This window comes from Pongo pygmaeus, chromosome 3, assembly GCF_028885625.2.
Source record: "Pongo pygmaeus isolate AG05252 chromosome 3, NHGRI_mPonPyg2-v2.0_pri, whole genome shotgun sequence".
NCBI classification, from domain to species: Eukaryota; Metazoa; Chordata; class Mammalia; order Primates; family Hominidae; genus Pongo; species Pongo pygmaeus.
This window is the reverse complement of record NC_072376.2, coordinates 111,229,255-111,301,343: the sequence shown is the minus strand read 5'-3', so window position 1 is coordinate 111,301,343 and position 72,089 is coordinate 111,229,255. Positions and strand designations below refer to the sequence as shown.

The window sequence follows — 72,089 nt, the reverse complement described above, 5'->3', positions numbered from 1 at the left end:
GTATAAAACATCACTGCAAGGGCTCTGAGCCTGGAGATATACCCTAAAAGTGCCTGGTGAGATTACTGACAGTCCCTGTGGGTCCAAAGAATTGCTGTTCACTTGTTGGACCCTACTGTCTTCTTATTCCCTCCTCCATGTTATCCCTTTCCATTGTCATTGATGTCTTTGTCAGGGAATGTGCGATAGAGCAAGCAAAGGCAACACATCCTGATTAGCTCTATCACTTGCTAATAGATGTGGTAAAGCAGGTAAATTTCATAGGCAGAATCTAGTCTGTGGTTCAGCAACAAGATCCACCTGTTCCTGAGACCTGTAACCATAAGTAGTTGAGAGTTAACAACATGCAAATTTTCACTTCAAGAAGAAACTAGTTAAGCTTTAGGGCTTGAACATACCCTTAGGGATAGGAACTGGATAATTTAGCAGAAACTCACACAAGTAAGAGCCTGCTAAGAGTGGGAGGGTGACTCAGCAGTGGCCCAGGAAGCGAAACAGCAAAGACTTGCTGATTAGTCTCAGAGAAGCTGATCTGAAAGAATATGAGAAGCTACAGGGACTGAGGTTAGGAATGAGGTGGTTCAGGTTGACACACTGCTTTAATCACCAGATGCTCCATTATTTCCATCCTGCTAATTGTAGTTTCAAAATTAGCAACAACTCCCCCACAATAATTAGGGTTTATAAGTGCATGTGCCCACATCTGAGGATTACGCATGTAGTATTCAAGTGTTATACAGCTAAAATTATTGTGGGTATTTGTGTAACTTGTTCGCTGAATAAGCTGAATTAAGTAGGATACAATCAAGAAACAGCTCTGTTTCTCCTACCACTGCCTATAAACACACTTGGTCGGACCTCTATTTAAAGCCCCTTGAATGCATCTAGGGTAGAAACATAGTTCTTCGGTCTTTTATCACCTTACTAAATTCTTTCATTACCTTACCAAATTCTTTCATTATTTATAATAGTTTTTCAATAGTGTCTCATATTTTTCATGTATTCGTCAGATCAAATGAAAATAGTTTGCAAAAGTTTTCTGTCGTCTCTAGGTTGTCTGTGCACTCTGTCCCTAGTTTCATTTGGTGCAATGTACTTTATTCTTTTACTTCTCAAACTGTTTTCTTTTCTCTGTTGTAAAGCCATCCCACATTTTAGGGTTTTGTTATGGTAGCACCCCACTTTTGGTGCCAAAATAATTATTAGTTATCTATACACAACAAGTTATACTAAATTTAAATGTTTAAAACAATCAATATTTACGAATGCACTCAATTTCTATGAGTCGGGAATCCAGGAGCAGATCACTTTGGAGGTTCTGTCTCCATGTCTGTATGAGGTTACAGTCAAGGTGTTGCTCAGGGTTGCAGTCATGTGTAAACTTGCCTGAGGTGGGAGGATCCACTTACATGATGAAAAACTCAAATACTTGGCAAATTCGTGCTGGTTCTTGGCAGGAGGCCTCAACTCCTCATTATGGGACCTCTCCATAGGGATGTGATCATGAACATGGCAGCTGGCTTTTCCCATAGTGAGTAGTCCAAAAAAGAGCAAGGTGGAAGCTGCAGTGTCTTTCATGCCACCATTTCTTGCATCTTATTGGTTACTTAGGTTAGCTGTATTCATTGAAAGAGGCTACAACACAAGGTCATGAATACCAGGAGGCAATAATCATTGGAGGCCATCCTGGAGATACATAATTATGGCAGATACCCAAAATAATGTGTTTGAAAGATCTTTAATGATTGGTTAAATGAAAGAAAAGATTCAAAACTGTTGAAGCAGTATAATCTAAAAGTTATTAAAAATAACTTTTTAATGTTGTCTGAAGGTATGTGTGCATGCAGAAAAGACAGACCAAAAGGGAAACAAAAATGTTAGCATGACTTTTTTTCTGAGAGGATGATGAAAGTTTAGGTTTTCCCAATTTTCTCAATGTGGGTGTGTGTGTGTGTGTGTGTGTGTGTTTGTCTGTTTTCAAAGTTTTCTAGAGTATAAATGAATAGCTTTATAATTAATAAACATGAATTTTGAGGGCACAATTAGAAAAATTATTTTAAAATTTTGCTTATTTTCTTGAAGACACAATTTACATTATTTCCCTTTAGTTTGAAAGTTAAAGTAAACTTTCAATACCCAGTAAAAATCTAATCATAATTTTAAATGTTAGGAGCTGTTAACTCTTAATTTGGCAGTTGATGACTTACTTCATCTTTTAAGATAATCATCTGCCAAGTTTTAAATTAATATTTGTAGTAGCACAGATGGAATATGTGTGCACGCATAAATGAGTGTGTTCAACGAGAGAGGGAGAAAAAGACTCCTTTAAAGATTCTTCCAGAGAATTATTGCTCAGCAATAGCCTTTGGGCTATTTAATATTCAATACTAACTAGAATCACAAACTTTCAAATTTCCTCTTTTACTCAAACCCTTGCCTTCATAATTTTTCCAAAAAGATGAAATTTAAAGAAGAAATGTAAAACATTCCCATGAGATTGTTTGAAACAGAAAGACAAAGCAAAGTTTAGTTGAGCTGGATCTGAAACTTCCAAAAATGTACCAAGGTTGAGATTCTTTGAAGCTCTTTCTGAAAATTAATGCAGAAGTTATTCTTTCCTTTGGATGTGAAAACCCTCTATGTTTATGAAGTTGCACAACTTCATAATCCTAGAAATCTTTCCAATTACATCTCCATCCACTCAGATCAGAGCCACTGTGTTTCACTGCTCAAAGGAGCCCAATTGAGTGTTACTGGGGCTGAAGTCCAGTTTTACATACTTGCCCAGACATTAACTATGAGAAGAAACCTGTTTTTCCCCCTCCTAATTCATAATTGTCTTCAGATGGGCTAGGAATGAATTTTATCCCTCCTTTGCATTTTGAATCCTAGGAAATCCTAGGCATTTTGTCTGCTGTTTTGATTTTCCACTCATTATCTTTTACTTATTGCTAAGGTATTTCTGTGTTGTATACATTGCTTTCTCAGCTCCTTGTAAGTTCCTCAAGGTCAAGGACCATGCCTTACATTTCTCATGTTCCTATGGGTGGTTACCAACATAGCAAATGGCAAACTCTAGCCATGATCAAAAGGCATTTAATTAATTGTTAGACACCTGAAACTTAAGCCTCTAATGTATTTATATCCCCGTACTTTGTGCTATTTTTGTTGTATATTTTCCATCTACACAAATTGCAAATTCCAAATATAATTTTTTTACCTTAAAGGGCCAACTATCTTTAATATAATTAAGAAAAGGAAAAAATGATAACCTTTTATATCTACCAAAAATGGTAACTTTTTATATCTACCAATGTATTTATATTTTTGGTACTTTTCATTACTTCTATAAATTTGAGTTGCCATGTGACACTTTCTTTCAGCCTGAGGAATTTTCTCTAACTACATTTCTTATAGTTGATGTTTGGGGGTAATAACTTCTCTTAGTTTTCATATATTGACAATATCTATTTCATCCTCATTTTTGGAGTATATTTTGGCTGTAGTTCAAGATTGACTTTTTCCCCCTTTAGCACTTTAAACAAATCTTTTAATTGTCTTCTGGCTTCCATTATTTCTGATTAGAGGTTACATATCATTTTCTTTTTTTTTTTTAGAAGGAGTCTCATTCTGTCACCCAGGCTGGAGTGCAGTGCAGTGGCACGATCTCAGCTCACTGCAACCTCTGCCTCCCAGTTCAAGCAATTCTCCCACCTCAGCCTCCTGAGTAGCTAGGATTACAGGTGTGAGCCACCATGCCCACCAATTTTTTTTGTATTTTTGGTAGAGATGAGGGTTCACCATGTTGGCCAGGCTGGTCTTGAACTCCTGACCTCAAGTGATCCGCCAGTCTTGGCCTCCCAAAGTGCTGGGATTACAGGCGTGAGCCACTGTGCCTGGCCCATGTATCATTCTTATAGTTGCTCCCCTGTAACATCATTTTTTTTTTTTTCCTAACTGATTTAAATATTTTATCTTCAATTTTCAGGCAGTTTGACTATAGTGTGCCTACATGTGGTTTTCTTTGTATTTATCCTGCTAGTGATTTGCTGAGCTTCTTGAATCCATGGGTGGATGTTTTTCACAAAATGTGGAACATGTTTGGCCATTATTTCTTCTAATTTTTTTCTACTGTATTCTCTTTCTCCTCATCATCTAAGACTCCAACTGCATGTACATTAGACAACTTGATCTTGTCTCATACCTTCCCTGTCTATGGCACAGTATATTTGTGATGTTAATAGAATGTGAAAAATCATTTTGAAGGTTTATACTTTAGCCTCAATAATATGAATTTTAAAAAGGAGTCTGTAGTAGTACTATCAGTTACTACAAGGATCAAATGATTTATGAAAGAAGCATTAAGGAGTGCCTGACATATACTAAATACTCAATAAATTATTATTATTATCTGTATCAGTTAGCTGTTGCTGCATAATAAATCACCTCACATAATAATTGTGGTGGAAAGCAATTGTTTCTTACAAGTCTACAGGTTATCTGGCAGCTCTTCTGATCAGAGATGGGTTCATCTGTTCTCATTCACATGTGTGGGGATCATCTGACTATTATCTAATCTATGATGGCCTCCACTAGAATGGTTAGGTCTGCTACATGAGTTTCATCCCCCCGCTGCCTAGTTCTCATGATGATGACAAGAGCACAAGAGAGGAAGTGGAGACATTTGGAAATTTTTAAAAAATTCTTTCTTTTTTTTAATTGACAAAATTATATATATATATATTTATGGTATACACACATGATATTTTGATATATGTACACATTGCAGAAAGGCTAACTCAAGCTAATTAATATATACATTACCTGATACACATATCATTTTTTGTAGTGGGAACAATTAAATCTACTCTCAACAATTGTAAGTATACAATACATTGTTATTAACTATAGTAATCATGCTGTACAATGGATCTCAAGAACTTATTCCTCTTGTCTAACTGTCTAATTTTGTGTCCTTTGACCAACATTTCCCCAGTCTCTTCCACTTCAGCCTCTAGACCCTGGTAACCACCATTCTATTCTCTGCCTCCCTGAGTTCAACTTTTTTATTACACATAACAGGGGGAATAAAAATATCCCTGGAAAAATGTAGTTAAAACATAAAAATATAATATACATTTTATTTCTCAATATAAACTCCATCAAGTTCAAGATACTTTTGTAAGCAATGATACTAGCCTATCCCTAAAGAATTCAGGGCCTTGGGAATTTAATCATGTCAATGCAGTCTCTTTTTTCACATCATTAACTGAGAAAAAAAAAATCGGTGCCATTTACACATTTTTTAATATTAGGAAACAAAAAGAAGTCAGTAGGAACCAAATCAGAACTGTAAGGTGGATGCCTAAAATTGCCCTTGGTTGATGAGAGGAATGAGCAGGAGCATTATCATGTAGAGAAAGAGTATCTGGTGAAGCTTTCTCGGGCATTTTTCTGCTAATAGCATTGGTTAACTTTCTCAAAACACTCTCATAATAAGTAGATGTTATTATTTTTTCTGGCTGTCCAGAAAGCCAACAAGCAAAATGCCATGAACATCCCCAAAAACTGTTGCCATGACCTTTGCTTCTGACCAGTTCACTTTTGCTCTGACTGGACTACTTCCACCTCTTGGTAGCCATCGCTGTGATTGTGCTTTGTCTTCAGGATTGTACTGGTAAGGCTGTGTTCCATCTCCTGTTACACTTCTTTGAAGAAATGCTTCAGGATCTTGCTACTACTTGTTTAAGATTTCCATTGAAAACTCTGCTCTTGTCTGCAGCTAATCTGAGAGCAACAATTGTGGCACCCATTGAGTGGAAAGTTTGCTCAATTTTATTTGTCAGTCAGAAATGTGTAAGCTGACCCAGTTGAGATGTCTGTGGTGTTGGCTTTTGTTTCTGTCATTAATCATCAGTCCTCTTCAATTAGGGTATAAGCAAGATTATTTTCTTCCTTGAATATTGACGTGGATGGTCTGCTTCTGTGAGCTTCATCTTTAACATTGCCTCATTGTCCATTTGTAAACTGCTGATTTCTTTGAAGCATTGTTCCCATAAACTTTTTGGAAAACATGAATGATTTTATCATTTTTCTACCTAAGCTTCAGCATAAGTTTGGTATTTGTTCTTGTTTCGGTTTTTGAAGAATTTAAGTGGCTCTGATAGGTGCTCTTTTCAAACTGATGTCCAGTACTTTTTAATGCCTTAAGCTAGATCCTGTCCAGACATGGTTTTTGTTTTTTTTTTTTTTTTTAGATAGTCTGGCACTGTCACCCAGGCCAGAGTGCAGTGGTGAGATCTTGGCTCACTGTAACCTCCCCCTCCTGGGTTCAAGTGATTCTCCTGCCTCAGTCTCCTGAGTAGCTGGGATAACAGGTGTCTGCCACCACTCTTGGATCACTTTTTGTATTTTTAGTAGAGATGGGGTTTCACCATATTGGCCAGGCTGGTCTTAAACTCCTGACCTTGTGATCCGCCTGCCTCAGCCTCCCAAAGTGCTGGGATTACAGGCGCCTGGCACCAGACATGTTATAATAGGGTAGTACAAGTTTATTTTGGTTAAAAAATGGTTTGAGATCTATGCATAGTTTTTTCATAATATGCATTTTTCCATGAACTTTTTGAAGTCACCTTGTATAAGTGAGGTCCTACAGTATTTGTCTTTCTGTGCCTGGCTTATTTCCCTTAACATAACATTCTTCAGGTTTATCCATGTTGTCACAAATGACAGGTTTTTTTTTTATTTTTAAAGTCTGAATATTATTCTATTGTGTAAATATACCACATTTTCTTTATCCATTCATCCATTGATGGACACAGATTGATTCCTTATCTTGGCCATTGTGAATAATGCTGCAATGAATATGGGAGTGCAGCTATCTCTTTGACATGCTGACTTCATTTCTTTTGGATTTATACCCAGAAGCAGGATTGCCAGATCATATGGAAGTTCTAGTTTTATTTTTTTTGAGGACCCTCATACTGTTTTCTATAATGGCTGTATGAATCATGTAAAGATTTTTTGAAGCCCCTGCTTACATCAACGTTGCTACAGCCCCATTGGTCAGAACAAGACACATAACCAAGCAGAAAGTCAGTGTGGAAGGGCACTGCCCAAGAGCACGGATGTAGGAAGGCATAAAAGATTGGCCCATTAATGCAATCAATATACATTACCCTTATTTATCACTATTATTTTCATTTACTTCTGCAAATAAATCACCAGTAAGTTGCATTATGACCCTCTTCCACATTTACTTACTTTCAGGTGATGTCAGTCAGAGCAAAACAATCTAGGAATGACAGAGGATGCTATTTATTCTATTTTTTCTTGAACTGGGTCTCCTAATAAGGGACACACGCAGAGCTTATCAAAGCATGAAGAAAGTGTATTTTTGCTTTCTCTTCACCACCTTCCTTCTCCACCTAACTCTCATTAGCCAGAGACAACTGCAGATAAGAATTTAGTATTGCTAGACTATTTTGTGGGATGTTTTCCCCTATTGTCTATTCTCTTTATCAATGTGCTACAGATATTTTTGGAGGTAATAAGGAAATTGAGAAAAAATTCAAGGACAAGAGCATGATAGGGTAATGACCAAAAAAAAAAAAAAAAATCCCAAAACCAAAACAAGAAACCCAGATGCTCTAAAATACAAGGAGTAAGTAGAGACTGGAAGGGGATAAAAATGTGAAGATTTTGGTAGCCAATTATAACAGGTTTTTAAACGTATATGAAATATGAAATGTTCAAAAATTTCAGTATCATTTTATTTATCATTACCCACTTTAAAACAATGAGATAAGGTCTCATGATGTTGCCCAAGCTGTTCTCGAACTCCTGGCCTCAAGTGATTCTCCCACCTCAGCCTCCCAAAGTGCTGGGATTATAGGCAGGAGCCATCACACCTTGCCCTGACTTTGTGAATAGAATGTACTGGCTGAATAGGAAGGAGCAATGTCTTTTTTTATTCCAGCTGCTGCTTGCCTCTTCCTTTTCATGCTACCAAAGTGGAGTTCAGCACAACAGAAACAGATGGACAAAAAGTTTCAGAAGACATGGGATTTTAAAAACCACCGATCTGTTAGGAAACAGCCTTGTTTCCTTATTTCCATGGAAGTAAGGGTTTATTGGCATCTACAGACACCACAGAAAACCACCACTCCTGGTACTGCTGCCTTCTGTCTGTGTCCAAAGAATGGATTTCAGGTCCTGCTTCCATTTGTTAAAGGAGACATACTCAGCTACTCATTTTCATGACTTTCTTTTTCTCATTAACTTACTGGTCTGGATAGTGTATCACACCATGTTAATTTCTTTTATGGTCACAGTTCTCCTTAGAATCGGAAAACTTTTTTTAAGTTTTTTTTTTTTTCTTTTTTGAGACAAAGTCTCACTCAGTCGCCCAGGCTAGAGTGTCATGGTGCAATCTCGGCTCACTGAAACCTCCGCCTCCTGGATTCAAGCGATTCTCCTGCCTCAGCCTCCCGAGTAGCTGGGATTACAGGCACACAGCACCACGCCCAGCTAATTTTTGTATTTTTAGTAGAAACAGGGTTTCACCATGTTGGCCAGACTGATCTCGAATCCTCAGTCTCAAGAGATCAGCCCACCTTGGTCTCCTAAAGTGCTAGGGTTACAGGTGCGAGCCACCATGCCTGGCTGAATCGGAAAACATTTTAACTGCAAGGCCCACAGAAATCATCTTGCCCAAACCAATTCCATAACAAATGAGAAAACAGAAGCCTAGAGAAGTGAAGTCCAGGTAAAGATAGGTTAGCACCCAAGTTTGTAGCTTCCAGCCCAGAATATTTTATAACAACTTTGCTGTCTCCTTGTAGCACATCCATTGCACCAAACAACAAGTGTCTGAGCTCCTCGTGTCTTCCAGCTGTTCAGGGCGCTGGCGGTATGTGGGCTCTGCATCCCTAGTCTGCACCCTCAGGCACATGTATCCCCTGTGCACCCCCTTCATTCCTTCAGCCACAAATTACTATTATTATGCAAATGGCCAACTCCAAGATGTGGCTACCCTTTAACAGATTAACTCAGATATATCTGAATTTTACTTAGGCCCAAAGTCAGACACCAGCTAAAGTGCTCTGTAATCATACATATTATCAGTTTAGCAGTCTCATAACAAGAGTATCTGTGCCTTCCTAGGTCTTGATCTGTCACCCAGTGCAATGGTACGATCATGTCTCATTGCAGTCCTGAACTCTTGGGCTCAAGTGATCCTCCTGTTTCAGCCTCCATGTAGCTCAGACTACAGGGTGCCTGCCACTGTGCCTGGTTAATTAAAAAAAAAAACAAACTTTTTTTAACAGGGTCTCATTATGTTCCTCACTCTAGTCCCCAACTCGTGGCCTCAAGTGATCCTCCTGCCTTGACCTCCCAAAGCACTGGGATTACAGGCATGAGCCTCTGTGCCTGTCCTCATGTATAAATTTTATTTTGATACATATGAGAGCATCTTATGATTATGGTGATGGTCTGGTACCTAAAGCTTAGTAGGTCCCACAGGACAGTATAGAAGTGGGCACAACTTACTACAAGGAGCAACAATGAAGAAGAATAGTAAAGTCTTGCCTAGGATAGACCATTTCCTGGTCACTGAAGATATTTAACTTTGGAGCATATAAAAGAATGTGACCAGGGCTGTAAACACAGTTTTGTTTTGTTTTTTCAGTAGCAATACTGTTCTCCAGGATGACCAAGTGAACACTGCAATTACTGGGAGGTTTTATAGACACCATAAAATTGTAAAACTGCAGAGGTGATTTCAGTAATTTATTGCTGGCTTCTTCAGCTCCCAGACCAAGTTGTATACAGATAATTATAAGAGAGGAGTTTCTCTGTTGGGGAACAGAGCAAATTTATTTTTACTAAGTCACAAAGGGCAGGGAGGAGAGATCAGGCAAACGATCAAAGTGACAAAAGGCCATTCCTGTTTAAGAAAATAGCAGATGGTGGCAGAAACTTCTAATTGTCTCTTCTTTCATGAAGACCATGCATTTGGGTAGAGCACATGGCCACTAGCTAGAGACTATACTTTCCAGCCTCCTTGGAGGTAGCCATGGCCATGTGACCAGGTTCAGGCCTATAGCGTGTGAGTAGCAGCGATCGTGCAACTTGAGTCAACTCCTTAGAGGCAAAGTGACTTACCCTAGGCTTTCTCTTTGCCAGACATGAAGGTAAGCTTACTTCAATCCTGTGGACAAATGGCAACACCTCAGGAGATGGTGAAGAAATAAGATGGTAGGACCCTGAGTCCCTGAATGACTGTGTGGAGCAGCACTGCCCTTTCAGTTCTGTACACTCACCTCAGGACTACTTCAGGAGAGAAATATAAACTCTAACTGAAAGCATTCTCTTTTCATTGTCTCTTTGTTACATCCACTAAATCTGAAGTCTCATACAACGTTCAAAGGCACAGGAATGTAAAACATCGTGATATGCTCAGGGAAATCCTTGTGAGTGGAGCATCGATGAATGAGTTAAGAAGCAGTGGGAGGTCGGGCCAGAAAGGTTGGAAAGGCAAGAATCAGTGTGGCTTCATGTACGGGAAACTCATGGCTGGGTTTGATTTCTCATAACAGAGGCACAAATGGGCTGTGTACAGACATCTTTGGTCTTAATAGGCATGGAATAAGGTCTGTCCTCTTCTAGTCATTTCTGCCCCAAAAACAAACAGCTAAGCAGCACTTTATTGCTGGCATCTAACAGCCTTGGTCCTGAATCATTGGCCATGCACCATGCCTCCAAGAATCTCAGCTTCTCATTTTGTGATGCATCTTCCAGCTGATAGCCTCAGCTGGCCACTTGTACTTCCTGTCTGACCCAGCTGTCCTCAGTCAACATCCAGCCTTGTCCACCCGGCCCTCTGCAGACTCTGCCTTGGTCCAGGGTTAAGGAGCACTCCCCCTGGGTCACCATAGACCCTGGGCCACAATTTGGTGGAACACTCCAGAAATGTAAAACCTTTTGGTCAAATCTGACAGGTATTCTATTTCCAGGACAAATTTAATGAGAGGATTTCTTTTTCCATACTGAACTTAACTGCCATGTTGTTAAGGAACTTCCGTACGCTTAACTTTCTACTATATTGGCTGTAGTTGACAATTTGGAAAACAACTTACTTAAAGAAAATAGGGGCTTTAAAAATCCTATTTCTAATAATCAAGAAAGCGGCATTTTTTTCTTTTAACTTTCCTATTAAACTTTTTAACCACCCCAGTTTCAAGAATCTTCAACATACAATTAGATCTTTTATTATTTGGTGATGTTGGGTGTCAGCAATCTGTGCTTCTACAAATAAAGCTAAACGTTCACCACAGCCACATATTACTGATTTCTAGATCCAGCTTCCCTTCCAGATTCCCTTTCTACCCTCCTCCCTGCTGCTGTGTGTCCTGGGAGGCTGACTTGCCTACTTAATAGGCTTCCTGTCCTCTGGCTTCACGGGGATTTGGCCAATGGGAGACCCTGTCAGGAGATCAGAGTGTGCAAGGAAAGTAAGGTCAGGAGGTTTGTCCCTCGTGGCTCCCTCCCACTGGGTTACTGTGGGTTGGCTGCAGACTCAGATGCCTCACTCTACCAAAGATGACAGCTCCTCTCAGATGGCCATACCAGGTCTCCATACAGCTCTTCTCTGGGCTTGGGTTCTGGTCCCTGATCCTCCACACTCCCACTTTTTCTGACAATGCTGGCTCCCCAGTGCTGCTAGCCATGAGGAGCTGCACCTTTTCCTCTTGGTTTCTCTAATGCTGCCTGCCCCCACCCACCTTTGTAAGTAGCCCCTTTATTAAATTGTCTTCAATTATCTAGTTTCAGGGTACCATTTCCAATTCCTGCTGGAAAACTGACTGGCGCAGTGATTAAGCTAGAATTGTCCGGAATGCACCACAGCACATGGACCCTGGAAGGCAGGTTGCACATTAGGTGCATTCACCTGATCTGAATGACCTGATTCTAACCAGTGCCCCAACTACACCTCATGTATTTTTCATTGTTTCTTCAAGACAGAGGACTAGTCAGTCCAGCCTTGACATGAACATGGCCCTGGATTGGATGTTGCTACAGGCATAGGGAACAAATATCTCCTTTCCCTACAGCACTCTTTCCCCAGAGAACACTGTTCTCTCTTTCTCCTCATCTCTGTCTCTTTCTCTCTCTCTGTGTGTGTGTGTGTGTGTGTGTGTGTGTATGTGTGTACAGCCACATATATGTGTCAATACAGAATTATTTCTTTCTGAACCAACTGGATAAGTTACATTATGGCACTTTACCTTTAAATACTTCAGTGTGTATTTCTAAGAATAGGAATATTTTCTTACATAACTACAGTGCAGTTATCAACTCCATAAATTTACATTGATATAATACTTTCATCTAATCTGGCATCTATATTCCAGTTTTGTCAGTTGATCTAATAATGTTCTCTACAGCATTCCTTTCTCTTCTGCTATAGGATTCAGTCTACGGTCAGTAATTGCATTTAGTTGTCATACTCTTTTAGTTTTTTTTATTCCAAAACATTTTCACAGCCTTTCCTTGTCTTTTATGACATTGACTATTTTTTAAAATACTTTTTTTTTTTAGATTAGCTTTAGGTTCGCAGCAAAATTGACAGGAAGGTATAGAGATCGCCCATATACCACCTTCCCCCACACATGCAAAGCACCTCCATTATTAACATCCCCCACCAGAGTGACATTGACATTTTGGAACAGCAGAGTGCCCCCCTCCCACACATGCACTCTTCTTTTTAAAAAAACAACAGTCTTCATTTTGTGTCTCTCTGGTGTTTCCTGGTGTCTGGGGCTGTGCATTTTTGGTCATCATGCCACAGAGGCAAGGCTGTGTCCTTCATGGGGCATCACACCAGGAGGTACATGTCATCCATCCGTCCTTCACTGATAAAGGTAATTTTGATATCCACTGAATAATTACTGTTTGTTTTTTCTCCTTTGAACTAATAAGCAGTCTGTGGGGAGATGCTTTAAGACCATGCAAGTATGCTGCTCCTCATCAAAATCTCCCCCTGGATTTAGCATCTGTTGGTGTTTTTTGCTGACTTCATCTTTATTCTGTGGCTGCAAAATGATTTGCCTCTCCAGCACTCTCTCCACACTGAACGTTTAGCCCTCAGCATTCCACTGTAAGCAACAGCCCTCCTGTCTCCACTATTTATGTTTTTAAAAAATTATCAATATGGATCCATGTGTTTCTATTATTCCATGGTTTAAAATTTATTTTTGTACTAGTATTTCAATTTACCCAGTTTGGACAGTGGAACCCCTTCAAGGTGTCTCCCAAGTCCTTGTAACACATTCAGTTATTTTTGTGCATACTTTACTTTCTGGTCTAACAAGATTTTCCAGGTTCATCTGGCACCTACCCTGCCTCTGCCTTGGAATCTGCCATTACTCTGAGTAGTCCTGGTCCCTTTTTGTGGGGAATATTAGAGACTACATCTGGGCATTAGGTAGACTCATTGCCACTGGGATGTCTTTGCTTTTTGTGCTTTCAGCAGAGAGAACCAGGAAACGTAAGCATGTATATCCACTTATACACACACGTACACACAGAAGAACATAAACATGTACATGCACATACATGTACACATTTTAGAAATCCTGAGTTTGCATCCTACCTCCAATTCCCATCCATTCCCATAGAGCTCTTTCTTGCTGTGCCTCATTGTGTATTGGTGTGGCCCCTCTTCCACAGTGAAAACCAAGCAACCTGGATACATTTATTCTTCTTTTGCTTAATTCTGTATTGTGTCTAAAATATTTTCCAAATTGCTTCACTCATACCACTAAATTTAATAAACTTACTGTGTTAGTCAGGGTTCTCTAAAGGAACAGCACAAACAGGATGGAGAGAGAGAGAGTGAGAGTAAGAGAGGGAGAGAGTCATTTATTTTAGGGTATTGGCTCACATGATAATGGAGGCTGGCAAGTACAAAATCCACAGGGCAGGCCATCAAGCTGGAGACTCAGGGGAGAATTAACATTACAACTCGAGTCTGAAGACAATCTGGAGACAGAATTCCTTCTTTCCGGGGAGACCAATTTCTCTTAAGGTCTTCAACTGATTGGATAAGGCCCACCCATGTTATGGAGGATAATCTGCATTACTCAAAATATGCTGATTTAAATGTTAATCTCATCTAAAAACACCTTTGCTGCATCATCGAGACTAGCATTTGACCAAATATCTGGGTACCGTGGCCTCACCAACCTGACACATACAATTAACCATCACACCTACTAAGAAGAAGAAAACTTGCAGAAGAAATCTCAAAGGGAAGTGTGGTATGTACCATGGAGAAGGTGAGAGCACCCCTATTTAAAGGATGGGGGGAAGGGGTAGAACACCCTCCATGCCCACCCCGGCTTGACCTAGACCCCTAGAACTCCACATGTCCCAGATTGAAAACTACTGCGTTGGCCTCAAGGAGTCAGTAATGAGGGAATCAAAGGCAATACCACTGAGGAAGGAGTTCCTTTTGGAGGAAGGGAAGTGGCCTTTTAGGCCATCAAGTTATACCTCAACTATGCCTACCCACTGCAAGGCAATTTATTCCCTTCCACAACTTTTGTAGCTCTTCCTTTTCCTTTGCTAAGGGCAGAGGCTAGGACATACATTTGAAGAAGCTCTTCTCAAATCCTCCCCTTCCCCGACACTCATACACTTCGTCTTAGCCATATAAGGCAAAGAAATATGTACTGAATTTTCAAAGTAAGTCCAAGGAATACAGTCACTGCTGATATGAGGGATTCGCTAGGAAATTTTGTTATCTGAAAGTACATGGGTACAGTACTCCTCAGATAAGTGCTTCTCTCCTGGGTAAGGAAAAGTGTTCCAGATAACCATGCCTCCCACAGCCCAGATCTCACGCTTATCTGTTTTGTGTGTCTGCGTCAGCCTTGCTTTGGTAGAAGCATTTTATTCTGCTGAGACAGTGGAGAGCAGCTGTTTGATCCCTGACCAGAGATAACCCTGGAGAGCTTCTATCTTACATGCTGGAAATTCTGAGTAAAATGACCATTCACAGAATTTCTGAGAGAGAGCAAGGCCTCTCTCTTCCAACCCAAAAAAAGACATCATGAAAAACCATAGACACACACACACACACACACACACACACACACACTCACCAGGAAGATTCTTCGATGCATGGCATGTGAGTGGAGTTGTTGGACTGGCACAGAGGGACGCACAAACTTCCCTCCATGTGCACTTTGGCAGGGCTCACAGCCATAACCCAGGCTGCAGCTGTTCCATATCTTGGAGGCATCAGTGTTACTCCTGGTGGGTGGTCTATACTAGGGCATTCCTCAGAGGCCTGGGCACTGTAGGCATGCCCACCTCTGTCAAGGCAGTGACCTGCATGGAAAAAGGAGCTGCACAAATGGAGGGGAGGAGGGACCAAGGAAAGGCCCCCTGAGCTATGGCTAAGGGGAGGGAGAAGCTGACAATAAAATGCCTTTGCTGAGTGCTTGCATGTTCTTCCCAGGTGCAGCCCTGTCTGCCTCACTGCTCTGAGTAGGACGAGCTAGATCAATGTCTGCAACCCAGCTCTCAGCACCTCTCTCTCCAGACCAATACTCTTCAGGATACAGCCCAAACTCGCTTCCTATCACGGCTGTCCAGCCTGACACTGGGTACCTTCCAGCCTCTTCTCGTACCCATAAACAGTATGTGTCTGCCACGCCAGACTGTTCTCTGTTTCTGAAACATATCCTATTCCCTCGTGACATCATGGCTTTGCAATATGCTCCCTTTTCCTAGAATGTCCTTCTAAACCCCTCTCTGGCAGATACTCTTCTTCAAGAACCAGTTCAAACCTCTCCTCCCCTACACCTTCCCTGACTTCCCTTCCTTAATTCCTTCTCTACATTCCCTTGGCAATCTGATCTCAGTTCTCACACAGCTGTAATTATTTATTATGCTCTCTGTCCAATTTCCCTTGTGCACACATATCTGTCATGTGAGGCCCCGAGACTTTAAGCCTATTGTCCTCCCTGGGTCCACTCAGACAAACTCCACACCCCAGCTGTGGTCCCAGCCTAGGTCCTAAAGCCCTTCTCCTGCAATTCTTGCTGTCAATGTCCTGCTGTGGGCCTTCCCGGGGCTGGACTTCCTACCTTGCCCTCTGTCCATGGCCAACCCGCTCATCCTGGATCTGTTACTGAGTGTCTTTCTCTAAGGACTAAGCACAGATTTAGTTTCCTGCGCCAGGTACTTGCACATTGGTTGTGATTGGTTGGCTCTTCCAGGTAACAACTGCGTTCATTCCAATCTGGACTTAGCATCAGCCTCTTCATTCCTGTTGGGTGGGCCCTGACTTCAAAGTCAGAAGTCAGGCACCCCCACCCTGCCAGCAGTAAGGTGTGTAATAGTACCATCTGTTTTTTCGTGTGAAAGCCCCTAGCACAATGTGTGGCACTTAGGTGGCAAGCAATGTTTTTTGAATAATGAATAAATAAGCCCTAAACCTCTCACATAATATGATTTAATACAAAACCTTGTTAACAGTTCTTACCTCAGGAAAAATCCAGGCCTTGGCCTGTGTTCTTAGCCACCATAAGAAACCCTTTATAACGTTTAAAAAAACTTAGGACCCACATAAAATTATAATTTTATTAATTTAGTTGACAAACAATCGATTCACAAATTACTACAGATACAGTTTCCAGCTAATGGATTCACAAAGCCCTGGGAACAGTCACAACAGTTTCGGAACCTCTGTGTTAGTGTTGACTTTGGACTGAGCTGTTACACAAGTTGATTCATCTACCAGTTTACAAATATCGTGGTGTGACTCACCCTGCACTAGTTGATTTTGTTAGTTTTTCTCCCAGCAGAAACTGTAGAGCTCACAGTTTTGTATATGAGATGCCACTTCGTATCTAATAGAATGGGTAAAGTGAAATATAAAAACGCCAAGAGTGGATGAGAAAGTAGAGCAACTAGACTCTCATACCTTCCTGGTGAGAATGGAAAATGATGTATGGGTCCATTTGAGTCGGGTCCATCCCCACCAAAACTCATGTTGGGGTTTGGTCCCCAGTGGAGCCAGTGTTAAGAGGTGGTGCCTTTAAGAGGTGATTAGATCATTAACAGAGATTAAAGCCTTTCTCCAGGGAGTGAGCTCTCTTTCTTGCGGGACTGGATTGGGTATTGTGAGAGCAGGTCGTTATGAAGCGAGGCTGCCTCATATTTGGTCTTTGCATGCCCCACGTCCCCTTCCTTTTCTCCCCCATGTTCTGATGCTGCACGAGGCCCTCACTAGATGTGGCTGCCCATCTTGGACTTCCCAGCCTCCAGAATAGTGAACTAAATACATCATCTCTTTTCTTTATAAATTACCCAGTTTTGGGCATTTTGTCATAGGAACAGAAAATGAACTAAGACAGTATTAGAACTATTTTACTTGAAACCATGTTCATGTATCTAAGTCTGATAAAAACCTATTACTTTAATTTTCCACATTAATATTTTGTAAGAAAAAGCCATATGATCATCTCGATATCTAATTTTAAAAGCACTAGATAAAATTGAGCATACTTTCCAATAAAAACCATTTAGAAAAGTAGTAATAGAAAAAACTGTCTTAACCTGATAAATGTTTCTACCCAAACTCACCAAAACATTATACGTAATCATGAAAAATAAAAATTATTTCATTAAAATCAGAAAGACAAAATACCCAATATCACTGTACCTATTTAATAATATACCAGAGATCCTATGAGTATAATAAGTTTTTGTTTTTGTTTTTTTGAGACAGGATCTCACTCTGTCACCCAGGCTGGAGTGCAGCAATGTGATCTCGGCTTGCTGCAACCTCCACCTCCTGGGCTCAAGTGATCCTCCCACCTCAGCCTCCTAAGTAGCTGAAACTTCAGGTGTGTGCCACCATGCCCAGCTAATTTTTTGTAGAGATGGTTTTTCACCAGTTTGTCCAGGTTGAGTACAGTAAGTTTAAAAAATTAAATAAAAATCAAGTGAAAGGTACATGGATTGCCAAGGAAGAAGCAGAACTGCCATGGTTCACAAATTACATTATAGCCTACATGGAAAATCCTAGGGACTCTATTGTCTAATTATTAGAACTAATCAAATTAGTTTGACAAGATTGTTGGAAGTGAATGCAAAAAATTCTATTGCATCCCTATGCACCAGCAAGAAACATATAAAAAGTGTAATTAAGACACTATTTTAAAGAGCAAAAATACCACAGAACTTAAGAATAAGTCTTTTAAAAGATGTGCAAGACTGCTTTGAAGATAATTATAATATGCTACTGTAAAAATTCAAGCGGATCTCAGTAGAAACATTTGCAGTGGGCCTTCCGCATCCTTGGCTCCCATATCTGTGAATTCAACCAATTAAAGATTGAAAATAGTCAAAAAATAAAAAAGATAACCATATAACAACAAGAAAAAATACAAATAAAAACACTACAGTATAACAACAATTGACATTGCATTTACATTGTATTAGGTATTAGAAATAATCTAGAGATGATTTAAAGTATATGAGAGGATGTGTGTAGATTATATGCAAATACTGCACCATTTTATATTAGGGACTTAAGCATCTTCAGATCTTGGTATCTGAGGGGAATCCTGGAACCAATTCCCCCATGGATACCAAGGGATGACTGTGTCATATTTTTAAATCAGGACACTCAATATCTTAAAGTTAGCAATTGTTCCAAAATTCATAGAATAAATCAGTACAATTCCAGTCAAAATCTCAACAAGGCCTTTTCTCCCTTTATTGAAAGATTAATTATAAAATCTATATGGAAGCATAAAGCACCAAGAAGAGCCAAGAAAATTTTGGCAAAGAAACAAAAAAGATTAGGAGCTCACTTTATGATACAGCTTATTGAAAATCTACAGTAATGCAAATTGGGTAGTATTGATGCGAGTATAGATAAACAGACCAATGGAACAGAATACAAAGCCCAGCAACAAATTAATTAATTAACATATGTTAATTAGATAGAAGACAGAAGTAGTTGTAAATTATGTTTTCAAAGCACACTCATATTTAGCTTTTTTCTGGGCATGTGCGCCACCATGCCCAGCTAATTTTTGTATTTTTTGTAGGTTTTCGCCATGTTACCCAGGCTGAGTACAGTAAGTTTAAAAAATTAAATAGAAATCAAGTGAAAGGTATACGGATTGCCAAGGAAGAAGCAGAACTGCCATGGTTCACAAATTATATGATAGTCTACACGAAAAATCCTAGGAACCTTTCAGAAGGTGCTAGGGAGCCAGGTGTTCTAATAATTAGACTCTATAGTCTAATTAGTAGAACTAATAATAAACTATAGTCTAATTATTAGAACACCTGGCTCCCTAGCACCTTCTGAAAAATAATTCTCTTATACCCTTCTCCATCACCCAGTAGTGACGAACAAGTCTTCTCTTGCCATTACATTACATTGTACGTACAAGTTCAATCTACTTAGTTTTAAAATGTTGCTTATTACTTTTATACACTTGTTTTCATTGTCTAATTTAAATATTTTTCTACCTGTGAAACTCGCTTAGGTTTTCTCAGTTACTTGTGCATCATACCTTTTCCCATTAGAAATAGTTTGAACAGCTTTTTTATTAGCTAGGGGTTTCAGGAATGGCCTTACCTGTCCGCATCAAGACAGAGATGTATGTGGTATCCTTGGTCTTTTTCTCTATGTGGCAAGGAAGTCCTGTCACATTTGGAAGGCAGGAAGCAAGGTAAACAGAACAGAAGAGTAAAATAAGAGAAATGAGGCCAGTCACGGTGACTCACGCCTGCAATCCCAGCACTTTGGGAGGCCGAGGCGGGCAGATCTCCTGAGGTCAAGAGTTTGAGACCAGCCTGGCCAACATGGCGAAACCCCGTCTCTATGAATAAAATACAAAAAATTAGCTGGGTGCGGTGGCGCACGCCTGTAATCCAAGCTACTCGGGAGTCTGAGGCAGGAGAATCGCTTGAACCTGGGAGGCGGAGGTTGCGGTGAGCTGAGATGGCGTCACTGCACTCCAGCTGGGCAACAAGAGTGAAACTCCATCTCAAAACGAACAAAAAAAACAAGATAAATGAGGGACTCTGCAATAAGAACAAGAGAAGACCAATATCTTTTTTTTTTTTTTTTTTTTTTTTGAGATGGAGTCTTGCTCTGTCACCCAGGCTGGAGTGCAGTGCCACGATCTCGGTTCATTGCAAGCTCCGCCTCCCGGGTTCACGCCATTCTTCTGCCTCAGCCTCCCAAGTAGCTGGGACTACAGGTGCCCGCCACAACGCCCGGCTAATTTTTGTATTTTTAGTGGAGACGGGGTTTCACCGTGTTAGCCAGGATGGTCTTGATCTCCTGACCTCGTGATACGCCTGCCTCGACCTCCCAAAGCGCTGGGATTACAGGGTGAGCCACAGCGCCCGGCCGAGAAGACTAATATCTTAAGGCACTTCACAGAAAGCAGGTTTTCCCTGTAGTTCTATTATCCGAAAGATCCCTGTGCTGATCAAGTCCTTTGCTTGGGTATGTATTTACTGAGTAGAATTGTTCTTTCTGCACCACAGAGTCCAGGAATTGGGCCCACTCTATCAGCAGGGATTAAAGTAAAGCATCTAAAGGGAAATTATCTTAGCTGAATCTCCCTTAGTTTGGTGATGTGTGGTTTTCAACAGAGTCCAACCAGATTACCACCTACCCTCCAACTCAGCATAAAAGGTGCAGCTCCTCAAAATCTTTTTGGTATTAAGGGGGATATTCTTCATACAAAACAATTACCCAACAGGCCAAACCAGATAGCGATTGGCATTATTATTAATAATAGTTACCATATGACTGAGTTCTCACTATATGCAAAGTACCTCCATCTCATCCCAGTGAATCTTCACCACACCACCACCAGCGCAGTGCTACTGTTAACCCATTTTATACCTGAGGCCACTGATGCCACATTAAGTATTGTGCTCACATTACTTAGAAAGTGGCATGGATTCCAACCAGGCTTGCAGATTCCACTATTCCTTACAGCTGATTCTTGAGAAGAAATGGTGGATGATCCAAAAAGCCCACAGGACATTTCTGGGTGGACATTCCCAGGACCCCAGGTAAAGTAAAAGCAGGGAAAGGTTCTGCTATCTCTGAACTTGGTCATTCAACCTTCCTTCATGAGAGATTGCTTGGTCCACTTAGATGAGGTTGTCTGCCTCTGTGCAAAGGCGGTTATCCTCTTAATGACAGCACAAGGGAGGAGGAGAGGCAGGAGGACCAGGAGATGGCTGCATGAGCTCCCATGGCTGTGATGGGCAGGCGTTTCCCCTAGGGCACAGGGCCAATGCCAGACAACCCTGTGACTCAGGGATGTGAGTCCTCTGACTAGCTGCCTCTTGTAGCTGGCCGGGGCTGTTCTACCAGGAGCTGTGGGCTAGAAGTCAGCTGGCCCAGGTTCTGATCCCAGCTCTGTCACCACCCGGATAATTATCACCTTTGAGTGAGCCGTTTCACTTCACTTCTCTGGACTTCAGTTTCCTCCTTAGTAAACAAGGATATTAGACTAGGCAAATTAAAAAGTTTCTGATTCTTACCTCAGGACTTTATTATTTTCATATACCTATCAGTTGATTTTAGTAGCAATTCTTCTTCTTCTTCTTCTTCTTCTTCTTCTTCTTCTCCTTCTCCTTCTCCTTCTCCTTCTCCTTCTTCTTCTTCTTCTCCTTCCTTCCTTCCTTCCTTCCTTCCTTCCTTCCTTCCTTCCTTCCTTCCTTCCTTCTTCTTCCTCTACTTCTTCTTTTTTCTTTTTTTGACATGATTTTGCTCTGTTGCCCAGGCTGGAGTGCAGCTGTGAGATCTCGGCTCACTACAACGTGTCCCCCTCCTGGGCTCAAGTGATCCTCCCACCCCAGCCTCCTGAGTTGCTGGGATGACAGGCATGCCACCATGCTCGGCTAATTTTTGTTTGTTTGTTTGTTTAGTAGAGACAGGGCCTCCCTATATTGCCCAGGCTGGTCTTGAACTCCTGGGCTCAAGCAATCTGCCCTCCTCAGCCTCCCAAAGTGCTGGGACTACAGGCGTGAGCCACCATGCCTGGCTGATTTTAGTAGTAATTTTCAAACAGGGCTCCAGGAGGTGACTCAGAAGTTCTGCAAAGAATAAAGTATTCACCAATAAGTAAGGAACCCATTAAGAATATCTATTTATATATTATTATTTGAAATGAGATTTTACTTGAAAAAAGTGTGCTCTTTCTATTCCATTTGAAAACCATGCAGTAGGCAACTCAAAGACAAGAAGAGCTTTTAAGACCTAATTGAATGACTTTATAATGCAGGAATTTCAGGCCAAGCAGGATGTACAGGGGAGGTCTCTCCCTTAAGGGACCCGAAATCTTGCCGCCTCCTGCACATCTCCTGCTCATCTAGAGGTCAGACCGCCAGCCCCCATATGCCCCAGTGGCCACCATTCCCCAGCAAGAGGCTTTCCACAAGCACAGTGCCTTATGTTATGGGAGTTACTGGCTGAACAGCAAGTTTGTCACCCCTGAGGGCTGTGGCTCTGCTACGTTTTTCTGGCACTTCAGTTGACACACATCTCTTCAAGAACATCTTATGAGAAGAGAAATACTATCACATTAAATGTTACATGTCAGTTGTGAGATGCATCCCAATTTCAGAAAATTAAAATGTGAGGAAAGACGAGTCACAGAACTCAAAAGCTGAGAAACAGCTTTCTTTGCTGAAGTCCCTGTTTGATATAAGGGAGACCAGGGACCATTATCTTTGTCATTTTTTCCCTGCACCCAATCATAAATCTGAGCCTGTTCCAGCAGCTCACAGCCTCTCATGAAGTTCTTTGTGTTGGGGTGGGGTTGCTTGCTGGTAGAATGCTGCAAATTAGCTGTGCCACTCAATTAAGGGAAACTTTGCACACAGTGGTGTTTTGTGACATTTTCATCCCACTCCAGGTGAAGAAGTTGACCTGCATTAATATGATGACTGTTTTTAGCACATGACTCTTTTCTTGTGCAAAGAACAGGAGCTCACGGTGGCTCCTTTGAACAGCCAGGAGTGATATTTCCACTCCTGCAATCAGTCAGTCCAACACTCGAGGGTGGGAGGAACAGTCAGTTAATATTTACTTTCTACCTATCCCTGTGTTTACCTCCACAGGGCAGCCTCTGTAACAGGTGATTGATTCCTATCAGAGAAGAAAGCAAGAAGAAAACGGTGGAAGAACTGAAGAGACATAGCCAGTGTTGATTAATATTTCCCTCGCTACTCCTAAACCTTCCATTTATTACCTCCACTGCAAAAACAGGCCTGAATAGTTTGAGGATTTTGTCTGGAATAAATAAAGAAGATGCAACTCAAAATGGTTAAAACCATCAAGAAACGGGATTCTGTATCTGGCTAATTTGGAGGCTCACCGATGATATCAAGCACACAGATTTCTTGTTGTTGTTTGAGACAGGGTCTCTTTCTATTGCCCAGGCTGGAGTGCAGTGGCATGATCATAGCTCACTGCCGTCTCTATCTCCAGGCTCAAGTCTTCCTCCCACCTCAGCCTATGGCATAGCTGGGACTACAGGCACACACCATCATGCTCAGCTAATTTTTTAAATTATTACTTTTAGTAGAGATGAGATCTCACTATGTTGCCTAGGCTGGTCTCAGACTCTTGGGTTCAAGTGATGCTCCTGCATCAGCCTCCCAAAGTGCTGGGATTACAGGTGTAAGCCACCATGCCTGGCCCTCAGATTGATTTAATCTTTCTCCTCCTCAGTCATCTTTAGCATTTCAAATATCATGCAGTAGAAAACTCTCAAAGACAAGATGAGCTTCCCTCTTAACCCCAATAAACTGCAGGATCAGCAGGCATCATATCTTGAGAGAAGCAGAAAAGGGACCAAATTTTCCTTGATTCTCTTTTACAGAGCTAAGAAGATTTTTTCCAGAATCTCATCCTTCCAGAGGATCCTCACTCACCAGAATTGGGTCACATGTTTATCAATGACCAGTCACTTCAGGAGGACATGACTACTGTAATTGGCTTAGGTCAGCTAAGATTCATCAGATCACACAGAGTAAAGGGAGACCTGAACAACATAGAGGCGTGAGAAGGGGAGCTGTCTGGTTATCAATTTCCAGTGTCTGCTACAAAGAGCTAGAGCCAACGTAATACCCCAAAATTCAGACACTGGCCTGGTTCCTGAAAGGACATATTGCAAGTAGTTATACAAGTCTTGGCCTTTCTGCCCTCGTTGTGGTCAAACCTCCTGGGATCGAAGGAATTCCTCTGGAGACACCAGAGGTGCTGTGGGATAACCAGATGTTGTGCTGTCCTAAAAGAGTTTGTCAGGGAGGCATCTCCTCTAACCCCCATATCCATCCTTCACCCTTTTTTCATTTTTCTAAAACACAGATCTGAGCAGATCGCTCTCCTGCTCAAAAAATCAGGTAGCATTCCAACCTGTGCCCAAGCCAACTTCTCTTCATATCCCATTTATTTTATATGTGAATGACTGGGAATGTGTGTTACTTTTCAGTTTCCTTTGTCTTTGCTGTATCTTGAATTCCCTTCCCTACTTGCCTGCCTGATAAAATCCTACTCATCCTTCAAGACTCAAATAAAATGTCAAAAGTCACCTGCATCCCCTAATTTCCCCTTCATTTGCATCTCCATAACGATTGTTACCATGACTTTTAAGTCATTCTATTGCTATTACAGCCTCCTGACAAGTCTCTCTGCCTTTTCTTGCCTCCCTCCAATTCTAAGGCCACACGTCAGAATGATATTTCTAAAGCAATAATATAATCATGTCACTCTCTTGCTAATATCCTTTATTGGCTACCTACAGTGCATGGAATGCAGCTCTGTAACATGGTTCATCAAAGCCATGTTGATTAGGGTATCCTTTCACCTCATACTGGATGTTCTGTCGCAATGAACTATCTATAGTTTATGATTACAGTTTATTCTTTCTCACTTCCAAGATTGATGCAAATTGTGTTGCCTATGCCTGAAATGCTTTCCGTCACCACCCCTGCAGCCTTCATGTCTCAGCTGCCTGGTTTTATTCTTCTGAGTTTTGGTTAGTGCTCGCCTGTATGTTTTCAGAGCCCCATGGGTTTGCTCTAACATAACATCTAAGCTGCTGAGGTTTCACAGATTTTCTGAGGTTCCCTCAGGACAAGGGCTGCTTTTTTTTGTATATAGTTGTAATTCTGGCACAAAGAAAAGATTCAAATGTTTGTAAAACACGATATTTGAGTTGATTCTTGTAGGATAAGTTGGAGCAACATAGGCCTTAAAGATACTGATTCTTTCACCCCTGTGCAATATTGATTAAGGCTCAGGCACAGTGGTGAAAACTGTTACAGCCCAATGAGTTCTTCTTGCCTGCTGTCCAGAAAAACCAATGCACTGAGAACAGCAGGTGTTGCAGCAAAGAGAGTTTAATAATCACAGGCTAGTCTAGTAGAAGGACAGGAGATAATTCTCAAATCCACCTCTCTGAGAATTCAAGGCTAGGGTTTTTCAATGACAGTTTGGTGGGCAGGTGGCTAGGGAATGAAGAATGCTTATTTGTTGGGTTGGAGATGACATCAAAGGGGGTCAAAACTGTCCACCTGAACTGAGTCAGTTCTTGGGTGGAGGTCACAAGACCAGTTAAGTCAGTTTCTTGGGAGGGGTTACTGGGTCTGGATGGTTCCAGCTGGTCCATCAGAATGCAAGGTCTGAAAAATACCTCAAACACCAGTCTTAGGTTTTACAATTATGATGCTATCTATAGGCACAATTGGGGAGGTTATAAATCTTATGACCTCCAGCCACATGACTCTGGAAACATAACTCTACCCTTGTGGCAAATTTGTTAATTTTACAAAGGCAGTTCTAGTTCCTGAGCAACAAGGGATTTCATTTTAGGAAGAGATGCTTATCGTTGTTTTAAACTATGAACTAAATTTTCCCCATAGTTAGCTTGGCTTATATCCAGGAATGAACATAGATGGTTAGCTTGTGAGGTTAGAAGGAAGATAGAGTCAGCTATGTAAGATTTCTCTCACTGTCGTACTTTTTGCAAGGGCAGTTTCAAAACTACAAGCCTTAACTTTTGCATGGAACTATCATTTTTAAAAGTTTCTAAAACTTTCAGCATTTGTGGACCATTTACTCTGTGTCCAGATCACACAAATCACCAATAAATGTAAACATTTTCAAAAGATTCCTCACAATTTAAGAAATAAAACTAAATTATAATATGTTAATTTTTCATTGTTATTATTATTAATAGTTCCATATTGGTAAGAAGGATCATACTTTTTTTTACCATCTTTCATGGAAGGATCCACAGATACTTTGAGCCATTGGCCAGGTTTCTCTTTGTTCTATTAAATTACAACTGTTTTAACTCGCAATGAAAATTTTGGGAGATAGTTAACAAGGTGGATCTTTCCAATGCTTCTGAGGAAATTATGGTGAGACTGCAGTAAGATGTCTTTCTCCATGCCATTACAAAACTAGGCACTTGAGTTTGGATGTTTCAATTTGAGAGACAGTAGTGGATGAATTATTAAATCCAATCTGGGTGAGTTCAGCTTCACAAAGTACTTCATGTTTTTTGTAGGCATGTTCTTAAATTTTTAAATATGTTCATTATGTAGGATCAGTTTATTTCTCCTGTGAGTGAAGAAAATCATCTGGGATTGAAAAAAATTGAAATGCACAGCAATCAAATCATCTGTGTCATAATTCAGTCTTTTAAAAGAAATCTTGATATCTCATCCTCAACATTAAAAAATCATTATACTTCAGCCCTGAAGTGATAGTTTTATGCTATTCAATATGTTGATAATATCATGCATATAATACTTGAACAAGTCACTTGAAGTTAGAACTACCCTTTACTAGGGTAAGCATACATCCCTGGGACAGTCCCAGTTTATGTCTATTATCCCAATAAAATTATTAAAAGTGCCCCTTCTTACTTGCTGAAGTGTCCTTGATCAGACAATAAATCAGACAGTCTTCTCAAGGCTTCCTGGCATTAACAGTATTATGTAATGTAGAAGTGTTTCTATATATGATTTCATATGAGTATTTTGAATAAAATTGAATTTCTATATATGGTCTCATGTGGGTATTTTTTCCTATGACAGTGTGAGAAGTAGAATTTTTAAAGTCATTGCCCATTTTTCCCCCACATAGCATGCTAAATAGTTTTATTGTTGGTGGATATAATTTGATCATATTTATAATTTCCATTATTTGGTTCAACATCAAATCAAGACCAGGGATGACAGTATTGAATGCCAATGAATTCTGTAAATGAAAGAATGTGAGGCTAGGTAGCCAGGAAAAAAATATTTTACTCTCATAAAAACCTTCTTCCTAGATGTCCACATCTGTCAACAGTGACCCAAGTTCATATCACCTCTCACAAAGGAGCTTTCAAATAATGAATACCTGCTCTTTAATAACATGAGATTAGTGGAACTAATGCCATCAAGTGCTTCTTGTTCATGGATGAATAGGACGTGTGCCAAGGTGGATACTCTCAGCTTATCAGAGGTTCCATCCAACTGAAGAGAACACACATATACACACATGCATGCACACAACGTGAATGTGTGACAGTGAGTCCACATTATATGCTCTTGTCATTATGTGACTCCAGTGGTTCCATATGATAAGAGATTATCTAATATTTCATTCTGTTTCCTCTCAAGCACTGTATTTTAGCATCTATAGAAGTTTTATAAACTTCTTATCAACAGTGTGGCCTGTGTCTAACTTTGCAGTAAGAAGTAAAACTGTGAATGATGTCTTAGTAATATTGGTCTCTGCCTTTAGTGACAAAATACATTGGTTCCCTCCTGAAATACATTATTCAGGGATTGTGCTAGAAAAATTTCATTAGTTTACTAAAGAGGTTACTCTTCTTTATTTGTAAATTATGGGAAGTTTGGCTGGCTTCATACTTCTGTTTGACAAAATTTCAGAACAGTGTATCAAGGAATAGGGATAAATAGATTATTAGTTCAGGAATATTCAATTTAATGGTTTTATCACTGGGCATACTTCCTTTCTGCATTTTCTTTTTTATGTTGCATGTATGAAATTATCCCATCTACAGATCACCTTGAACCAGAGCATATAGATTCACATTCTATAGTTGCATAGAATTTCTAATCACCACTTACAATTATGACATTTTTCTGAGTTATTGTGTTTATTATACTTTGTATCAATATTTTTCACTTCAGAAAGCCATTTTGAGCCTGTAGTCCATTTTTATTAGTTGGAGAAATAATAGAACTAATAATGTTAGATATAAGCTGACTTTTCTGGTAAAGCACAGTAGAAGCTTTAAGAATGAATTGGTTGTTAAGACTGTAACAGCCTTTCTATGAAAGTCATGATTTTACACTTCAGATGTGAGGAGCACATTTTTAGAAAAGTGCCTCAAAGGGTAGGTCCATCTGTTGCCTTCATATTGATCTCTGGTCAACAGAAGGGCATAGGTTTCTCCTAAAACTACAGGACTGAAAGTCATTCTCCTGGGTGTAATGCCAAAATATCACTTTAGCACAGAGAAAATCATGTTCTCAAATGTGCTCCAGAAAAGACGTTTGTACAAGTTTCCTTGGTTACAATAGTGGTGCTTCACAGTCCTTATGGCCTGAAAGCTCTCTCCACATTGCAAGAATGCAGAATGCTCTATCAAACAATGATATTAGTCTTTAGTAGCAATCAGAAACATTATAAAGCTTAGAACTCTAGGAGTATTTTGGCTACAAAATAATGACACTGGCCTCACAAAGCAATACATGAAAACCAATTTTGTTAAATTAATCTGTTTGTTTATTCATTCATGTAGTGATCCTTCAATTAACATTTATTGAATGATTATTTACTGAAACTTATTACAAATTCTGCCTTCATCCTCCCCACCCCACCCTATTTACCCCATTAATTAAGTTTTTGTACCAGGTTCTGAGTCTCAGCTTTTAATTATTTTTTCTAAATTGAGGTGTAACTTACAGTGTTTGTACAGATTTTAAGTGTACTGTTCAAGTAGTTTTGACAAGCGTATTAAGAAGCAGAACATTTCTATAAAATAAGTTTTAAATTGCAATTATAATAATTTAATATAAAGATGCTGTTTGGATCATTTAACACCTACTTGGGCATATATTTTGATCTCTTAAACAGCATATTAGACATAGCTGAAGAGAGAATTACTGAACTAGAAGATAGATTTGAAAAAAATTACGTAGGATATGGCACATATGCGAAGAAAAGAAACAGATAATATAAAAGACAAACTAAAAGATATAGAGGTTGTGTATTCAGAATATCCTCAGGACTCTTACAACTCAATAATAAAAAGAATAACTCAATTTTAAAATGGGCAAGGGATTTAAACAGATATTTTCCCAAGAGACATACAAATGGCCAATAGGTGGGATTTGAACAGACATTTTTCCAAAAGAGATACACAAATGGCCAAAAACCTACATGAAAACATGCTCAACATCATTTAGTCATTAGAGAAATATACATTATACTCATAATAGGATACAACTCACTCTCCCACCGCCACACACTAGGATGGCTATAATAAAAAAAAATGTAGAAACAATAAGCATTAAGGAAGATGTAAGAATCTGGAACCCTCATACATTGCTGGTGGGAATGAAAATGATGTACTACAGTGAAAAAGAGTTTGACAGTTCCTCAAAAAGCTAAACACAGAGTTACCATAAACTCTTTATATAAACTTCTAGGTATATATCCAGGAAAAGTGAAAATATAAGTGCTCAAAAAAAAGTGTACATGAATGTTTATAGCAGCATTATACATAATAGCAAAAAGTAGAAACAACCTAAGTGTCCGTCACTGATAAATGGATAAACAAGATGTCACATATCCACACAATAGAATATTATTCAGATATGAAAAGGAATGAAGTGCTGATACATGCTACAACATGGGTAAACCTCAAAAATATACTAAGAGAAAGAATACAATCACAAAAGATCACATATTATATGGTTCCATTTATAGAAAATATTCAGAATAGGCAAAGCTATTGAGTTAGAAAGTAGATTAGTGGCTGCCTAGAGCTGTACTAGGGATAGGGAGTAAGGAGGAAAGGAGAATGACTGCCAAAGAATACAGGATTTCCTTTTGGGGTAATACAAATGTTCTATAATTAGACTGTGATGATAGTTGTACAACTCTGTGAATATATTTTTAAAAATCACCAAATTGTGATGGATGGAATGGATGGGTGGGTGGAATTTATATATTTCAATAAAACTGTTTTAAAAATATGACAGACAAGATTTAAAAAAAAAAAAAAGGAAATGATCACTTTCCTCCCACAATGTAAGAAACTATATCTTAATTAAAATCCCCAAATTGCAAACCATAAAGGAAATGATTAATAAAATTAACTACATTGATAAATCTAACTGCCCTAAATTAAGATCTTCTGCTTATTGAAAGATATCTTAAAGAAAGTAAAAAGACAAGCTACAATCTTGGAGAAGATATGTACAACATGAGCTCTTTATGTGTTCTGTATACTGTCTTTGTGGTAGTATGAGTGTAACTGCTTTTGAAAGTAAAAATAATTGGTATTTTTACTCAATCTGATGGTGCATTGCCCCATCATCCTTCTCAGGCCTAATATATATATATGTATTTGTCCAGTCTGGTCACTGTCACTGAATTGCATCGTGATTACGCAGGTGTAATCACGGTAATCCAGGTAAGGTGGTAAGGTTTTAGTACCTGGAATCCGGATGTTAGATCGAGGTAACTTGGCTTGGTAAGAGATTTTCTCAACCATGAGGCTCTCATGCCTCAGGGACCTCACTGTGGAACAGCAGAAGGCCACTCCGCCAGCCTGAGTGCGCCTCTTGTGAGAGTAGGACTCTAATAGCATGCTCACTCAATAGCCCTGCTTCACGTGCTCTGGATTTTCTTATTAACAATGTATTCTTTTAATTGGTGACAATAAAATGTTATTCACATAAGATTTATTTATTAGAGTATCTGTCGTGACAGATACTCATACCATCTTATATGCTCTCCAGGCATGTGAAAGGGTTCCAGTTGCTTCATATCCCTGCCAAGACTTGGCATTGTCAGAGCTTAACACTTTTGGTAATCTGTGAGAGTACTTGATAAACATATCATATAACATGCTGATTCCACCCTTAGTATATGTCCCAAGTGAATGTCCACCCATGGTATATATGCACAAGAAAATCTTGGTTATATGTACCAGGAGACAAAAATATTTATAACAGCATTGTTTGTAAAAGTAAAATACTACAAACCACCAAAATGTCCAGTGAATGGAGCAGAGAAGAAATACTTTTTATCTATTCTATTCACACAATAGAAGATTATATAGTAGTAAAGACAATTGAACAATAGGTACAAATTCCAACATGGATTTAGCCTTATTTACTTATTTATTTTTAAATTTCAACTTTTAGATTCAGAGGGTACACGTGCAGGTTTGCTACATGAGTATATTGCATGATGCTGAGGTTTGGTGTATGAATGATCCCATCACCCAGCTAGTTAGCATAGTACCTGTGATGGTTAATACTGAGTGTCAACTTGATTAGATTGAAAGATACAAAGTATTGATCCTGGTTGTGTCTGTGAGGATGTTGCCAAAGAAGATTAACATTTGAGTCAGTGGGCTGGGAAAGGAAGACCCACCCTTAATCTGGGTGGGCACAATCTAATAAGCTGCCAGCATGGCTAGAATATAAAGTAGACAGAAAAATGTGAAAAGAGAGACTGGCCTAGCCTCCCAACCTACATCTTTCTCCCATGCTGGATGCTTCTGCCCTCGAACATCGGAATCCAAGTTCTTCAGATTTGGAACACAGACTGTTCTTCCTTGCTCCTCAGCCTGCAGACGGCCTATTGTGGGACCTTCTGATCATGTGAGTTAATACTTAATAAACTCATATATATATATATACCATTAGTTCTGTCCCACTAGAAATCACTGGCTAATGTAGTACCCAAGAGGTAGATTTTCAACCCTCAAATGAATTTATTTTACAAACATAAAAAAGCATGTCAGAGAAGAATGTCACATGATTACTTAGTCATAAAGGTGAAAAACTTTCAAACTGAAGCTATTGATTATTAATAGATATGCGTATATGTGATAAAACTAAAGATAGGCAAGGAAACTGCAAATTTCAGGATAGCAGGATAATCATTACTTTTTGGAGGAGGGAAGGCAATTTGATCATGCAGGGTTACGCTAGGAGCTGAAGCCATTGGTTTTGTTCTGTTTCTTAAGTTGGGTGACACAGGCATTCATTTCATTATTATTTATACTATTTAGATATATTAAACTTTTCTGTGTGTGTCTCTGTGTCCGAATTTCCCCCTTTTGTAAGGACACCTGTCATACTGTAGGGCCCATGCTCATAACCTCATTTTAACTTAACTGCCTCTGTAAAGACCCTATCTCCAAATAAGGTCATATTCTGATGTGAGATACTAGGTGTTAGAATTTCAACCTAGCTTTCTTGGGAAGATACAATTCAACTCATAACAGATGGTAGGTTTATTTCCAACATCTTTAGCTTGAGATTTCTTTGAGACATTTAAGGAGGCAGTTTGATTTATGAATCTGGAATTTAGAGGAGAGGTGTGGAGCACTAGGGGTGTAAAGTTGACAGTAATGAGCGTTCAGGTGATCATTGAGGCCATCAAACTAGGTGAGGTCATTTAAGAAGAGAGCACTGGGTAAGAAGAGATGCCTGAGACCTGGACATTTATGAGAGGGATGAGCCCACCACGGACACTGAGAAGGAGAAACCAAGGAAGCAGGAGAATGCAGTGGGACATAAGCCAAGAAGGGGGCTGTTTCCAGAAGGAAGGAGCAGTCAGTTGCGTAATATGCAACTAAGGTCAGTGAGATGAAGATTGAAAGCAGCTTCTGAATGACTTTAGGGGAGCTGCTGTGTGGGGGGGATAAAGTCGAAGCCAGGTGAGGGTAGGTGGGGTAGTGAGTGGGAGAAAAGGAAGTGGCTGAGAGCCTGTGGACTGCTCTTGAAAGGGCTGGCTATGGAAGGGGAAGAGGCGCAGTGTGCGGGCTGGAGGTCCAGGTTGGGGGGTGGGGTGGTTGTATTTTGTTTGTGTCTAAGATGGGAGAGGTTAGATCATGTTTAAATGTTGATAGAAATGATATAGAGGGCTGGGTGCGGTGGCTCACGCCTGTAATCCCAGCACTTTGGGAGGCCGAGGTGGGTGGATCACCTGAGGTCAGGAGTTCGAGACCAGTCTGGCCAACATACTGAAACCTTGTCTCTACTAAAAATACAAAAAATTAACTGGGCATGGTGGCAGGCACCTGTAATCCCAGCTACTCAGGAGGCTGAGGCAGGAGAATCGCTTGAACCCGGCAGGCAGAGGTTGCAGTGAGCGGAGATTGTGCCATTGCACTCCAGCCTGGGCAACAAGAGTGAAGCGAAACTCTGTCTCAAAAAAAAAGAAAAAAGAAAAAAGAAAAAGAAAAAGAAAAAAAGAGAAAGAAACTATATAGGGGATTGAAGATATGAAAAAGGAGAACCCATTGCTTATGGCTCTGAGAAAACAAAATAGACTTCAGAGTATGGGAAGAAGGAAGCTATTCAATCTTAAAGGATGAAAAGGACAGAGTGTGGGTACCCATTTAGGTCATGTCTTCCAGGTAGCAGGAAGTTGAGAACATTCTTTTCTCACAACTCCTATTTTCTTGATGTGTAGGAGACAGAGTGACCTGCTGAGAGTGAGTGGCAGGGTCAACGGCTAAAGGACCATGGAGAAGGTTTGAAATCATCATTATAATGAATGGAACCATAAGTTAACTAGAAAAGTAGAATATGGATTCTGAAAATATTGAAGGCCTAGTGGAGGATGATAAAAATAACTGCTTAGTGTAACAAGCCATGGTATTATGTGATTTTCTCCAGCAATATTAAGTAAACCTGTTAGGCTGTTATAAAAAGCAGCCCCCAAGTCTTAGTGGCTTAATGCAATACATTTTATTTCTTCCTCAAATCTCAGTCTAATGTGAGTGGATGTGGAGTAGGGCAAGGACGCTCTGCTCCTGACAGCCATTCATGGGCCCACCCAGGCTCTTTCCATCCAGGGGCTCTGCCCTCTTCTGGAGCTGTAGAGTCTCCCCTAGATCCAGCCAGATGATGGAGGAGAAATCATGTAGAGGGTCTTGAGATGTTTTAGGGACCAAGCCTGGAAGTAGCCTAGATCATTTCTGCCCATACACTATTGGCCAGAATTCAGTGACTTTCTGCTCCCCCTCTCTGCCCAGCTCCAACAAGGGCAGCTCAGAAATGGAGCCTATTGGGGTGCCAAAAAAGAGAAGACAAATATTGGTAAGCAATTAGTTGTGTCTACCACGGGTGGGTATTATTATATTGGAGGAACCTGTGGCTCAGAGAGGCTGTAGTTTGCCTAAAGACATACAGCTGGCAAGCAGCTGAGCTGGCATTTGAATCTAGGTCTTTGACTCCAGCACCTGAGCTTTTACCTACTATGAATGTAAGTAGATACGAACATATCAACTTTTGTTAAGCAGAATAAGAGACACAAATAGCATTTTATGGGGTGCTTAAAATTAATCAGAAGGGCTGAGAACTGGCCAGGCATGGTGGTGCATGCCTTTAATCCCAGCATTTTGGGAGGCCAAGGCAGGGGGATGGCCTGAGCTCAGGAGTTTTAGACCAGCCTGGGCAACATGGTAAAACCCTGTCTCTACAAAAATTACAAAAATTAGCTGGGCAAGGTGGTGCGCACCTGTAGTCCCAGCTACTCGGGAGGCTGAGGTGGGAGGATTACTTGAGCCCAGGAGTCCGAGGCTGCAGTGAGCCACACTTCAGCCCGGGCAATAGAGCAAGACCCTATCTCAAACAAAAAGAATGACTGAGAACCAAGATCAGGCATACAGTGCCCCAATGGGTAGTATTAGTGACCTTTAAAAGAGGACCCAGAAAGGGAGGGCTGCCTCACCCCTACCACCATCTGAGGAAACAACCAGAAGCCACCATCTATGAACTGGGAAGTAGGCCCTCATCAGACACTGAATCTGCCTTAATCTTGAACTTCTCAGCTTCCAGAACTCAGAAATAAATTGCTGTTGTTTATTGAGAAGAAAAAAAAGTGCAGCATAGTGCACTGGGTACAGCGAGGACTCCAGAGCTAGGCTGGCCAGGTTTGAATCCCAGTTTAATTGCTCATTAGTTGTGTGTGTTTGGGAAAATTACCTCTTTGAGCCTCAGTTTTTCTTCTCTGTAAAATGTGTTAATAATACTTATCATATAAGTATGCAATTGTTGTATGAGGGTTGTATGAGGATTAAGTGATTTAGCATAGGAATACCTACTGTGATTATTACCAGATGACTTTTGAGATGGGCATATAAGCATGGGTAGGATTCTGTGGCAGGGGAGGTGTAGGCGTGGAGGAAACAATATTTTAAAAGGATAGGAATGGGAAAGTGAGGGGTCCTCAGAAAATAACTGATTTTCCAGTTTGGCCGAGGTAGTGGGATTGCCCGGCTAAGGAACGTCTACTTAATTCCAAAGAGAATATGGAACTTCTGAAGGTTTTGAGCAGGTATATGATACGACTAGGGTTTTATTTTGGGGAACTACAACTGGCAGCCATATAGTGTGAATTATAGTGGGAAAGACTGACTCTATACTCACTGAGTAACCTTCTTGATGGAAATTTTTTCCTAAGTGAGCTCTTATACTGGCAAGCAAATGTGTTGAGCAGCTGATAAAATATTCTAGTTTATTTTGCAGTCATATTTCTCAGCATAAATAATATAATCTCATGGTTTATAAATCAGTCTATCCATCCATCCATCCATCCATCCATCCATCCATCCATCCATCCATCCATCCATCCATTGATTGAGTTGCTTATTACCTTAAAATACACCTCCTTCTACCTGGATGTAAGACTTTTAAACATATGCAAATATAGCAGTTAAATAAATAATAAATGAAAATTAAAAATGATATGGAAGAAATGAAAAGGTAGTTATCTAGGATAAAGATCTAGAATAAAATGATAAATCCAACTGATCATCATTAGCTCTAGCATCCTGAAAGTCCAGGCATAAGGAAAATCTGAATTGTGCAGTTCTTATTGACAAATAAAAGAAAATATATTTTTTAAAGACAACACCAGTTTTTTCTTTCTGGAGTCGAATAGAAAATTAGCATATACTTTCTAGTGATGTTCAGTTTTTTAGACAATGAAAAATCAATCTTCATATAGTCATTTCTTTTTTTCTTTATTTTTTAGAAGTTTTTTTGAGACAGGGTCTCACTCTGTTCCCCAGACTGGATTGTAGAAGCATGATCACGGCTCACTGCAGCCTTGATTTCCTGGGCTCAATTGATCCTCTCATCTCAGCTTCCCAAGTAGCTGGGATTACAGACCCATGCCACCATGCCCTGCTAAATTTTGTATTTTTGTATTTTTCTTTTTCTTTTTTGGTAGAGACAAGTTTTTGCCATGTTCCCCAGGCTGGTCTTGAACTCCTGGGCTCAAGTAATCCTCTTGCCTCGGCCTCCCAAGGTGTTGGGATTATAGGCATGAGCCACCATGCCAAGCCCATATAGTCATTTCTAACGACTAGCTGTCATGAGCAGTCCCTCAGAGCCTGATAATTTCTCTGAATTGGTAGAGGAGATTTTCTGAATCTACAAAACCAAAGGCTTGTAAAGAATAATCATGGATGGCTGGGTGTGGTGGCTCAGGCCTGTAATCCCAGCACTTTGGGAGGCTGAGGCAGGCAGATCATTTGAGGCCAGTAGTTCAAGACCAGCCTGGCCAACATGGTGTAACCCTGTCTCTACTAAAAATACAAAACAATTAGCTGGGCGTAGTGGCACACGCATGTAATCCCAGCTACTTTAGAGGCTGAGGGAGGAGAATTGCTTGAACCCGGGAGGTGGAGGTTGCAGTAGCCGAGATCAGGCCACTGCACTCCAGCCTGGGCGACAGAGTAAGAGTCTGTCACCAAAAAAAAAAAAAAAAAAAAAAAAATAGAATAACCATAAGTGTTTTGTCCTATACACGTAGATCAAAGGCATAGTAGCAATGAGAAGGCTATGTTTTGTTTGTCACAGAGGATGAAGTCCAGGAGGTATTCTTACCACAGAAATAGTCTAGCTAACTTTTTATTAGAAAAGTAGGTGATTTCAACCTACTTTTAAATATGACATATTTTAACATATAGAAAAGCACAGAAAGTAATAATGAACATCCATGTTTCCACTATCAATAATTCATATTCCCATATTTTCATATTTGAATGTGTTTTTTTTTTCAAGAAAAGCTTGAGAGAGAGAGAGTGGAAGCCTCTTTTTCACTTCATCTGATTCCAGCTGTCTCCTTTTTCACTAGATGTCTTTCTTGTTTTACTGCAGAGGTATACATACATAAACAATATATGATATTAATTTGTATGAATTAGAACTTCACATAAATGGTGTCAAACTATAGGAATTATTCTGCAACATTTTCATCCACTATTATGTATTTGGATTTATTCATCAATATCTACATATAGATGTAGTTCATTCACTATTCTATTATGAAAAATATATATATATTTCTGTTCTCCTATTAATATATATATGAGTTGCTTCCAATTATTCATTACTACAAATAATGCTGCACTATTATTATGCATAAGGAGCATCCTTATATGCATCTCCTTGAGCACGTGTGCAATAGATTCTCTTAGGAATATATTCAGAAATGAAATTGCAGAATCTTGAGGTATGAATATTTAAAATTCTATTAGATATTATCTAAGTGCTCTCTGAACTGGTTGAACTAATGTATACTACCACCAGCACAATATTAGAGATCTTGTTTTATTCTAGCTCCTGCTTTAAAGTAAAAGCCTTCTTTTGTTAAAAAAAAAGTTGCCATACTTTTTTTTTAAATAAAAATAATGTGTGAATTGGTAGCTCAATGTTTTGATTTCTAGGACCATTGATGAAGAATTTTGTCTTTTCAAACATTTATTGAGCATCACGTATGCTCTTCTGGGAAATGCATGAACAAATCCTTTACCCATTTTTTACACCTGGTTATTTGATTTTTCCCTTATATGTCTGAGTGCCATATATGGTCTTCTTATCATCTAGTTTTGGATTACATGAGTTTTAAATATGTACTTCTCTCTGAGACTTTAAAAAAATATTGGTGGTGTCTTTGCCCTATAGAAGTTTTAAATGTACCAACCTGAAATCTGATATAAGACTAAACTCACCAAAATGATGCCTATATTCCACTTTTTGTTAGATAAACACAATCCTACTTTTGTTATTTCATTATTTGTTTTAGAATAGGCTAAAGTTGGGGAGAACTCATTAGGGTGAGTGGCAAAAGAAATGAGCCAGGCTTCAGGAATATCTCACACACAGCAGCCTGGGGAAGGGACCTCCTGTAGCTAAAGCAAAGGAGATCTCAAGTTCTTTGTTACCGGCAGGAAAAGAAATTGTCCAAAAATGTACACTCAGGCATAGAAGAAAACCTGACACTGTCTTCAAATTATTTCATGTTCTAGAGAACATTAAAAAAATTTGTTTCTTTGAAGGCATATGGACTAGATAGGGAGGGCATAAATTTCATTTTTTTCCATTAACTTGTATTTCCTTTTTCTCAATAACAGGATGTACCATAGGGCCATCGTGTGTTATGTCCTCTCCCGACAGTGCTCCCGCTCTGTTTAACTTCCCTTGACTAATATCCCTGAATCCACCACTCTAAAAAACTTTCCATCTTTTCCCAATAACAACCAGTTAGATGTTTTGATAGAAAAAAAAATTATTCCAATGATAAAAATTACAAAACTCCCAGGAATAGATTTAGAAAGAAATGTCCAGATGAGCTCTATTGAGGAACATAAAAGATTTTAATTATGGTAGAGAAATGCTGTGGTCCTGGATGAGAACAGTCATTATTGAAAAGATGTCAATTTTCCAAAATTAATAAAATGCCTAAGATAATTGCCAATAAGAATTCTAAAGCATCTTGGCAAAATAATTCAAAATTTATCCAAAGAATAAACTGAATAGTCAGAAAACTTCTAAAAACATGAGTAGGCCCGGTGCAATGGCTCCCACCAATAATCTCAACATTTGGGGTGCCAAAGTGGGAAGATTGCTTGAGCCCAGGAGTTCAATACTGGCCTGAGCAACATAGCAAGACCCCATCTCTACAAAAGTAAATAAATAAATAAATAAAATAAAACCAAGAGTAATAAATTATAACAGCCTTGCTAGATTGTTTTAATGTGCAAAACTGGATCAAAACACAAAGTTCAAAAGCACATACAAGAAATTATTAAATGATGAATATGACTTTAAAAATCAGTTTCAAAGGGATGGACAATATATGTTGTGAATAATTATCTAACCAATGTAAAGTTAGATCACTACTTTACACAGTATGCCAGAATAGATTCCATATAAATTAAGGGATTAATTTTAAAAATGAAATCTAAAGGCCGGGCACGGTGGTTCACGCCTGTAATCCCACCACTTTGGGAGGCCGAGGCGGGCGGATGACGAGGTCAGGAGATTGAGATCATCCTGGCCAACATGGTGAAACCCCCTCTCTACTAAAAATACAAAAACAAAATTAGCTGGGCGTGGTGGTGGGCGCCTGTAGTCCCAGCTACTTGGGAGGCTGAGGCAGGAGAATGGCATGAACCCAGGAGATGCAGCATGCAGTGAGCTGAGATCGCACCACTGCACTCCAGCCTGGGTGACAGAGCAAGACTCCGTCTCAAGAAAAAAAAAAAGAAATCTAAAATTATCAAAAGAATTTGGATTTTGATATTTATATATCCTTAAGAGGGCAGATGGCCTTCCTAAGAAAAACCAGAGAATATAATAGAAAAAAGTTAATAGAAATAATTACAAAGGTTCTCATTGGTCATGATGATGATGATGGTGGTGGTGATGAGAAATACAGTTAAAAGAAAAATTACAATATTATCTTTATCTTTAATATGCAGATAAGTCTTATGTCTAAAAGGACACACACTGAACAGCTGAAAAAATGTTCATGCAGAGAGAGGAAGGAAAAACATTCACTTCTTACTTTGCACATTTTTTAAAAAAGAAGAAAATGTAGTAAAATTATTGGCAATTTTTACCCTTTTCCTCCTGTATTTTCCAGGTTTTAATTTTTTGAATAATAAACATGTGCTACTTTGTTTATCAGGCAAAAACTGCATGCTTTTAAAAGTACCTTTAAGGCCTTACAGTAAGCTAAAGGCTTACGTAACTGTAAGAAAGAATCACTCTTAAAAATTAATTTTAAAAAGACAATCATCCCAAATGAAAAATAAGCAAAGGACATGACTATGAAAAAGCAGTTCATAAAAGAAGTAAAAATGGCCTATGGGCATAACAAAATATATTTCACGAGTAATCAAAGCAATACAAATTAAAATAATCATGAGATATCACAGTGGTCTGTGAAACTGGCAAAGACTGAAGAGAAAGAGAAATAATATTCAGAGCTGGTAGAGGTTTGAGGAAACCGCTAAGTAGCGCTAGTGGGAATACAAATTGCTACAATAAGGCAGTTTGACAAATATATTAAATCTCAAAATGTGCTATCTTTTGACTCCAAAATTTTGTCTTTAACAATTTTTCCTAAAAAAAAAATATCAAACAAGAACACAGACTATCAAAATGTTATTTGTAATAGTGAAAACTGGAAAATGACTAAATGTTCATCAATAAGGGAGAGGTTAGCCTGGGTAAGGTGGCTTACACCTGTAATCTCAGCACTTTGGGAGGTCAAGGTGGGAAGATCACTTGAGGTCAGGAGTTCGAGTCCAGCCTGTGCAAGAAAGTGAAACCCCATCTCTGCAAAAATAAATAAATAAATTAGCCAAGCATGCTGGTGTGGGCCTGTAGTCCCAGCTACTAGGGAAGCTGAGGCAGGAGGACCACTTGAGCCTGGGAGTTTGAGGCTGTAGCAAACTGTGATTGCACCACTGCACTCTAGCCTGGGTGATAGAGCAAGACTCTGTCTCTGAAATATAAAAATAAAGTAAAATAAAAAATAGGGGAGAGTTTAAGTAAACAGTGATACCACTATAGAAATAGACTACTGTACAGCCCTTAAATAATTATTTAGAATTATATTTATGCAACTGGAAATATGTCCACAGAAGAGCGGGAAATACTGGTTATAAAACAGAATTTATAACAATCACATTTTAAAAGTATGTGTGTGCACGTGTCTGTGTGTATGTGTGTGTGTGTGTGTGTGTGTGTGTGTGTGTATACAAAAGCAGAGAAAAAACTCTGGAAAGAAATGTCCTCCTCCTGCCCCACTCAATTTTTAAGGGAGCTTTTCTGGATGGTATACAGGTGATCTTGGAGTGGGTTTTCTTTATAATTCCTTTATTTGATCAAAAAGTTTTTAGTAAGCATACATTAGTTTATACTCAGAAAAAAAATAGTGCTAAAAAAACCCCCAACATCTCATAAGCACATCACACCCTCTAGGGCATCCCAGATTCTACCCTGTTTGCTGTACATGTATTTAACTGTGAAGCATTATGGATTCTATTCAGACAGACCTGTGATAGAATCCAAGCCCCAACTCATGAGATGGATGACTTTGGTTAAGGCTTAATTTCTCTAATGTTGAATTTACTTCTCTGTGGTTTAGGGATATGAAAACTATTTCAGAAGGTTATTAGAGGAGGCAATAGGTGCTGAAAACATATGGGCTGCCCCTAACTTCTGTGAGGCCCAGGGGAGTATATAAATGATAGTCCTCATCTCATACGTTAAATGGAATATACTATTACTCTTCAAAGGTATACCTTCATATATTAAGTAATCTTCATAGTGACAAAACTGAAAATTTTGGGTAAAGCTCTGTTTTTTATGTACTTGAAAGGTGGCAAAATATCAACAGATACTGAATTAAATTATTATTGCACACGTGTAGATGTTCTGATGATGAGTTGGTCATGTTCATATGACCAGAAAAATAAAAATACATGCAATTAGTAAGTAATTAGACATTTATTGTCTAAAATTTAGTTTTCATGTCTTCGTGCTTATTTCTGCAGGTGGTTACTACCTCATTTTGTTGCTATAATGAAGAATTTTACCTGATTTATGTTCTATTGAGAGTAAATATCTGAAGGATTAAAATGTAATTTTATTCAAAGTATACATAATTTGCATGTACTTTTAATTTTAAAAGTACATAAGTGGAAATATTAAAATTTTGAATTGCTTTTATTTGTATCTTAAAAAGTTATTTTTCTTCTAAGATTTTTAAAGTATATATTAAATTAAAAGGCAAATACAAATTATAACAAATGACTAACAATTTTTAAAAAATAATTTCAACTTTTATTTTAGATTTGGGGTACATGTGCAGGTTTGTTATGTGGGTATATTGTGTGATGCAGAGGTTTGAGGTAGTTCCATCACCCAGGAAGTGAGCATGGTACCCAATAGTTTTTCAACCCTTGGTCTCCTCCTTCCCTCCCACTTCTAGTAGTTACCACTGTCTATTGCTGCCATCTTTATGTCCATGAGTACCCAGTGTTTATTTCTCATTTATAAGTGAGAACATGTAATATTTGGTTTTCTGTTCCTGAGTTAATTTGCTTAGGATAATAGCCTCCAGCTGCATCAGTATTGCTGCAAAGGACATGATTTTGTTCTTCTTTATGGCTGAGTAGTATTTCATGGTATAGACATACCACATTTTCTTTATCCAATCCACCATTGATAGGCACCTGAGTTGATTCCACGTCTTTGCCATTGTTTGCAGTACGATGACGAACATACAACTGTATGTGTATTTTTGGTAGAATGATTTACTTTCTTTTGGATAATGGGATTACTGGGTTGAATGGTAGTTCTAAGTTCTTTCAGAAATCTCCAAACTGCTTTCCACAGTGGCTGAACTAATTCACATTCCTACCAACAGTGTTCAAGTGTTTTTCTCCAAAGCCTCACCAGCATCTGGTGTTTTTTGGCTTTTTAATAATAGCCATTCTGACTGGTGTGAGATGGTATCTCATTGTGGTTTTGATTTGCATTTCTCTGATCATTAGTGATGCTGAGCACTTTTTTATATGTTTGTTGGCTGCTTGTATGTCTTCTTTTGAGAAGTATCTGTTCATAAAATGACTAACATTTTTAAAAATCAAATTTATTTAAATATGGCTAGATTTTGAATTTTTTAATACATGTAATCAAATCATATTAAATACTTTTATTAAAAATGACATCATTGCCAGGCGTGGTGGCTCACGCCTGTAATCCCAGCACTTTGGGAGGCCGAGGTGGGCAGATCACCTGAGGTCAGGAGTTTGAGACCAGCCTGGACAACATGGTGAAACCCTATCTCTACTAAAAATACAAAAATTAGCTGGGCATGGTGATGGGCACCTGTAATCCCAGCTACTCTGGAGGCTGCGGCAGGAGAATCGCCTGAACCCAGGAGGTGGAGGTTGCAGTGAGCTGAGATCACACCACTGCACTCCACCCTGAGTGACAGAGCAAGACTCCATCTCAAAAAAAAAAAAAAAAAAAGGACATAATTTGCAGTTCTAGTGCTTAATGTCTATCAAGCTGCCAATATAGAGAATTGGTATCGTACTTTGAGCAGAGGTTCTAAAAACTTTTGGTTTCATAATTCCTTTAAACTACAAATTGAGAACTCCAAATAGCCTTTGTTTACATGGAATACTTTATCGATATTTATATCTTAGAATTAATACTGGGAAGTTCTTAAAACACAAGAATACATTAATATAGACACCATTAGCTATCAGAGCAATAATGGCATAACGTGTCTTACAGCCTCTAGAAAACTCCACTGTACACCTATGAAACCATGAGAAAAAAAAGGCAAATAGTGTCCTAAGAAAGAACAGTTCGCTCTCACAGACCCTAAAAGGCTCTGGGGACTTGAGGAGTCCCTAGAACCGCCAACCTAGAACCACATGCTACACATTTAACAACAATATAAATTGTTTAATACTACAACATGACCTTTGTCCTCATGTGCCACTGTTGCAAATACTGTGCTCATCTGTGAATACTTTCGCATCCACCAAATGGAATCTGAAAAGAAGCAAGAAAATGGGCACTCACCACTACTACTAAATGATACTTCATTATGCAAGAATCTACTGCATTAGAGCTACCTAACAGATGGCTCTGACAAGTTAATTTTCTTTTCTCTTACTTAAGTACTTCCTCTACTTTCCCTAGGGACCCTGAGTGGTATTAGTTCCCAGAGCTGTGCCAGCTCTCATCATCATATTCCAAATGCTACTTTCTGGGTCTTCTCAGCCCCAGCCAGTAACTTTCCAGTATCTTCTAATTGGAAATTCAGTTATATTCCCCCTTCCTCAGTGTCTTCTCCCTCCCCCTCTTTCTGGTGCCTATCCTAAACTCCTGGAGGCTTATGGAAAATCCCAGTGAAGCCATCAGAGGAGGAAAATGGGTCCACTCTGGTCTCCTATCACAGCCTCCACCCCATCCCATGTCATCTGGGCCAGCCTTGTTCTTGGTATGCACAGCCCATGGTGCTTGCTCCTACAGATGGTGAGAGCCCATCTTTATATGAGTGTCCATTCTGCTCCCACTTAGCACCACGGAGATGAGGATGCCTCCAAGACTGCAGCCACAACTTTCTCCCATCACTGACACAAGTCTCATAACCCAGGTCTCCTGCTGCTTGGACCTTCACTTTGACCCAGGCAATCCTGGAGCAGAACTTCTCCTCTCTCTCTCAGTTACCTGCAAAATCTTCTGGGGCACTTGGAAGACACTGGAAACATGGGGGCAGCTATTGGCCCTCCGGTGTTTAGATCTTCCATGCCATTTTCCTGTTGGTCTTCCCCAAACAGAGATCAAATGTCCAGATGAAGAACAGGACATGAGTTCTCTCTGCCTTGGATCTCTTCATGTTTCATGGGGCATCTGGTCACTCTTCCCCCAGGATGTATTCCAGGGTATAGAAGCACAGTACAGGAACTTCATGCTATACTTCATAATTTTCCTTGACTGCAAACTCTTTTCCCTCTCTCTGGCTCAAAGCTCTTTATTGGTCATGATGGCAGAGCAGATGAGGTACCTGCTCTGTATATTCGCATACCCCCTGTAATCTCTCCAGTTTTATGCCAGAGCCCTTAGTGTTTTCCCTAAAAAGCTAAGGTTGTTTTTCTCTTTCCATCTCTATTCTTTCTATCCAGTCTCCATTGGAGCAAATGTAAGCACCATGTCTCTGGGCCTGACGAGAGTAGTCAAGGGGATGAACATTGGCTACGACATTACTATCTGCTGCCTACACTTTACTCACTAGATTTTGTGCTCTTTTCGTCTTTTTTTTTTTTTTTTTTTTGGTAAACATAATACGTTTTCAGCTGATTATTGCTTATTCATGAACATAGATCCTTTGTGGTTTGCAATACAGTCATTAAGATCGTTGTACTCTTCAGCTCCCTTGCAGTCACAGGAATGAATTTCATGCTGAAATAGGACCATGAGCCCAAGTGCTGGCTGAGGCCCACTGGGCTGGATCTTCTGGCTTGCCACTTAAAAAGGCTTGCTATGGCAAGGGTTTTAAGCTACCCGTCTGGTCTCCCCACAGTCCTTCCCTGCTTCCTTGTCCTAGTCACTTTACAATTGCTCCCTCCCGAGCTTGGCTACTTTCCCTAAGGCTTTTTCAAAGGGCCTCTTATGTGCACATCCTCCTATCTTTTCACACTGAGGATTACTTCAAAGGCTCAACAGCCATGGGAACGGAAGAATGACAATAAAATAAATCCCAACTGCAGAAAGGTTTGCTTTGGCAACTGCTTGATTGTTCTGTAGGTGGGGAGGTGCCTGCTCCGACCTCTGCAGCTCAGTGGTCCTCACAGCTCATTACAGATGTTTTCCTTTGGTCTGGTTTCTTACTGTCCCTTCTGAGGCTCTGAGCCCCTACTTCTAGCAGGCTTATGTAAATTTCCCCAGGCCTCAGCTGCTCCTTCTTCCATTGATCCCTTTATCTGTTGCCAAGACTGATTCTCCTAATCTTTCTCTGAGCCTCCGTGTCTCCACTCAGGAGGGGAAAGTCTCAAACACTCTGAAGGTGGGGCACTCTGCTATTTTGTGCTGCAATTTATTTCAAGGTCACTGGGCAGGGTTAGAGTGAGTGACTGAAAGACTGGCCTATCAGAGAACCGGACTATCAGAGAGCCTGCCCATCCAGAGTGCTCAGAAAACACTTGCGGGCCTCAATCTACATCCTGAAACCCTACCTCCAGTATTGTTGCTTTGTGCAGGGGTTGCCAATTAAAAATAAAAAATAAAACATTGTGTGAACCAAACCAATCACTGGCTGAATTCACCTGACTGATCCCGTTTAGGACCCTGGCAGACTTGCCTGAACTGGGAATTCTTGACCCTTTTTAAATAATGAGGGCCTTCTCTTGTGGTGTTTGCTTTTGAAAAAGCCTGAGCCGTAAAGTCCAGGAATCTGGCCCCACAGCTGCCAGGATAAATGTCTACTTAGACATCCACGGGGATGTCTGTCCTTCAGTTGAACGTGGAGGTCTGGCTAAGTGAAATATTAAATCCTTCTCTTGATGAAATGGGGCCCAGAAAGCCTCCTTCTTTCCTTGCAGACCAGGCAGGTCCCTACTGACTGGATGGCTCTTTTGCTGCTACTACTATCAAGTGAATCCAGTGGATAGGGAGGTGAAAAGGCAGGACACCCATTGATCTTTTCGGTTCTTTCCAGAGGTTCCATATCCTAAAAGGATCCCTTGGCTTGCCTCTCATGGCTGCTGCCTTTCCCTTCCCCACTGACTCACCCACACCATGAAATGTCAGTGCAGCTGGACAAACACAGAGTGCCCAAGTTAAAGCAATAAAGACCTTTCCTGGGGCCTCAAGCATGTTGATGATGAGAGATTGTTTCCTAAAAGAAAACAGTCCCACAGAGCCTATGCCACCTGCTATCAGACACTTCCTGCCTGTGTGATATAATTTGAGAGTTGGGCTGGGCATGGTGACTCATGCCTATAATCCCAACACTTTGGGAGGCTGAGGCAGGAGGATCATTTCAGCCCAGGAGACCAGCCTAGGTAACAAAGCAAGACCCTGTCTCTACCAAAAAAAAAAAAAAAAAAAAAAAATAGCCAGGCACAGTGGCAGGCAGCAGGAGGTTGAGGAGGAAGGATTGCGGGAGCCCAGGAGTTTGAGGTAGCTGAGAGCCATAATGGTGCCACTGCACTCCAGCCTGGGTGACAGAACAATACCCTGTCTTGAAAAAGAAACAAAATTTAAAAATTGAAAGCAATCTTTTATGATGCATTCTCTAAATGGCTCTGAATTGTTTAGGAGGTAAATTATTTTAGTTTTGTGTTTTGTTTGCACTAAGCTAACTAAAAAAGTACTAGGACAATAAGTGACCCATGTGAAATTCTGTCCATGCAATATTAGATCAAGACATGGACTAATATGGCAATTTCCAGGAGTCCTGATCGTGTGTGTGCATGCGTGCATGCAAGTGCACTAAGAACTCATTGGAAATATAATGACAGGTGAAAATTACACTCACCAAATTCCTCTCAGGGAAAGTACTGCATGTGGTTCAAAGAAATAAAGCTCTTATACAGCCACTTGGATGGAGAATTAGAACCTCTAAGAGGCACCCTTGAATAAAAATAGTTGGTCAACTAACTACGGTCTAAGGAAGATGAGTGCAATTAACACTAAGCTTTTGTTTCCCTTAGTGAGGTGCGGCCAAGGCAGGATTGCTGGGTCAACAGAGGAGATGCTGAGTCCTGGCATCCATGTCCTCCTGCTCCACCCATCTGCCCAAACATTTTATCATCTCCCGCAAACATTAAGCTGAAAATCCTAGAATATTTTTAAAATATTAATTTGAAACAGTGTCAAAATGTCAGCTTGCCAAGGAGCTCGCACCTGTTGGCTGAGACCCTGGACCTCAGGAGTCTGACCTCTTGGAGATTTGACTGGTTCGTATCATGGAGGCAGCACTGCTCATCTGGAGAGTTTTTAAAACTAGGTGATTTGAGTGTGTCCTGGTTCCAGAGCGCCCTCTTGGGGAGTGGATAGTAGATTGGGAGATCTCAGAGAATATATGCTTTAGGGATAAAAGAGGAAACAGGACATATGTGCAGTTACTCAGTCAATTTTTACAGGACATTGCATCTAATGATACTAAACACCCTAGTTCTATTACCCCTGGTGTAAAAGTAGGTAGCTGGGCAGACATGAGCAGGGTAGGACAGGTCCCCCACAAGGAATATCAGGTGACCATCAGGTGACGCTCAAGTGGTTGTTAACTTTCACTCTAAAATAATAATTGGACACAGCTGGCACCAGAGAACGGCAGTCTCCCATTAGATAGAAAACACCTGAAGTGGGTGATCAGCGGCTTCCTGATAAGATTTCAGGAGCTGAGTAAGTGGACTCAAGCACGTGCCCTAAAAGGCAAAATGGTGGTATTTAACTGGTATATGAACTCCTTCTAAGAACATTCGGCTGGTGTATTAGTCTGTTGTCATGCTGCTATGAAGAAATACCCAAGACTGGGTAATTTATAAACAAAAGGGATTTAATTGACTCACAGTTCCACACGGCTGGGGAGGCCTCAGGAAACTTACAATCATGCCAGAAGGGGAAGCAAACACATCCTTCTTCACAGGGTAGCCGGAGAGAGAAGTGCTGGCAGGGGAAAGCCAGACGCTTATAAAACCATCGGATCTCATGAGAAGTCACTATCATGAGAATAGCATGGGGTAACCACCCCCATGATTCAATTACCTCCCACTGGGTCCCTCCCATGACACATGGGGATTATGAGAACTACAATTCAAGATAAGATTTGGGTGGGGACACAGCCAAACCATATGAACTGGGAAGGGAAAAACACCTCAAATGAACATGCACAAAACTTCGGTAAGCACACTGCACATGTAGCCCCTCCTAAGTCCTGGCAGGCCACCACATGCAGACAGCCTGTCCCAAGGTAAAAATCAAGGGAGAGAGACACAAACCCTGGAACCATGCCAATGTATAAACCCCCAAGTGAAGGGCTGAAAGCACACTTGGATCTTTCAAGTTGCCTGCTTGACCCTCTTCCAAGTATACTTTACTTCCTCTGGTTCCTGCTCTAAAACTTGCTTTGGTCTCTCACTCCACCTTATGCCTCTCCAGTGAATTCTTTCCTCTGAGGAGGCAAGAATCGAGTTGCTGCAAACCCATACGGATTCACTGCTGCTAATACTGGCACCATCTCATTCTCACCAAGACCCACCTGAGGTGAGTTGACTCCACATAAATAGTCTCTGGGCCCCACACCTGGAGCTCCCACCAGTAGGAGTTAGGAAGGCAGGCAGCTGTACTATAGGTAAATGGACGAGGTGGAAGAGAAAGGGCCTGCAGAATGAAACTTTTCAGAGATTCTGGAGAGGCATCTGGGCCATGGGTAAAGACATCCGCAGACAGGCTGAATATGATGGACCTCCTCTGTACCCAGAAGCTATGGTCTGAACATTTGTGTTCTCTCACCCACAATCTATTATTGAAACCTAATCACCAAAGCAATAGTATGAAGAGGTGAGGGCTTTAGGAGGTGATTAGGTCATGAGGGCAGAGCCACATGAATAGGATTAGTGCTCTTATAAGAGAGTCTAGAGGGAACTTATTCGGCCCCTTCTGCCACGTGAAGACACAGCTGGAATGCATCATCTATAAGGAAGGGGCCCTCACAGGACACCGAATCTGCTGGAGCCTTGGTCTCAGAATTCCCAGCCTTCAGAACTGTGAGCAATAAGTTTCTACTGTTTATAAATGACTAGTCTAAGGTATTTTTATTAGAGGATCCCTAAAGGAAGAAGATAGAGCTGTTTGGTTGAAGTCTCTTGACCTAGAACATAGCCATAAAAGAGCCACAAAAACCTCTTTAGGTCAAATTCGTGTATTCTGCCCCACATGGTTTGCCATTCCAAGCACCTAGCTCTACCCTGTAAGTCATTATTTATGTGCCCATCTTCTCTATTAGCATGGGTTCTCATTTTGTTTGCCCTGTCCTTCCAGGAAAGGATAAGCTTCTTCCTTAAGTCTCGGGCTCAGAGTAGAGCTCTATGCACAGAGAGGGCTCAGGGAATGCTAGAAGCCTATGTTTACAACAAACATGGTCTTGCAACTTCTTCTTCTCTACAGCTTATCCGAGGTCCCTTCCACAGTGGAAGACCCTTTCGGGCTTTACTCGAAGTTTTCACTAAAATGAAAAGCAAATGTGGTTTATTACAGTTGGTCTTTGTTTAGGCAAAATGAAGTATATTTTACCATAATTAAAATGGAACATTTGGAGTCAACCTTAGACACTTTTAAAATAAGGGACTGTGCATGTCCATGTGCATGTGTGTGTGCTTGGTCCTCACTTAATGTCTCCAGTTGCTCATATGTTCTTGAACTCCAAATAAATATAAGGGAAATTATTCGACTTGGTCTGCATATGGAGTTGGGATTGTTCAATCTGGAGACATGAAGTCTAAGGGGCAATAGCCTGAGGAAAGTCATTGTTAAATAATAACTTTAAAAAGAAAAAACAGGCTGGGCACGGTGGCTCACACCTGTAATCCCAGCACTTTGGGAGGCCAAGGCGGGCAGATCATTTCAGGTCAGTTTGGTCAACATGGCAAAGCCCCATCTCTACTAAAACTACAAAAAAAATTAGTCAGGCATAGTGGCACATACCTGTAATCCCAGCTACTAGGGAGGCTGAGGCACAAGAATCGCTTGAACCTGGGAGGCGGAGGTTGTGGTGAGCCAATATCATGCCACTGCACTCCAGTCTGGGCAACAGAGACAGACTCTGTCTTAAAAAAAAAAAAAAAAAGAAAAAAAAAAGAAAAAGAAAAACAGCTTAGATTGTTGCACGAGAGATTTTTATATTAACGAAAATCATTTAATGTTGGAATAGGTTACATCAAGAAGACAAAGAATTTTCTCTAAGGGTCACTAAAATAAATTTTGTAAGTTACTAGATAGTTTGGCACTGGTCCTAACTGAAGGACGGTGGGACATCTTTCCCCACACTTTTAGCTGAAGAAAATAATCCTGATAATGGTTCCTCCAGCTTTAATTTAGTTTTTGATCTTCTATGCATTTATAACCAAGGGCAAACTGGTTCTACTAGACAAATCCTGCTTAATAATATATTTTCATGAGAAAAGATAGTGTGGACTAGTACAGAAAAAGAATTTTAGGCTGGGCGAGGTGGCTCACACATGTAATCCCAGCACTTGGGAGGCTGAGGCAGGCAGATCACCTGAGGTCGGGAGTTTGAGACCAGCCTGGGCAACATGGGGAAAGCTCCTCTCTACTAAAAATGCAAAGGAATTAGTAGAGTGTGGTGGCACAGGTCTGTAGTCCCAGCTACTCGGGAGGCTGAGGCACAAGAATCGCTGGAACCCGGGAAGTGGAGGTTGCAGTGAGCAGAGATCGCGCCACTGCACTCTAGCCCGGATGACAGAGCAAGACTCCATCCAAAAAAAAGTAATAAAAAAAAAAATTAAATGCATGTGTAATTTATGTATTATTATATTGAGATCAAATTTTAAAAAAATTTTGGAAAAGAATATACCTCAGCATCCTTTAAATACCAGAAAATAATAATCTACAATAATCTTTTAGGGTTTTTTTTTGTTTTTTTTTTTTGAGACGGAGTCTCACTCTGTCACCAGGCTAGAGTGCAGTGGCGAAATCTCGGCTCACTGCAACCTCTGCCTCCTGGATTCAAGCGATTCTCCAGCCTCAGCCTCCCGAGCAGCTGGGACTACAGGTGCATGCCACCACACCAGGCTAATTTTTTGTATTTTTAGTAGAGATGGGGTTTCACCGTGTTAGCCAGGATGTTCTGGATCTCCCGATCTCATGATCCGCCCACCTTGGCCTCTTAAAGTGCTAGGATTACAGGCATGAACCACTGTGCCTGGCCACATCTTTTATCCATTTATTTCTAGTTCATAGTTTATAAAGTTACAACTGCTATTGATTAAACATACACACACACACAAATACAAGATAAATGAAACACTAGGGAAAATCTTTGCAACATGTGAAAAATACCTATTAAAATATATAAATGGTCTTTCAAATTTATTTTTACTTTTTTATTTTTTACTAGGCAAAGAACTTTATTAACCTTTGTTCCAAACTTTATTTCCCAGCTTCTGCAGCTTAATTAGCTAAAAAGAATGATTACATATAAGGGAAAACTGAAAAGCGCTACAGTGTCCAAGGGGCTTGGGCTTAGAAGTATTAGAGATCTAGATTTTATCAGATCCATGAAGAAAAATTTCTTTAAAAGCTGTCATAATAGAAAATAGCAGCTCCCAGTAACTTCTTCAAGTTTTATCTTCTTCAGAAGTCGACCCAATTCAGCTTGCCTCATTCTTGGAAGCCTCATCAAAATTCTCCACAATTCTGGAACTCCATCATCATCATCCTCTCCAGTAGCAAGTGGTGCTTTTCCATCCACAGGTTGTTTGGGCAGAACTTCAGCCAGTCTCCTTAAACTAGTCAGACTGTCTGCACCAAGCTGGCTGAAGACACTGGGTAGCATTTCTGTCACCTGCTTTGCCTCAGCATGACCTGTTATGGTGAAAGTGTTCACTGCCCAGCAATGCCTGAAATTTAGGGTTGTTAAAGTGGATCACTGTTCCTTGGTTTGTAAACATATTCACCTTTTCAATACCAGAGATATTGTTTACCTGTAACTTCTTTAAGGAGAATTGAAGCTTTTTATCATTAGCTGTGGCTGTTCTATGGACCACCTTCTTTCTGTGAGCAGTTCCTTTCCCACCAATGTGCACTTGTGCCTGCAGTTTGGCGAGTTCTCCTGATTCATGATCGTTTTTTTCATCTTGTTGGAGCAGATAAGGGGCTGCTAGGGGGACTAGGGTTGGTGCTCAGGGTATCTCGGGTGGACCAGCTGAGATTAGGCACACACATTTGGGGATGCAAGATGGCAGCTAGAGGGAAGATCTTTCAAACTTATAAGAAAAGAAGGAACTTACCGATCAGAAAATGGACAAAAGGCATAAATGGACAGTTCTCAGAAAAAGAATGTCAAAGGATGAATAAAAATATGAAAAAAGGCTCAGCCTCACTATTTATAAAAATTTGTTCCTTTACAAAGGTATAATTGACAAATACAAATTATATATGATGTGACATTTTGATATATGTATACATTGTGAAATGATTAAGTCAAGCTAATTAACATATCTATCACCTCTTATACCTTTTTTTGTGGTGAGAACATTTAAGATCTACTCTCAGCAATTTTCAAGTGTGTAATACATTATTATTATCATCATCATGCTATACAATAGATCTCCAAAACTTATTCATCCTGTCTAACCAAAACTATGTACCCTTTGGCCAACATCCTTCTCACTCTTCTACCTGACCTCTAGCCCTTGGAAACTATTGTTCTACTCTCTGTTTTATAAGTTTGCTTTTTTGAATGAGATCATGTTCTTTGTGGGAACATGGATTGAGCTGGAGGCCATTAGCCTTAGCAAACTAACACAGGCACAGAAAACCAAATGCAGCGTGTTCTCCTTTCTAAGTAGGAGCTAAATGATGAGAACTCATAAACACAAAAAAGGAAACAACAGACACTGGGGCCTACTTAAGGGTGGAGGGTGGGAGGAGGGAGAGGAGCAGAAAAAATGACTATTGCATACTAGGCTTAGTAATTGGATGACGAAATAATCTGTACAACAAACTCCCATCACACGAGTTTACCTATATAACAAGCCTGCACATGTGCCCCCAAACCTAAGATAAAAAAAAAAAAAAAAGCACACTGCAATTCAAGACTCACTTCTCAAAAGAAAAAAAAAAAAGCCATGTTCTAAGGGAAGCTCAGACTTTCAGACTCTGTTCCTGGTTGTAACCAAATTATCTTTTTCTGTAAACAAACACCTTCTCCAGGGGAAGCTATAGATAGATCACATCATCACCGGTATGTCTCCAACTTTAATGATCAGTTTCCACTCCTTAAAAAGTTTGCTTTTTTTAGATTCCACATAAGAGTGAGATTATGCAATATTTGTCTTTCTGGCTTATTTCCCTTGTCACCTATTTATCACCATCAGATTTCCTTCTTTTTTTAAGGGTGAATCATATTCCATTGTATATATACCATATTTTCTTCAGTCATCTGTTGATGGACACTTAGGTTGTTTCCACCTCTTGGCTATTGTGAGTAGTGCTGCAATAAACATGGGAGTGCAGAGATCTCTTTGATATACTGATTTCATTTCATTTGGGTGTATATACCCAGGAGCGAAATTGCTGGATCACATGGTAGTTCTATTTTTAGTTTTTTTTAATTATACTTTAAGTTCTGGAATACATGTGCAGAACGTGCAGGTTTGTTACATAGGTATACACGTGCCATGGTGGTTTGCTGCACCCATTAATCCATCATCTACATTAGGTATTTCTCCTAATGCTATCCCTCCCCTAGGCCCCCACCCCCCGACAGGCCCCAGTGTGTGATGTTCCCCTCCTTGTGTCCATGTGTTCTCATTGTTCAACTCCTACTTATGAGTGAGAACATGTGTGTGGTTTTCTGTTCCTGTGTTAGTTTGCTGAGAATGATGGTTTCCAGCTTCATCCATGTCCCTGCAAAGGACATGAACTCATCCTTTTTTATGGCTGCATAGTATTCCATGGTATATATGTGCCACGTTTTATCTATTTTTAATTTTTAAAGAACACTTTATACTGTTTTTCTATAATGGCTGTACTAATTTGCATTTCTACCAGCAGTATACAAGAGTTTCCTTTTCTCCACATCCTTTTCAACACTTGTTAACAGCCATTCTAACAGATACGAGGCAATATCTTATTGTACTTTGCTATTGCATTTCTCTTGTTATTCATAATGTTGAGCATTTTTAAAAATACCTGCTGGCCATTTGTATGTCTTCTTTCAAGAAATGTCTATTGTCTTGGTCTATTCTCTGTTGCTACAACAATACCACAGACTGGGTAAATTATAAACAATAGAAGTTTGCTTGGCTTATGGTTCTGCAGGCTGACAAATCTAAGAGCATGGTGCTGGCATTTGATGAGGGCTTTGTGCTTCAATATCCATGGTGAAACAGCAGAAGATAGAAGCGAGCACACAAGACTGAGAAAGCAAGAGGGGCCAGGCTCACTTTTATAACAACCTGTTCTCTTGATAACTGACTTGTACCCCCGTGACTACATTAATTCATTCATGAGGCTCTGCCATTATACCCATTCACCTTTATTGGGCCCCATCTCTCTCTCAACATTGTTGCATTGGGGATTAAGTCTTCAACATGTGAATTTTGGGGAACACATTCAAAACATAGTATTTATTCAGGTCCTTTGACCATTTTTTTAATGGAGTTGTTTTCTTGCTCTTGAATTGTTTGAGTTCCTTATATATTTTTTATATTAACCCCTTATCAGATGTATTGTTTGCAAATATTTTCTTCAATTCTGTAAGATTTTTTTTTACTCTGTTGATAATTTCCTTAGCTGTGCAGAAGGTTTTTTTTTTCTTCATTTGATACAATCCCATTTGTCCATTTTTGCTTGTGTTTTCTGTGCTTTTGGAGCCATATCTAAAAAATCTTTGCCCAGACCAATGTCAAGAAGCTTTGTCTCCATATTGGTTTCTAGTAGTCTTACAGTTTCAGGTCTTACGTTTAAGTCTTTAATCTGTTTTCAGTTGATTTTTGTATATGGTGTGAGATAAGGGTTCAGTTTTATTCTACTGCATGTGGATACCTAGTTTTCACAACACCACTTACTGAAGAGACAGTCCTTTCCCTATTGTGTGTTCTTACTATCTTCGCCAAAGGTCAATTGACTGTAAATGCATGGATTTATTTCTGGGCTCTCCATTCTATTCCATTGATCTATGGGTCTGTTTTTATGCCAGTAGCATGCTGTTTTGATTACTATCTCTTTGTACTGTATTTTGAAGCCAGGGAGTGAGATGTTTTCAGCTTTATTCTTTTTCTCCAGATTGCTTTGGCTACTTGGGATTTTTTTGTGGTTCCCTAAGAATTTTAGGATTGTTTCTTCTATTTCTGTGAAAAATGTCTTTGGAAACATGGAATCAACCCAAATGCCCATCAGCGATAGACTGACTAAAGAAAATGTGGTACATATACACCACTGAATACTATGCAGCCATAAAAAGGAATGAGATCGTGTCCTTTGCAGGAACATGGATGGAGCTGGAAGCCATTCTCTTCAGCAAACTAACACAGGACAGAAAACCAAACCAAACACCGCATGTTCTCACTTATAAGTGGGAGCTGAACAATAAGAACATGTGTCACATGTAGGGGAACAAAACACACTGGAGCCTGTCAGGGGGCGGGGTGGGGGAGTGGAGCATTAGGAAAAATAGCTAATGCATGCTTGGCTTAATACCTCGGTGATGGGTTGATACGTGCAGCAAACCACCATGGCACACATTTACTTATGTAACAAACCTGCACATCCTGCACATGTACCCCATAACTTAAAAATAAAAATTTAATTAAAAAATCTTTGGAATTTTGATAGGGATTACAATGAATCTGTAGATTGTTTTGGGTGGTATGGTCAGTTTAACAATATTCTTCCAATTTGTAAACACAGGATACAATTTCATTTATTTGCATCTTGAATTTCTTTAATCACTATTTTATAGTTTTCAGTGTACAACTCTTTTACTTTCTTGATAACACTTTTTCCTAAGTATTATTTTTGATGCTATTGTAAATGGGATTGTTTTCTTATAGTTTGTTGTTACTATACAGAAATGTCACTGATTTTTATATGTTGATTTTTGTATCCTGCAACTTTACTGACTTTATTAGTTCTGACTGTGTGTGTGTGTGTGTGTGTGTGTGTGTGTCTGTGTGTGTGTCTGTGTGTGAAGTCTTTAGTGTTTTCTTTTCTTTCTTTCCCTCTTTCTTGCTCTCTCTTTCTCTCTCTTTTTCTTTCTTTCCTTCTTTTATTTTATTTCCTCTTTCTTTCTGTCTGTGTGTCTGTCTCATTCTGTCACCCACCCGAGCTGGAGTGCTGTAGAGTGATCATGGCTCACTGTAGTCTCTATCTCCTGGGCTTAAGCAATCCTCCCACCTCAGCCTCCTGAGTAGTGGGGACTACAGGCATGTGCTTCCAAGTCTGGCTAATTTTATTTATTTTTAAATTAAGACGGGTCTCACTGTGTTGCCCAGACTGGTCGTGAACTCTTGGGCTAAACTGATCCTTGTTCCTCAGCCTCCCAAAGTGCTGGGATCACAGGCATGAACCACCATGCCTGGCCAGGTTTTCTATACAAAAGACCATGTCGTCTGCAACCAGAGACAATTTTACTTTTTCCTTTCCAATCTGGATGCATTTTATTTCTTTTTCTTGCCCAATTTCTCTGGCTAAGACTTCCGGTACTATATCGAATAGAAGCGGAGAAAGTGGGTCTCCCTGTCTTGTTCCTGATTTCAGAGGAAAAGCTTTCAGATTTTTATCATTGACTGTGATGTTAGCTGTAGGCTTGTCATACATGGCCTTTATCCTGTGGCGGTACACTGGGTCTGCTGGAGCCTGGGGTGGTGGGGACTGGTCTCAAGCCTGGGTCCACAGGGGCTGACCAGTGTCAGGGTCTGCAGGGGTGATCCTGGCCCTGGGTCTGTGGTAGTGGGCCTTGAGCTGCAGGGGCTGGCCTAGCAGCTGGGGCTGTGGGACCCAGTCTGGCACCAGGCTTCCCTGAGTTGGGCCTGGTGCTGGGATCTGGGACACAGTCCAGAGCTCACTCCCTTGCCCTCATGGAGGGTCTCTCTCTCAGTGTTGTGCTGCCCGGGCTTGAGGGAGGGGCAACACAGGAAATGTGAAACTATCCTTTCTACCTTCTTCAAGGCATCTTTTCTTATTTTTGTGCTGTACCCAGGTGCTATAACCTCTCACCAGCATTCTTTAACTCATGTGATGGTATTTTTGTGTGGGAATAGTTGTCCAAATTGATGTTTCTTGTGAGGGATGAATGCTAGAAAGTCTTATTCCACGATCTTGCTGGTGTCCCTCTAGAAGAAATTTTTAAAAGTATTTCAGTGAGCTACCATTTTCAAACCCAATATATTGACTAACAGTAGAAAGAATAATATGTCAGTGGCAAGAATATGGGAAAACTGGCATTATAGGAGAGAAAAAGTAATATCTTTTCCTCACCTATTGCAAGGTTCATGGGTGACATTCTTATAACAAAAGACAGATCACAAATATACAGCTAGGTAGAAGGAATAAGTTCTAATGTTTGATAGCTAAGTAGGGTAACTGGAGTTAACAACAATAGCTGAACAACTATTTTTCAAAATAGTTAGGATTTGAAATGTGCCCAACACATAGCAATGATAAATAGGTGATGGATACCCTTAAATACCCTGACTTCATCATTACACATTCTTTGCACGTAACAAAATATCACACATACCCCATACATATGTAAAAATATAATGTGTCCAAAAAACCAAAAATAAATCTAGGATATTAAAAAAGATAGATTAATACGAGAAGATTACAATAAATTTATTTAATCAGTTTTATATGACACAGGATTTTTCTGTAATGAAGACCCAAAGACCCAGGGAAACTTAGTCTGTATATGTTTATGCTTAGGCTCAGTGAAGAGTGGACAGTGTATAAAAGTATCATTGGGCGAAAGGGGCTATATTCTAATGGTAATAAGCTGGTGGGGGGAGCTTAGCAAAGTCTATTTGTTCAGATTCTTCTTGGCTTCTTGTGTAACATTTCTTCCCTCTGAATAAAGGGAGGACACCTATTACTTGAGGGTCTTCAGGTGAAAGAAAGTCAGAGAGACCTTTCTGCTTCTGTGGTTTTCATGATTTCCTTCAGCTTAAAATACACAGTATGCCAATGTGCCACAGTTTGTATTATCAGTTTCTGAGATGGACAGCATTCATTTATCTAACAGGCAAAAGCAAAATGGGTACCTTTCTGGGTGGAAGTTAGGTGGTGTAAACCAACAAGCTTAAAATATACTTTGACCCGGGAATTTCACTTTTATGGATTTACATTATAGAAACAATTAGAAAACAATAAAATAAGATTTATGTAAAGATCACTATTACATCATGATTTAAAATAGTGAAAAAATGGAAATAAATGCCTAAAGAGAAGACTGGTTATACTAATAATTTGATATCTACAGACTAAAACACTAGTTGCTAAAAATCACACTGCAGACGAATACTTATTGGCAAGAACAATGTTCAACTTATTGTTAAGGCTACACATTTTACGTGAGGTGTGACATTATGAAATACATTCTTGTGTGTATGCTGCAGCATATACAACAAAGTTTTTCTTGATAGCGAAATTGATTTCTTTTGATTATCTTTTGCTGTTCCTTTCATTCCAGAAATTCCATTTGTCTGCACTGAGCATATATTACATAGTAGAAAGATAATTTTTAGTAATGATAAAAAGGAACAAAGTAACCCCAATTCAGTACACTAGCCAACTAGTCAGAAGTATACTAGAGATCCCATAGTTATTTTAGACTATAAATTTAAACAGCTTTGAAATCAGAGGTAAGTTCTTGAGCTTACCACAAGGGCTGTTCTCTCTTCCTCTTTGAGCTCTCTGTTATCTCCACATCCCTTTCCAGGAGATGTGGGTGACTCTCCTCTGTTCCATGCACCAAGTGCTGCTCCTGATGGAGAGTTAAAGTCTTGACAACATAGCCAATCAAGCACAGGAGGCACCTTCAGACACCTGCACAGAGATGACAGATTGCCCTACTTTAGGCCTTCACATTTTGGAAGCTGTTTGCTTAATGTTTAAAATCTGTGCATGCTTGCCTGCCCTGTTATTTACAGGTATTGCAGGCAGAACCTTTCATACTGTAGCAACTGAAGAATTATTAGAGTTAGTTAATTAATAGAATTTATATAACTAGCTGCAAGAAAAAATACTGAATGAGAAACTGCAAATCAACAAAGAAGTGCTTATTACTTGTAAAGAAACTGTGATTACTCAAAGTCAAGATATACATCAACTTTTAGAGGAGATTTCTCAGGTAAGAAGCAGGAAAACATCCCATTCTTTTCCTCTCCTTTGGAAGTGTTTTTTTTTTTTTTTTAAGGTTTTCCTAGAAGATATTTTTTAACTAGTAACTTCATCAAACGGTCAACAAGCATTGTGTTATTTGTTAGGGTCACTAGTTTGCGCCTTTGTATTCTATGGTCTGGGTAAAAAGGATTCCCTAAAGCCTCTTGCAATGATATGTTGTTATATGACCTTGATATATACAGCAAAGAAGTACAATGGACGAAGAATAAACACAGGAAGTTTTCTTCACTCTGAATTGTTTAGTGTTAAAATAGCACACTAAATAATAGCAGCTGGTCCTGCAGTGATAGGAATTTACACTTTTATGTTGTGCCCCATTTTCAGGTCTATGAGAAATCTGTGTGTAACTGGGAGATATGGACCTGGGTACTCTTCTGTTTGCTAGGCACTAGGGATGGCTGGCACAAAGTCCTCTGGAGTGTTACGCAGGGCTCCTGAAATCAGGGTTAAAAATTGCTAGCATAAGTTATGAAAAAATATATTCACGATAACAACTTGAGTTTGTTTAAGGAGGCAACATATGAAAAGAAGAATCTGGAGCTAGCCCTGGTTCAGATCCTCACTTTCTTATTAGACATGTAGCCTTAATCTTTATGAATTTCAGGCTTCTCAGCTGTAAAACTGGAATAAAATTATGTATAAGAAAATATTTATAAAGTGCATTGAGTTTTATAATGCATTTTCAAATACATTAGCTCATTTATTCCTTGCAATTATCCCAGGAGGAAAATATGATCCCTAATTTACAGTTGAGGAAACTGAGGCTCAGAAATGGAAGTGCTTTGTCCTAAATCACATGGAATAGGGACACTTATCTTCTGATTCACAATCCTATGCCATTTCCACAAAATCATGTAAAAAAACTGCTAATCAATAGAAGAAGTGGATTAAAAGAAAGATAGGTAAAATGCCCATCATCCAAGCACGATCCTACTGTTGACTACACTTGTAGGTCCAGTCTGGCCTGTCATTTGCCCACCCCTGGGCTGCAATGCCTGTAAACTGAGCCATTCTCATAAACATGCCAGAGAAAAGTAGTAGTTAGCACACTGGTAAAGGCCTCTCTCTGCTTAACCCCAGCAGCAAGTCTGCCTGGGCTGAGCTGAGAAGATGGCGGGAAGGCTGCACAGGATGGCTTCTTCCTCCGTGACCATGAAGGTGGCTCTCCACTTGTAGATGTGAATCAAACTTAATCTAAATTGGTCAAGTCAATTAGGAATCTCTGATTCTACCGGTAGGGAGCAGATTTTACACATCAGCAGTGGAAAATGATCTCAATTAACTTGTGAACAGAAACTGGATATTACATGAAACTAAGGTTTTAATCTGAGCTACTGTGAAATTTAAACAAAGTAAGAACAGATTCCATGAAATTGACTCTGTCTTTGTGTACTTCTGGGCAGTTTCATGGCACTAGTCTGGATCATTAGCTTACTTTATTACCTGTGGGGTCTTCTCACCCTCCACTGGATAACTTTCCCGAAAGCTCTGCCCAGTATTATAATTCAAAAGCTTTGAGAAACATGAAATTTGTGATCTGAGATTTTTCTAGTTATATAATGATAAACCTCTCATTTCCATTAAAAAATGTTCCAAAAAACCTTGAGGGATAAATTTTGTGACATGAGATCACATAAAGACTGAATTGTTCAAAGAATTAAGTGTTCATATCTCATGTCTAAAATTCCTCTACTAGAAATAATCCTCTAGATAGCATCACAATCAAAAGCTTGAGCCTCAAAGTAAATGGAACCAGGTTTTAACCTCAGCTCTAACTGTGGGATCTCAGATGAGACATTTAACTTCTTTATGTGCTCAGTTTCCTCATCCGTAATATAGTGACAATAATTGTACTTATAGAGTTAATATGAGGATTTAAATGAGATAATGCATATAACATATTTAGTAACTCCTGGCAAATAGTTATTCAAGATTGTTACTATTGTCATTCGTCAAGTTCTTATTCCCTCTCGTGTGCTAGACACTGCGCTCACCATCAGGATTGCAGCTAATGGTAGACATGGTTCTTCTCAGGAAGCCAAGCTGACTAGTGCCTGGCGCGTAGTAAGTGCTGAAGAACAATTAGCTTGTTTTTTTTTTTTTTCTCTCTGATAGAACAGACCTTTTTTTTTTTACTTTAAGTTTTAGGGTACATGTGCACAACATGCAGGTTTGTTACATATGTATACATGTGCCATGTTGGTGTGCTTTTGTTAATAAACAACACAATGAGAGGAGTTACTAAGGAACCCAACTTTAAGCAGGGGTCTTCACCACAAAATGAGCTCCCCACCTTAAAAGGTCAATTGATTTGGGGTCATATTCTTCATTTATAAAAGGTTCCAACGATTTCATTATAAAGACAATCATCAACAGAAAAACAGTTAAAGGCTTTGGACGCAAAATTTGTAGAAGGAAATATAAATAGTGAAAAAATGAATGCATAAGGATGATGTACAAATAAGTTTCCTATGCTTTCTACTTTTATGAATTTTTCCAAACTTTCTGAACATGTGTAACTTTAACAATTATTTTGAGATTATTATTTCCATAGAACTAGGACTTAAAATACCTATAAATGGAGAAGACAGGATCCTCCTCTACAATCCTCCAGTTATAAGCATCTGTTGAAGTTTTGTCATAATCCTGCTGCAAAAGAAAAGACCTGTAGGAGTTATTTCAAAAACTAACTCTTGGTAGTGCTTCCTGTAGGTAAAGAGAAAGTTAAATCCTCATTGTTAGACGAGGAAGGGAAAGAGAAGGTTTGGTTAATGGCCACAAGACTCTTCACTGACAGTCAACTAGGTAGGGATGTCAGTCATCATCCCTACCTAGAGATGATGAAGTCATCATGACTGCTTCCTAGAACGAGTCTTAATTCTATTAAAGTTTATCAGATAATTGCTTATCCATTTTTATCAGAGAATGCATATATTTCTTCCCAGAATGAGGTTGTAAATTAAATCAGACCCAGAAAGAGTTTGGGACAACTTTTCTTTCCACATCTTCCAATTTTCCCTTTCTTCCTCTAGTTCTTATTTCTATGATGGGTCTTCTTCCCTAGTGAGCTACCTGATCCAGAAACCTGGAAGTTAATCTCTCCTTTGCACTTTCAGGTCCAATCACCAAGTCCTGGGTCCCATTTGTTAAATAAATCTCTCAGTTCAGTTCCCTCCTTCCCAAAGCCCCCAACCACAACTTTAGTCTAGGCCCTAACCAGTTATTTCACCCTCGGACTCCTGGGATTATTTCCTAATCAGTTCCCAAGCCTCTGAGTCAAAACAGCCTGGACAAATATAAATTCATTTTTTCTATATTATCAAAAACATCCCTGACATTTATTACGTATTTCCCGATTTCCCAATTATAAAAATTGTCACTTCATACTTCAGTCACGTCTGTATTTAATATTATTTTTCATGTGTTCTTTTAAAAGATGACTTTTGGGCTATGCATAGTGGCTCACGTCTGCACACTCTCAGCACTTTGAGAGGCCAGTGTGGGAGGGTCATTTGAGGCCAGGAGCTTAAGACCAGCCTAGGTAACATGGCAAGACCCCATCTCTACAAAAAATAAAACAATTAGTTGGGCATGGTTGCACGAGCTTGTAATTCCAGCTACTCCAGAGGCTGAGGCAGGAGGCTTGCTTGAGCCCAGGAGTTTGAGCTTACAGTGAGCTACAATTGTGCCACTGCACTCCAGCCTGGGTAGCAGCCTGGGTGGCAGAGTGAGACCCTGTGTTTCAAGTGAATCTTGGTTAAGAGATTCCTCATTCTCTGACTGATAAGATTCCCAAAAAGGGGATTCATGACAGCTGAGCTCCTTCTGGAGGATCTGTCTTTAGGTAGATAAGGGGAGCTCAGAGAAAGCCTCTGCCTGCGTCTTCTGTTCCCCAAGTGCCCCCCAGTTTGAAGTAATCAGCATACCAAAGCAGCAGGCATATTCCGGGGTGGCATTTCTTGAACTCCTTCAGGCCAATAACTTTGTTTTTACTTACAACTGAAATCATCCTAATTGATATACTCTCTCTCCAGCTTCCCTCCCAATGCATAACCTGAATCCCAAAAATAAATTGAACATTTTATGGAAGCCCATAAAAGCAGAGGTTTTTGAGATTTTTCTAAGGAAAATAGGAACATCAGTTAAAGCACTTAATAACATTTATTAACCAAAACTAAATTATTGCTACAATCATAATGGCAAGGGAGTAACCAGAAATTTTGAGGTGCAGCTCTTGCAAAATACAAGGAAATTCACAGAGAAGGAGCAGGATGCTTGTTGCATATTAATGGCTCTTTCTGAACTAGGAACCTGCAGTAAACTGCCTCCTGGCTATATGTGGCTTATCTGTAAGATGTTGTCAAATACTCCCTCTACCCCTAACCCCAGCTCCAACCTCCACCCCTTCCCTGAGCTTCATCCTAGATGCAGGAGCTGGCATGAGGTGGGGTTCTGTGATGAGGTGAGATGAGTGTTTTGCACATGACTTGGTAATTTTTAGGAGTTGAAAATTAAATTACTTTCAGGCCACCAAAATATCCCTGAGTCAAAACACCTGCATCCAAGTAGCAGCTTCAAAATGCCAGGTATTTTTTGCCTTTTTCTGGCTGGGCTTGCCTCATTAACTTAGTTTCCATTCAGCCTCCTGAGGAATTTTTATAAGATCTGATCTAATCATGAATTTGTTTAAAAATCCTTCTGGCTTCTGTTTTCCTTCCTCCCACCCCATCCGCTGGCTTCCTAGCTCTGGTTATACCAAGCTACACATAGTTGCCCAAATGAGCATGAGTCATGCCTCCATGCCTGTGCAAACCCCTTCCTCTGCTCAGAGGCTCATTTCCTGCACCCTGCCTGGTGAAGCCCTTATCTCGGGTGGTATCCTCTGGGAAGTACTCCGTGTCTTGCAGGCAGGGGTTAGTTGGCCATTTCCTGCTCTGGGCTCCCACAGCATTCTGTACTGATCCTCTAATATCACACTTATGCCTTCAGTGGAATTACTTACTCTCATATTTGTCTCTCTTGCTAGGCTGTGAGTTCCTCAAGGGCAGAAGATGTGTCTTCTTTATCTTTATAGCCCTTGAACTTGGCATGGTACATCATAGGGCAAGTATCAATAAATGTTTGTCAAATGAGTGAATGCATGGATGAATAAATGAATAATAAATTGATAAGAGAAGCCAACTATAATAGGATGATAACACTGGGGACTCTTTCATAGCTACACAATTTTCAATTTGTTCATGTGAAATTTGATGTTGCTATGGTTTTCTGCCTTCTACTTGAGGAAAAGGGAAGTTTGTGTTGTCCTTTAGGGTTTGGGAAGAAAGTTCTGATCTTTAGTCGTACTTGTATGTCATGATAGGTAATTGCCAAAACTTTAAGGATTTCAATCTGATTTAGATGGAAATTTCCTGGATACTAAATGAGAGAATCCATGGAAAGTGCATGCCACACACAGGCATTAGAAACATTAGCTCTTATCAGCCGGGTGCGGGTGGCTTACGCCTGCAGGCTCTTTTTTGGTTCCATATGAACTTTAAAGTAGTTTTTTCCAATTCTGTGAAGAAAGTCATTGGTAGCTTGATGGGGATGGCATTGAATCTATAAATTACCTTGGGCAGTATGGCCATTTTCACGATATTGATTCTTCCTATCCATGAGCATGGAATGTTCTTCCATTTGTTTGTGTCCTCTTTTATTTCATTGAGCAGTGGTTTGTAATTCTCCTTGAAGAGGTCCTACACATCCCTTGTAAGTTGGATCCCCAGGTATTTTATTCTCTTTGAAGCAATTGTGAATGGGAGTTCACTCATGATTTGGCTCTCTGTTTGTCTGTTATTGGTGTATAGGAACACTTGTGATTTTTGCACATTGATTTTGTATCCTGAGACTTTGCTGAAGTTGCTTATCAGCTTAAGGAGATTTTGGGCTGAGACTATGGGGTTTTCTAAATACACAATCATGTCATCTGCAAACAGGGACAATTTGACTTCCTCTTTTCCTAATTGAATACCCTTTATTTCTTTCTCCTGCCTGATTGTCCTGGCCAGAACTTCCAACACTATGTTGAATAGGACTGGTGAGAGAGGGCATCCCTGTCTTGTGCCAGTTTTCAAAGGGAATGCTTCCAGTTTTTGCCCATTCAGTATGATATTGGCTGTGGGTTTGTCATGAATAGCTCTTATTATTCTGAGACACATCCCATCAATACCTAATTTATTGAGAGTTTTTAGCATAAAGGGCCATTGAATTTTATTGAGGGCCTTTTCTGCATCTATTGGGATAATCATGTGGTTTTTGTCTTTGGTTCTGTTTATATGATGGATTACATTTATTAATTTGCGTATGTTGAACCAGCCTTGCATCCCAGGGATGAAGCCCACTTGATCATGGTGGATAAGCTTTTTGATGTGCTGCTGGATTCGGTTTGCCAGTATTTTATTGAGGACTTTTGCATCAATGTTCATCAGGGACATTGGTCTAAAATTCTCTTTTTTTGTTGTGTCTCCGCCAGGCTTTAGTATCAGGTTGATGCTGGCCTCATAAAATGAGTTAGGGAGGATTATCTCTTTTTCTATTGATTGGAATAATTTCAGAAGGAATGGTACCAGCTCCTCCTTGTACCTCTGGTAGAATTCGGCTGTGAATCCATCTGGTCCTGCTGGACTTTTCTTGGTTGGTAGGCTCTTAATTATTGCTTCAATTTCAAAGCCTGTTATTGGTCTATTCAGGGATTCAACTTCTTCCTGGCTTAGTCTTGGGAGGGTGTATGTGTCCAAGAATTTATCCATTTCTTCTAGATTTTCTAGTTTATTTGTATAGAGGTGTTTATAGTAGTCTCTGATGGTAGTTTGTATCTCTGTGGGATCAGTGGTGATATCCCCTTTATAATTTTTTATTGCACCTATTTGATTCTTCTCTCTTTTCTTCTTTATTAGTCTTGCTAGCAGTTTATCAATTTTGTTGATCTTTTCAAAAAACTAGCTCCTGGATTCATTGATTTTTTTGAAGGATGTGTTGTGTCTCTATCTCCTTTAGTTCTGCTCTGATCTTAGTTATTTCTTGTCTTCTGCTAGCATTTGAATGTGTTTGCTCTTGCTTCTCTAGTTCTTTCAATTGTGATGTTAGGGTGTCAACTTTAGATCTTTCCTGCTTTCTCTTGTGGGTATTTAGTGCTATAAATTTCCCTCTACACACTGCTTTAAATCTGTCCCAGAGATTCTGGTATGTTGTGTCTTTGTTCTCATTGGTTTCAAAGAACATCTTTATTTCTGACTTCATGTCATTAGGTACCCAGTAGTCATTCAGGAGCAGGTTGTTCAGTTTCCATGTAGTTGAGTGGTTATGAGTGAGTTTCTTAATCCTGAGTTTTAGTTTAATTGCACTGTGGTCTGAGAGACAGTTTGTTATAATTACTGTTCTTTTACATTTGCTGAGGAGTGTTTTACTTCCAACTATGTGGTCAATTTTGAAATAAGTGTGATGTGGTGCTGAGAAGAATGTATATTCTGTTGATTTGGGATGGAGAGTTCTGTAGACGTCTATTAGGTCCTCTTGGTGCAGAGTTGAGTTCAATTCCTGGATATCCTTGTTAACTTTCTGTCTCGTTCATCTGTCTAATATTGACAGTGGGGTGTTAACGTCTCCCATTATTATTGTGTGGGAGTCTAGGTCTGTTTGTAGGTCTCTAAGGAATTTATGAATCTGGGTGCTCCTGTATTGGGTGCATATATATTTAGGATAGTTAGCTCTTCTTGTTGAATTGATCCCTTTACCATTATGTAATGGCCTTCTTTGTCTCTTTTGATCTTTGTTGGTTTAAAATCTGTTTTATCAGAGACTAGGATTGCAACCCCTGCCTTTTTTTGTTTTCCATTTGCTTGGTAGATCTTCATCCATCCCTCTATTTTGAGCCTATGTGTGTCTCTGCACGTGAGATGGGTTTCCTGAATACAGCACACTGATGGGTCTTGACTCTTTATCCAATTTGCCAGTCTGTGTCTTTTAATTGGAGCATATAGCCCATTTACATTTAAGGTTCATATTGTGATGTGTGAATTTGATCCTGTTGTTATGATGTTAGCTGGTTATTTTGCTCGTTAGTTGATGCAGTTTCTTCCTAGCATTGATGGTGTTTACAATTTGGCATGTTTTTGCAGTGGCTGGTACTGGTTGTTCCTTTCCATGTTTAGTGCTTCCTTCAGGAGCTCTTGTAAGGCAGGCCTGGTGGTGACAAAATCTCTCAGCATTTGTTTGTCTGTAAAGGATTTTATTTCACTTATGAAGCTTAGTTTGGCTGGATATGAAATTCTGGGTTGAAAATTCTTTAAGAATGTTGAATATTGGCCCCCACTCTCTTCTGGCTTGTAGAGTTTCCACCGAGAGATCTGCTGTTAGTCTGATTGGCTTCCCTTTGTGGGCAACCCGACCTTTCTCTCTAGCTGCCCTTAACATTTTTTCCTCCATTTCAACTTTAGTGAATCTGACAATTATGTGTCTTGGAGTTGCTCTTCTCGAGGAGTATCTTTGTTGCGTTCTCTGTATTTCCTGAATTTGAATATTGGCCTGCCTTGCTAGATTGGGGAAGTTCTCCTGGATAATATCCTGCAGAGTGTTTTTCAACTTGGTTCCATTCTCCCCGTCACTTTCAAGTACACCAATCAGATGTAGATTTGGTCTTTTCACATAGTCCCATATTTCTTGGAGGCTTTGTTCGTTTCTTTTTATTCTTTTTTCTCTAAACTTCTCTTCTCGCTTCATTTCATTCATTTGATCTTCCATCACTGATACCCTTTCTTCCAGTTGATCAGATCAGCTACTGAGGCTTGTGCATGTGTCATGTAGTTCTTGTGCCTTGGTTTTCAGCTCCATCAGGTCCTTTAAGGACTTCTATGCATTGGTTATTCTAGTTAGCCATTCGTCTAATTTTTTTTCAAGGTTTTTAACTTCTTTGCCATGGGTTCGAACTTCCTCCTTTAGCTCAGAGTAGTTTGATTGTCTGAAGCCTTCTTCTCTCAACTCATCAAAGTCATTCTCCATCCAGCTTTGTTCCATTGCTGGTGAGGGGCTGCGTTCCTTTGGAGGAGGAGAGGCGCTCTGATTTTTAGCATTTCCAGTTTTTCTGGTCTGTTTTTTTCTCCATCTTTGTGGTTTTATCTGCCTTTGGTCTTTGATGATGTTGACATACAGATGGAGTTTTGGTGTGGATTTCCTTTCTGTTTGTTAGTTTTCCTTCTAACAGTCAGGACCCTCAGCTGCAGATCTGTTGGAGTTTGCTGGAGGTCCACTCCAGACCCTGTTTGCCTGGGTATCAGCAGTGGAGGCTGCAGAACAGCGGATATTGGTGAGCAGCAAATGTTGCTGCCTGATCATTCCTCTGGAAGTTTTGTCTCAGAGGAGTACCCGGCTGTGTGAGGTGTCAGTCTGCTCCTACTGGGGTATGCCTCCCAGTTAGGCTACTCGGGGGTCAGGGACCCACTTGAGGAGGCAGTCTGTCCGTTCTCAGATCTCCAGCTGCATGCTGGCAGAACCACTACTCTCTTCAAAGCAGTCAGACAGGGACATTTAAGTCTGCAGAGGATTCTGCTGCCTTTTGTTTGGCTGTGCCCTGCCCCCAGAGGTGGAGTCTAGAGAGGCAGGCAGGCAGGCCTCCTTGAGCTGTGGTGGGCTACACCCAGTTGAAGCTTCCCCGCCTCTTTGTTTACCTACTCAAGCCTTGGCAATGGCTGGTGCCCCTCCCCCAGCCTCGCTGCCGCCTTGCAGTTTGATCTCAGACTGCTGTGCTAGCAATGAGAGAGGCTCCGTGGGCGTAGGACCCTCTGAGCCAGGCACGGATATAATCTCCTGGTGTGCCGTTTGCTAAGACCGTTGGAAAAGCGCAGTATTAGAGTGGGAGTGACCCGATTTTCCAGGTGCCGTCTGTCACCCCTTTCTTTGACTAGGAAAGGGAATTCCCTGACCCCTTGCACTTCCCTGGTGAGGCGATGCCTCGCCCTGCTTTGGCTCATGGTTGGTGCACTGCACCCACTGTCCTGCACCCACTTTCTGACACTCCACAGTGAGATGAACCCAGTACCTCAGTTGGAAATGCAGAAATCACCCGTCTTCTGCATCGTTCACGCTGGGAGCTGTAGACTGGAGCTCTTCCTATTCTGCCATCCAACAAAAATTATTTTAATTACATAAATGTAAACATGTTTTAATCATACTGTATAAACACGTGTATGTGTGTGCGTGTGTGTGTGTGTGTGTGTGTGTGTGTGCGCGCTTTAATAAAACCATGTGAAGGTGTCTGTTTGGGGTTTTTTTTTTTTTGCAAAGCCCTCTTTCTTCTTCCCCTGGTGCACATATGTCTGGATTTTGTCTTGATAGGGTAATGATATACAAACAAGCAAGAAACCATTTAAGAATAGAATCGATTCTTTCATAATTCTGTTTCTAACCAGACCTGACAAATGAGGAGTGCTCAGATCTAGGTTGTAAAAATAAAATTAAATTTTTGTACTGATTACCTGTAATACCATTGAAGCAGAATATTTTGATGTGACTGTTTAAACATTTCCCTGTCAGTATGTAAAAACGTGTTTGTTACAATCAGATGTGGCAGGTTTCTCTCCCATCTATTCTCTTGTTTTCTGGGCCATAACAAACTAGATTAATGAAACAGGGGTCCTGGTAAGAGTAAGTAAAAGAGACTCTTAAAAAAAAGGATAAGACTCTTTAAAAAAAAGTAAGTAAAAGAGACTCTTTAAAAACAACAACAACAAACAACTCTGTCAAGTGGTGGCAATTCTGGAAGTCTTTGATAAGGCAGAGAAAAAAGATGGAGATGCTAAATAGTCTACCCCTTAAGACATTTTACTACCAGACTATATTGGACTTAGCTAAGGAGTTACACAAGGCCTGGGCTCAGTGGATGTTTTTGCCCCCATCTCTAAGGTTTAACCAGGTTACCTGTTTTGTATACTAATAATTTTAAAAGTTGAGTTGTTAATATTTTAAAAGTACATTGACATATGCATGCGCATTTAGAAACATACAGTTTGGAGATACTTTTGTTTTATATAAATGTCACATATTTTCAGCAGCTTATTTATAATTTTATAATATTCATATGTGATTGCTTTATTTTTGAATAGCATCCCTCACTGCACTAAGCTCTCAGTGAGCAGAATCTGTGTTTGACTCACTGTTGTATGCAGAGTTCCTAGAACATAGCAGGTAATCAAATATTTGATGAATGAATAAACTAGAGATGGCCTGATGATAAAATAAATTTATACTGACTAAGCACTTCATACAGTGTCCAGTACTTAGTCAGCATTGAAAACATATTTATTATTTGTAATATTATTTATTCAGCATACACCTCCTCTACAATAAATCCCTCCTGTGCCAATTTTACACCTAATCTATCTCCGAAGCTCATCTGCAGCATCTGTTTTTGGGGAGCCTTCCCTGAATGCCCCTTTTGGACTAGGGGTCCCACTCAGGTACTCCCATAGCACGTTGTGTTTCTCTCTATCACAAGATTAGCCAGTAATGTGTCTCTTTCCTCCCCAGATTGTCAGCTCCCAAGGGCAATGACATGTCATATTAGGCTTGGAATCTTCAGTGCCTGGAACACTCTTTGAAACATAGCATGTGTTCAATAGATGTGTAATGAATCTTATTAAATTTCACTTTCTCTTCAATTTGTTGCAACATGGTTTCTATTAGTCCATTTATGAAATTTGGGAAATACTAGCTTTATTAATAGCTTT

At 39.9% G+C, this 72,089-nt stretch overlaps 1 pseudogene; it reads right to left on the bottom strand.

Annotated features, from left to right (window-relative positions):
- Positions 1–52,571: 52,571 nt before the first annotated feature.
- Positions 52,572–53,056, bottom strand: LOC129034719 (transcription factor BTF3-like; annotated as a pseudogene).
- Positions 53,057–72,089: the final 19,033 nt, after the last annotated feature.